Here is a 72089-nt window from a genome sequence, read left to right as displayed (position 1 = left end):
TTTAAGTAGTTCTAAGTTCTAGGGGACTGATGACCACAGCTGTTAAGTCCCATAGTGCTCGGAGTCATTTCAACCATTTGAAAGACATGCCCCAGGCGAGCGGTCTACCTGATGGGAGGCCCTCGTCACATGCCATTATTATTACTGCGAAAATTAATTCTTCAGGTCAACCATTTATCGCTAAAAAAACAAAAAAAACAATGAGTACAGGTTTACACTAAAATTGGATCAGAGAGAGCGACATATTTTAGCCTGTCTTGTACACCCTTTCTCTTTCTCTTGTAGCCATGTTAAAATTAGCTTACACGATTTCACCTCACTAACATGCTAATGCAGCTGCAACTGTGACAGAACCCTAAAACAGTCTACCATTAATCAAAAATTTGAGGATAAGTCAAGATCAGCAACTTACGAAAAACCCATGCTTGATATAAAAATTAAAGTGTCATTCCTTCATTTATGGTGTTCAAAATCCATAGTAATTCCCATTCCACCAGCTATTGATAGCCCTTTCAATAATGACATTCTTTTTATTGAAAAATCTGTAGTCACTCGTATATCGCAGTAGATAAGAAAGTTTTACATGTGGCAACATACTCTCCGCTTTGCAATATCATTTGCCAAAAATGTGTTTCGGTATCTCTAACTGTTTATGAGATCTGAAGGAAGCTATGAATGTTTCATTTCCAAGACAGTTGGCGCAGACGATGTGAAGTGAGTGCACTACATACAATCCATTTTCTCGAGACTGGCGATATGTATAGATCTCGTCTCAAGTTTGAAGAAAAATTCAGTGTGTTAACTCCTTTCGTATGCATCAACATGTGGACTAAAATGCACCAAACGCAAACGCATAGCGACCCCTATTTTTCATTGCAAGTAATCGATTTTAGCACATCACGTTACTGCATTTGGAAATATCATAATAACAATGACGGTTAACAAAATGATAGTCAATTCATCATGAAGCTGACGAGATGTACGAGGATAGCTTCTCTTACCGAATCGTTCGAGAAAGTTTGTTTGCAACCGCTGCACACATGCTTCCTTTCCCCCAGTGTAGCCGAGGCGAGCAGAGAATGTTTCGGTCGTAACAGACCAGGCTCACAGCCGTGTACGCGGTAGGCAAATGAGGTGGCCGCCCCTTCAGAACAGACGGTTGGACTCGCCCGGCGCTGAGAATGAGAATGCGGTTCTGTGTACCAGCTAAATAATCCTGCGTGAGCTCTACCACCATTTCTGTCCGGCCACATCAGCAGTTCAGTCTCAGCGTTGCAAGCTGCCAGTTCCAGTAATTTCGCGTCAGCGCTCCACGCCGACATACCCGGTCCAGTTTCTAGTGGTCTTTACCAGCAACACGTCAGCTGTCACATACCGGCAGTACCGGCCCAATAACGTCCCACGCCTCCGCTTACCACAACTCTGATGTTCGTTGTTTAGGCACATCACAGGAGAGATATTTCTGATGGATGTAATTGTGTGAATATTCATGTAATGACATTGTAATTGAGTTACATTTTGTCAGTAAAATTATTCTTTTAAACGTGTTTTCGATCACTCGTCAGGACGAGGATGGTTTAGTTGACACACACTGAAAGCAACTAAGGAGCTCAGTAATTAAAACTTCCGAGCTAAGAGGCCGGACCACGGCCTCTTAGCCCGGAAGTTTTAATTACTGAAGACGCCGGCCGTGAAAGCCTACACGGAACTAAGGAGCTGTCTGGATTCTAAAATCCACCAATGTGGTGACTGACCATCCGCTCGAAGCTCTTCCCCATGCAGCTAGCGAGGGCAATACAGTGATAGCAGCCAGTGCATGAGGACAGAAATCCTGCTCTCACACGGAAAATGGGCAGCGAAAATTCTTTGCCACTGAGAAGCTAGATCCTGGCTGTGGCGTTTACTCTCGAACAGGGGTTCCCAAACTTTTCCTCTGACGGAACACTTCTGGAATCCTGGTACTTTGGTGGAACACCTTCTTATTTTGAAGATAAATGAAATTAATAAAGTTTTAAAATACACGAAACACTTTTTTTCAGAGATTACTTAAATTTTAAATCATAGCTAATAAAGCAGAAATTATAATACAACTAACTTAGAGCCCACTGCTTCGATTGCGTAGACTATGGTCTGCTCAGATTTTTTTTGTTTTGCCTTTAATCGAATTTTTATGTTGTTCACAAACTAAACTTTTCAGGCCAATTAAGACCATATACGTATGGTCTTTTCCGAATGTACTTCTGACCAAAAAGCGACTCTGGTTGCTGGAGTCCAAGTTTTTTGTTAACCATGCCTTTTGCATTGTTGTGGTCAGATTTCCGTAAAAACTTTCATCCTATAACATGTTTTTTCACATCTAACCGAGTAGTAAAATTCCAAATTTCATAGATTTAGCTTCAAATTTTTTTAATGTAACGAAATATTTACTTAAAAATTTTTATCCCCTACTTCGTCCCCTTGAGGGTTGAATTTCCAAAAACAGTGAAATATGACTTTTTTTGTTTAATTTCTAACAGAGAAGCCAAATATAAATTTTCATCGATTTGACTTTGAAAATGTTTCTCCAGTAAAACAATTTCATAAAACTTTTTATCGCATACTTCAATCTCATAGGGGTTAAATTTCCAAAGTTGATGAAACATGAATTTCTTTCTGACTGAGAAACGAAATGCCACTTTTCATACATCTAGCTTCAAAGTTGCCTTAATAGCGACATATTTTCGAAAAGCCTTTCACTCCTATTTTACCCCCTTAAAAGAGGTAATTCTTAAACGATGTCTGTTGTATAAGGTCGACACCCTCTCCAAATTTCAAGTTTCCGTCCTTAGTGGTTTGGGCTGAGCGATGTTCAGTCAGTGAATCATTCTGGACCTATTTCACCACCTGAGGGGCGAAAAACGTATTTTGTAATTCCTAACGAAGAAGCAAAATTCCAATTTTCATAGATTTTGTTCTAAAAATACTTTCACAATGAGCTCATTCAGGCCACAGGAAATGCAAGTTTATACTGATAAGTGGGCTCATACTGTCTAGTTCTTTGTAAATTTGACTCGATTTTGTAACCACTGATATGACATTACATACCTACTCAATTCTTGAAGTTTCATTTCGTTTTCTCTTTCCATTCTGGGTGCTGCAGCTGTTTTTGTCAGGTAGTGTAGATCCTTTTTACTTCACCATCCAAAAACTACATTCTTGTTCTGAGCTCCTGTATTTTCCTTTCTTTGGGGTATATAGGCAGAGTGGTCACCAGATTGATTAACACGCCTAAGAGGGGATGATCAAGCGACTCCATCGTGGGCAGCGTTGCCATATTTGCCCCAAGTGGCTTCTTCCGTATGCGCTCTGGTGCTGCGGCCAAAATGCTGTCATTTAAAATAGTCTAAGATTATGTAAAACCTCACTGTGAGACGAATATATCCTACCCTCATGTGGTCTGGGAGTATTGTTCAATTAAATGAAAGAACACATCCGGTCATCTTTTCTAGTTCACCACCTACTCTTTTCATTACATTTTGCATGTCAGTGAAGCCTTCATCCGCCCACTTCTTTTTCAATTCTTCTTTTCGTATGTTATATTGCTACACATGAAGGTGTTCTGACTAGCTGCATCTGTTCCATTAATGATAAATCAAATTTTCTTGTCATTGCTTTTTGTGGAGGACAGGTTTCATTTGTCCTCTAGGTGGGTTGGATGTTGATGTCCACCAGCAGTAGAACAGTCTCACTGGAAGTTGGAGGTTCTGCCTCAGCCCCACGAGTAGTGAGGGAACTAAAGGTCCATCTAGACAGAGTCCCACTTCAATAAGCAAGATTAGTTTGAGAAGACAAAGAAATTCGGTTGACTGTGAGCTGAATTCCCATACGGCCTAGGTTATATGCACCTGCAGGAGTCCACAGAGGGCGTTGGTTAATTTGCCAGTCACAGTACATCAGTACCAGCATCTTATAGCCTCAGCTTTATGACAAAATGCCTATCGTGTCGTTAATACTCATAGTTACTGTGGTATGTCAAAGTTAACTTGGTGCAAAAAAATTAGACTATTTTGCAATGAAAAATAGGAGTCACTATGAGTGCACATTTGATGTATTAGGCCATACATTGCTGTTTATGAAATATAGGTAACATATTAAATATTTCTTTAATTTTGAGAGGAAATCCTCGTCTGTCTCCTGCCTCGAGAAAATGGATAGTTTGTAGTTCCCTTGCGTGTGCCCTCATTCACAAATCAGACAGCGAGAGTGGACTACTCATAACAGCCCTCACATATGATAAATGGTTCAAGATATTGAAGCGAGTCATTGGAAAGCGATGGCATGCAAAGAGAAGAGTATTGTACCATACAGTATTTCTAATCTATTGCGTTATACAAGTAATTATCATTTTGTCCTTTGGAATAATGTAATTTTTTAAGAACCATCCATAGCAGGTGAAATGAGAATTGCTGTGGATTTACAACAACACAGTGAAAAACTTACGTGTTTATTTTTATACTGTTGATGATATTTTTCGTAAATTATTGACATGTTTTATCCTCAATTGCCTCTGTAACAACACACTGTTTCATACAACTACACTGGCATGTTAGTATGGCGAATTTTTGTAAACTGTGTTATATTTTGGCAAAAGATGTAAGATTTAACACGACACCAAGAGAAATGTAGGCGTCACGCAAAACTCGCCATTAATGACACTTCTCCGAAAGGAAAAAAGTGGGATAACGACTCAGGCGAAAGTAAAAAGACGAAAAAATTAGATGGTATACTATGTACTATAAATTGTTTTCATATTTCTCAAATCACTGAGACATGGAAATAAAATCCTTTGGCAAAGTATCAATTCCAGTCGTTAATGGTTAAAAATACACTGACTTACAGAATTCGGCTGAAATTACAACGAAAGTGGCAATTTTCTCCAGAATTATTACCCCCCTTTTTTTCCAGAGAAGCCTAACTGGAGACGAGTTTTGACTAACAAATGATTCAAATGGCTCTGAGCACTATGGGACTTAACTTCTGAGGTCATCAGTTCCCGAGAACTTAGAGCTACTTAAACCTAACCAACCTAAGAACATCACACACATCCAGGCCCGAGGCAGGATTCGAACCCGCGACCGTAGCGGTCGCGCGGTTCTTTTTGAGTAACAACTACACTTATTTTATTGTCATGTTGAAACACAGCGGAGTTTACTAAGATTCCCCCCACCTATATGCTAATGAAGTTCCAATTGCAATGTATCTTGAAACTGTGCATTATTAACTGGAAACTTAAGAAAGACATGTCAACAGCTCACAAAAAGCTCATTATTGGTATAAAAACGAAACTCATGCCAGTGCTCTTTCCAGTGATCTTTGAGAAAATTTCTCATGGAGAACAGGGGTTTTGTTACTACTTTAAAATGAACATAAACAGTCTCGACCCCAAGAAACCCCTATTTTTGTGGTGGCCACGAACGTCAACTGCTAATTGTAATGCCTGCTCCATTCATTGCCACCGCCTACAACCATGACATGAGGTCTGAAAATTGTCAAAAACTGACCAAAACAGGTAACCACAAAAATAAAGGTTTCTTGCAGTCGAGACTGTTTAAGTCCATTTTACAGTTCTCATTTCACCAGATACTGATAGCCATTAAAATTACATTATTCCACTGAAAAGACCTGCGTTTACTTTTATGTCACAGCAGATTAGAAAGTTTGGTATACTACACATATGATACAATACCATTCCCTTCATGTGCTATCATTTTGCCAGGAACTCATTTTGGTGTCTTCAGCCATTTATCAGGTACGAATGATGCTGTGATTGTACACATGTGCGGAAGTGAGTGGACTACATACAATCCATTCTCTTGTGGCTGTTGTGGCTGGAGACAGATTTAGATCACCTCCTTAGTTTATAGAAAAACTCAGAACGTTAGCTACATGTTGAATGCAACAATGTATGACCTAACATGCACCAAATGTAAGGTCATCTGCAATTCCTATTTTTCATTGAAAACTATTTGAATTCTTTTGCAGTGGATTACTTAATTTCGGAATATAACAATAACTACGACCCTCTGTGAAAAAGATAGGTATTTCAACATAAAGCCGGCGGACGACGCAATAGGATACGAGAGAATCAATATTTTTTTTCCCGAATCGTTTCCTTAAAAGAGAAAGATTGCAAAACAGCCCGACGAGCGCATGGTTCCAGGCCCACTGTTTAGGTAGATGGCCACTGGCAGGGCGAAAGTGAGCAAAGATTATTTATTTCATTCTGGCTAGCCAGCCATCGCCTGTCAGCTGCTGTCAGTGTTGCCACCTGTCTGCTACTACGTGCTGCCCCAGTAGATAACGTGAGAAAATCCTGCGCCGTGCTCCAAGTCACCTTACGCTGGCCTCTAGTATATGGGTAACCTGCTTTCTTTGTGTTTTTTAACAGAGGTTTGTAGAGTCTTCGCTGTCGTGGCAGTTGCGTCAATAGCTCAGTTAGCTGTGAAACATGACATTGCACTATCGTGGTGCAAGGTGGTCGCTGAAGTAAGGACAGAGCTTTTATGGTTACTGAGGACTAGCAGTGTTCACCCGCCCCAGCTCAGGAAGGCCGGACTCACCAAACCTGCACCTATCAAAGACTGAGCTCAATAAGGTGCTTGCCATTTAGCGCAATAGGTAGCATGTGTGGCTTGTCAAATGCCACGTGCCACAGAGCAGGCGAGCATTCAACCCTATCTCCTCTCCCCAAACTAAATGCTTTATTCAGAGATAACCATAAAGTTTTAATTATCACCATGAAGAAATAAAGTTACGTTATTAATCTTTACTTGTTTGCAGGTCTGCAGTCTTGGTACACATGGATGCGATTGTGGAAAAAACAAAATCAGTCCGTTTTCAATCTCTTGCGTGGAATTCTGAGCGTGCCAATTACCGCTACCCATTGTTTCCGTGACTGTACGGAGCCATTCAGAAAGCGCTCCAAAGCGAGACAGTAGCAGAAATGTTGCAGCTATGTCAAGCCAATGTAGATGGTCTTGTTTGACCACCTAGTCACCATGGACGGGCGCTGGGTGTATCACTATGATACTAAAAAGAGAGGTGCGAAGCAAGCAGTGCAAAACATAAGGAATTGCCACTGTTGAAAAAGGCGAAGACCCAACAGTCATCTGAGAAGACGGTGCTGAGTGTTTTTCGCGACTACCGTGTTGTGGTGCTAACAGTTTATGCTCGAAGAGGAAAACCGTCACAGGAGAATACTGTCGAAATGTTCTGACGAGGTTACAGGAGCCTCTCATGATAAAGGGCCACCAGAAGCTTTCCTAAGAGGTGTGTTTTCTACACTACAACGCCTCAGCTAATTCTGCGCACGACACAGTCACTCATGTTACTTCCTTGGGTTGTCATATTTCTAAAGTAAAACCCGTGTATTGTCGTGCAGTGACTCGTTCTTCCTCTTTGCTTGGATGAATAAATCATAGTGTGGCGGGCATTCCCACAACGTCCACGAGGTGATTTTTGAGGTGGAAACGTTTCCTGTAGAACCAAAACGTAGGTTTCTACAACCAACGTCCACACCAAAACATTCACCAATAGAAAAATGTGTCGCACTGAAGAGTGAATATGTAGAGAAACGCTAACATTGCATGGGGGCTTAATTAAATATCTATGAAAATACTTTTTAAATTTTTTAGTAGCTGTATGTCCGATTACGCTGTGTCTCGTAAACGGTTGGCCCTGACTAGCATTTGTCCGCAATCTGACTGCATACAACAACAACAAAGAATGAAATGAAAATTTTCGTTAACACAATTAATTAATTAAGTCCCCAGCAACTATAAAACCTACGAACCCAAAGCACAAGTGTAATTGCTCTGTGTGTGGGAGTGTGACTCAACGTACACATCTGGCACGGTTCTTCTTCAACAAGACAAGAAATTTTAAATATCATTTATACTGAAGTAATTAAAAAATAGAAATACTATAATTGCGTAAGAAAACCAGAATTACACTCTAATACAAGAACACAAGCCAGATGCTTTGTTGACTGAACCTGTAATGACGCATTATTCAGGACATTGAAATAATGAGAAAAAAAGAAACGGAGTTTGTTACCTCATTTATATTGATGAAAATCACTCTAATCCTTACAATATATCTCCACACCGACTCTCTACTACCACATCTCAACAAGACTCTTCAGTATCACATCTCAGCAAGCACTGCCTACTAGCACATCTCAACAAACACTCTCTGCTACGAGTTCTTAACAAGCACTGACTACTACGAGTCCTCGACAGGCACTGACTGCTACGAGCTCTCTCCAAGCACTGTGTAGGCGGCTTAATAATACTCTTTGGCGCAATCTCTGGCGCAGTGGCTCAGTGTAGCCACCTTTCATATGCCCCTCCTCCACAGGCCAGAATTTGATGGTATTTTTGCCAGCATTGGTGGTGAAAATACCACCAAATTCGTCCACAAAAATACAGACAAAAATAAAAGATAATATTAATACCTAAATATCACATAATTAGTTAAAATTTTGGCTTTGCACTGACCTTTCAATAACCTAATGTATAAAATACCGTAAGCAATACAACTTCTTTTCATACATGTGACTTTACATAAGAGTTCACACAATACACAAAAAATCAGTTTATACAAATGTTCACATAAAATGCTTTCAATGATTAGTTTATACAAAAAAAAAACACCAACAGGTGACATCTTTTCAGTAGAAGCAGTCCATCAGTGGCACCCAGTAAAGTTGAGCAGGTACACATAGCAACAAGTCACATTATTTCAGTAAAAAACAGTCCATCAGTGGCACCCAGCAATGTTGAGCAGGTGCAGACAGCAACAAGTGACATTATTTCAGTAGAAGCAGTCCATCAGTGGCACCCAGCAATGTTGACAGGTGCAGACACCAACAAGTGACTTCATTTCTATAAAAGCAGTCCATCAGTTGCACCTAGCAATGATGAGCAGGTCCAGAGAGCAGTCCATAATATTCACTATCACTGATCACACTGTTCATCAGAGTTTATAAGCAGAAATTAAACATGTCCTAGTGGCACCAATCATGTAGAAAAAGTACAAGTAACAGTCCATAATATTCACTGTCACTGACCACACTGCTCATCAGAGTTTATAAGCAGAAATTAAACATGTCCTAGTGGCACCAATCATGTAGAAAAAGTACAAGTAACAGTCCATAATATTCACTATCACTGATCACACAGTTCATCAGCAGAAATTAATCATTCCTAAGTGGCACCCATTATGTTGAAAAGTGCAGGTAACAGTTCATAATATTCACCATCACTAATCAGACAGTTCAAGCATAAACAATAGTTTGAATACACATACAAATGCTTTTACAATGCTCTTACACTAAACATACAAATTCTAATAAACACACAAATGCTATCAGATAATTGTCATATTAACTATTACAAATACTCAAATATCAGTAAACCTATAATATTTATGGGTGTCAGTGCAAGCCACTACAAACAAATAAAATAATATTTAGGAGATAGGTGGGTAGGATTAGGAAATGAAAACACACAAAACACACTCACTCATCTTTCATCCACATTAAGTACTACTGTGTAATTGAATAGTGTTAACTGTGTAAATGCAATTCTGTCAAAATTTGATGTTCATCATGTGTATCAAGTAGTAGTGGCAGCAATGTATAACAGTCAATAATAGTTAGTCAACATCATAGTCATCATGTCAAGACCAATGTATGCCAAGCCAGATCAAAGTGTACGGTTGCTGAACAACTGTCAGTGAGCCAAGATATGCAATTACTTCCTCTCTCAAAAAAAAAAAAGTTATATACTGCTTAGTGATTTAACAAAGTGTGTGTAGACAATCTTCCTTCCACTTTAGTGTTCTAGTCTGCTATCCTCATCCTCCTTGTTCCATATAGACCAACAAAAAAAAAAAAAAAAAAAAATGCTCCTCACTTACTTTACCTTTTATACACCAAAACTCCAATAATCATCAGCATCACATAATCTCAATACTTCAATAATACCTCTTACGTCGATACATATAAATCTTATCATCAATATCATTTACCTTACCTCTTTGTCCACCAAAACTCCAATAATCATCAACTTCACATAATCTCAATAATACCTCAATAATACCTCTTCAATACGTTGATACATATAAACCTTATCGCCAATATCATTTCACTTCCATAACAACTCTTTCCTCTAGTCAGTCTCCTCGAACAAGTACAGATAAAATCCTAATGCAAACTTCATCATCCCATACAATTCAAAGGCACATTGTCAACACACAACCTCTGTATAATCCATCTGACCCAAATCTTCTACTCATTATGAATTATAAACAAAAGAAATGCATACATGACCTCTAACAGACTTAGTTCGAATAACTCTCAGTAATTAAGTACGATTACAGAGTGTGAATGATCATAATATTTCACAGTGTGTACACCACTTCAAGAATTATGGCAAACAGAAGCAAACATGTGGAGTATTTCTTGTGTCAAGTGTCACTTCCTATTTCAATTGCTCACGAAAAATGCAGTATAATAATTGTTAATGGTCTAAACCTAGTAATGGTATGTCATGTCGTTAGCTTCCTTCCTATTAGCATAAATTTATACAGCTTCCATAAAACCTCAGCTCATGTGACTTCTATGAAGTTTCTTGTACTAATGTCGTTCGTCGAATTATAGCAGTTCATTTTCTTATCTTAAAATATAAGGCACTGAGCGTAAGCAAAACAAGCAATAGCGAGTAAATATACCAGTAGTGAACAGAATGTCAACAAGTGGATGCAGCACAATTCTTACAACAAGGCTCTGCCAAGCGAACAATCTGTAACCTATACCATAGTGTAATCTAAACTCTATGTTCATACACTGTACATCAGCATTGCTATATACCAAATTAAAGAGTAGTTGTGACGACAAACAGAAATGTATAAATATGCAATCCATATGCATAGCAGTAAACATATATCTTACGTAATAAACAGGTCATTAGCATCATATCAGCTTAAGCAAATAAATGTTCATATGTCTTCTTAATAAGTAAACATGAAGGCGCAAACAGATAAATCACAAAGTATAACTTACATACCTAACCACATCAGCACAATTAATCAGGTGACAATTATAATTTAAATAAATAAGCACAGCAGGCACATAATTAAAAAATATGACATCAGTGAAAAAGCAGTGCAATCCAAGCGATGCATAATATACACAAGTTACAACCCAGTTCATTAAAAATCATTGTCAAAATCAGTTAACGTACGCAAGCACGTCGCTTCACAAGTAAATTCATAGAACATGAAATTTAGCACAAAGTATGAATCACGTAATCGCGAGCAGCAAATTACGTCTAAAGTACGTACCTAAGTGGAAATATGTTACCTGAAAAATGAACTCAATTAATAGTTACCTTTTTTTAGTTTATTAGTTTCTTCTTCGAAATTACATTCTTCCTGAAATTTTCTCGATAGCAAGTCGTCTTAACGTCGGACACGCACAGAATTTACCTGAAGTTCTTAAATATTTTATAGAACCGTATCCTGAAAAATACTGAATATTAATAACATAATTTATCAAGTCACTATAGCTTTATCCTGAATTTAATCGGAGAAATTAAATTGTGTATTTGTTTACGGCTGTCAGTGCATTCGCACTGAGCGCTCGATCAGCTGTAGGCGCGTGACGTAGGAAGTAATTGTTTGCGGTCAACGACTGCCTTGTGCGGCGCGCAGACTTGACGATTGCTTTGAGTATGTGCCGCCGCCAAAACACAGCGCGGTACGCTTGTACTCTCTGCGTGTTTACATGTAGCTGTTAGTTTCTCTAAAGTATATCATTTCACAAAAATTTTTCAAAGGTATATCATTCCACAGAAATTTTAACGTTTGATATATGATGTATTCCCTTAGAGCGTCGTGATTTAAGAGTTTCTACTTCAACAGTGTTATCATGAATAATTTTGCGAATTCTATATGGACCGTTATAAAGCAGAAAAAATTTGCGACACAAGCCCTTTCCTTTGTGAGACAAACGGTGTGACTTAATTAACACTTTTTGACCAACTGAGAAAATTTTTAAACGACCAGGACGCTTAGCTGATTTCTCTCTTCTAGCAGCCGCAGATGCAATATTTTGTAGAGCCAGGTTGACAACTTCAGAATGCCGCTGTTTCCGTGAAGGCGGAAAAGGAACGATTTCAGATATGCGATTTGTCGGTGCTTTGTTTTTTAATATCAATATAGGCGGTAAAGAAGTTGAATCATTAGAGAGTTCATTCAGAATGTTTTGAAAAATATGAAGATACTGATCCCACGTTCTGTGATTCTGATGACAATAAAGACGACACAATTTATTGATTTCCTTCATCCATCTCTCTGAAGCGTTAGATTGAGGGTGAAAAAGTGAAATGAAAATTGATTTAATTTTACGACGCCGTAGAGTAGGAAGCCAAATTTTAGAACGAAACTGTGATCCATTATCTGATATAACCTTATCAACATGACCAACTTCTTTAAGAAAATGTTTGATGAAAGCATTAGATACTGAACGAGCTGTTGCTTTGCGTAACGGTGTAAAACACACATATTTTGACGTCAACTCCACTGCTACGAAAATGTACGCAAAACCATTAGTAGAACGAACCACTGGACCGAACAAATCAACTGCAGCCATCTCCTTTAATTCGCTGGAATGATAGGAAACAACGGTGCTCTGTGAGAAATTGTTGGCGGCTTAGCCTTTTGACATAATTTGCATTTGGCCAGAACAGATCGAATACGTTTTTCCATATTACTGAAGTAGCAATTTTCCCGTAATTTATGAAAGCATTTTCTGGGACCAAAGTGTGCATAACTCAAATGCGTATACCAAATCAGCTTATTAACCCACTCATCAGGAATACAAACTAACCAAACAGAGTTGTCGACCGATTTTCGTTTAAAAAGAATGTCGTTGCGAACTAAATAATGCTGTCTAATCGCTACGCTTTCCTTTCTCCTCCACTTCTCCTTAATGTCCTTCCAGATTGGATCCTTATTTTGCTCCTTAGCGATGTCCTGGAGCGAAGACGAAATAAAGTTCTCAAACGCAACACCTTGAATATACATCAAACAATACTTGTTTTCTATGCAGTCCTCTTCAGCACTTTGTTTCAAACCCACAGGTGCACGTGATAAAGCATCAGCAACAATATTTGAAGAACCCTGTATGTAAACAATACTAAAATCAAATTCCTGTAGGTACAACGCCCATCGTGCCAATCTGCCATGAGTTAATTTTGTCGACATAAGAAATTCCAGAGCTCGATAATCGGTGTAAACCTTAGTATGTCTGCCAAACAAAAATGTGCGAAATTTTGTGAAAGCACATACAACAGCTAAAGCTTCAAGTTCCGTAATCGAATAATTCTTTTCTGATTTAGAGAGAACACGACTTCCAAATGCAATAGTTTTCTGGACTACAACGCCGTCTTCTTCTAGCTCTTGAAATAAATGTGCACCTAGGCCTTTGTATGATGAGTCCGTCACCAAACAAAAATCTTTAGATAGATTCGGATGTGAAAGAAGTGGAGCAGCAACTAAAGCATCACGGAGTTGTTCAAATTCTGACTGAGCTTCCTCATCCCAACACCAATTAGATTTCTTTCCAGATAGTTCACATAAACGAGGTGTGGCCAAATCGTCCAATCTAACAAAGCGTCTAAGAATATTACAGACACCAAGGAAACTACGAACATCACGTTTTGTGGTAGGAACAGCATAATTACGAATAGCGTCAAGTTTTTCTGGATCAGGAAGAATACCTTCTGTAGAAATAATGTGACCAAGAAATTTCACCTGTGAACGTCCAAATTCAGATTTTTCCAAGTTCACTGTAATGCCAACTCTTGCAAAGATACGTAATAATGAATCCAAAATTTTGTTGTGCTCACTCCAAGAACGTTTAGCAATAAGAATATCGTCAACATAAGAAGTAATATTGTCACGAAGATAAACAGGTAAAATTTCGTTTAAGCTACGAATGAATGCTGCTGAAGATACAGTAAGTCCAAACGGTAATTTCCGAAACTGGTAACAGTTGCCAAAGGCTAAAAAGGCAGTATATTTTCTACAATCAGGGTGGAGTTTTATTTGCCAAAAACTTGCGCGCATATAAATCGTGGATAAAACTTTAATTCCATGGAAATGTTGAAGAAGTTCATCTAAATTTTGTGGGCGGTCAGTTTCAGGAATGATGATATTATTTATCTGTCTGGAATCCAGAACCAAACGAATTGACCCATCCTTTTTAAGAACAACGTGTAATGGGCTAGTATAAGGACTGACTGCAGGCTCAATAATGCCCTGATCTAACATGTACTGAAGTTCATTCTTAACCTTGTCTCTCTAAGCCTAAGGAATAGCGTACGTTTTCCCGCGAAATGGTGTGTGTTCTTTTACTTTAAATAAATATTGTAAGCCTTGTATAGTTCCTGTGTGATGACTAAACACTGTAGCATGTGAAGTCAAAATGTGGTACAGCTCTTCTCTTGCAACGTCATCTGGCACTTCAGCTTTCTTAACCTTTTCATTAATTAATTCTTCGTTATTAATTATATCATCCATCGCGTCTCTGTATCTATTGTCATTGTAATGAATAAACACACTGTCGTCATAATGCTCAACGAAAACATCAGAAGTAAGAAACCTTAAACATTTTGTATCTGACTCAGATCTTGTTAAACACTCGAAAAATTTCAAACATTTCGGCATTCCGGCAACAGTCAAATTCACACTTCCTTCTTTAAAGTTCAAAATTGCCTTATGTGTGTTAAGAAACTCCATACCTAATATGATTTGGATACTGAGTAATGGAACAATAATAAAATTAGCAGAAAATTCGTATCCTTGACAAATGAAATTTAAGTTGGTCTGTTGTTTAACTTCCACACTTTTTCCAGAAATAGCCCCTCGAATTGTAGTTTTAGAAATAGGGAACACAGGACAGGCAATAGTTCTTTCACATATACGAAAAACTGATTCACTAATGACATTCAGTGGGCTCCCTGAATCTAAAACTGTGGTCAACTTATTCTTACCGACACATACTTCAATAACAGGATGTAAAAACGCGTCTACATTATTTTCCTTTTCGTCTAGCAAAATGTCTCTCATGTCTTCCAGGCGTACGTAGTGTAAAGTCGTAGTGCCATTACTTTCTGAACCGTCTATATTGCTGCCAGAAGCCGAAGCTGCAAGTCATTGTCGATTGTTTGCGTCACGTCTTTGATTATTCGCGTCATTTCGCGGATCAATTTCTACTATTTGCACTTGTCTCTCTGAAGTTCTGTCACGTGGAGGATGCCAATTAGGTCCCTCCTGTCTGTTAGATGCAAATTCTTGGTTGTGTCTGTTATTAAAATTTCTGTTTTCCTGTCTGTCTGCATAACTACTTCTTGTGTTAATTTCGACTGTCACTTCTGAAATTATTGTTGTATCTACTACCCTGGTTATTTCTGTAGTAAGAATTTCTATTACTATATGAATAATTTCTGTCTTGATGATACCGATTACTGTTTCCGTATGATTGATCATTCCGGTAGGAATTACCGTTATTATAATTGTCTGTGTAATTTCTGTTAGAACGTCTATTATTGTCATAAGGCTGGTATCTATTGTCCTGTCTGTTACGTCTGTCATTCTCAAAGTTACCCATATAACGCCCGTTCCGATCACTATCCCTTTTCTCTGAAAATCTATTGTAATTACTGTTACTGAAAAAGTTACAAGAAGTCCCGTCATCGTTGTCATACTCAAGTTCTTGCAACAAAGTCTTAAAAGTCTCAATGTCGTCTTTACATCTTCCGGCTAAAGCAATTTGTCTTACGGATTGTGGCAGCTTAGTTAAACAAATGCGAATTAATTCGGTCGGGCTATAAGGGTTGGACAGGAACTGATTCTTTCGAATCATGTCTTCAAAGTATTCTGCCGGCGTGCGGAACTCAGACTGTTTAAAATTACGCTGCATAATCAGACTATGCTTGACTCTGTCTTGCGTGTTTTCGGACCAATATGCCGATAGAAATGCATGATAAAAATCATTCAGATTATTACAATCTCTAATGAGTGCGCGCATCCGCGTCGCCGGTTCGTTTTCTAGATATCCACACATAAATTCCAGTTTGTGACTTAGTGGCCAATTTGGTGGGAGTGCGTACATAAATTGATCTAACCATGAACATGGATGTATGTCATTCTTAGAATTGCGGAAGATCTTAAATTTCCGAACAGTCAAAAAGTGTTTATAGTCAAAGTTTTCGCCTCGTGGCGACAAAGACCTACCGCGTCTGTCCCAGTCACAATGACGATTATTGTTAAATTCACGCGCCTGGTGCTCTCTTGTTGCATCCCGTACATGAAACAAATTACTTTCTTCAAACCCCTCTGCTATCTGTTATTCTAAATTTCTTCTACTATCTTTTCCTACAATTTCGCCTTCGATTTGTTTGACTTGCTTTCGTAATGCCTCAACTTCCCTTTTAACGCGTTCATTAAATTTTCCCTGATTTTCAACATGCTTATTTATGTTCTGGTACTTTCGGTTTCTGCAAATGGCCATGGTGCTGTATCATCTGAATCTCTGTCCCCATGTAAACTAAGATTTGTCAATTTATCTGAAATCTCCTCAACTCTTTCCGCTAAATCACCTATTTTTTCTTTCTGTTTATTTACGTCTTCCGTAAGTGTCGCGACTCGGGTTTCAGTATTGACACATTTGGTAGTTAACTGTTCATATTGTTGTGTTAGATTATTTATTCTGTCATTTGGTACGGATTCCTCGATTCTCTCAAATATTTCTTTCTTATCGTGTGCACGTTGTAAATTTAACTCTGAAAATTTTTGTACTATCACGCGATCTCTTTCTTCCTGTTCTCTATCCTGTTCCCTTTGTCTAATCTCTACTGCAATTAATCTGTTATTGTGAGAATTCAAGATCGGTTGTACTTCTTCTCTGATTTCTTTCTTTAACTCTTCTTTCATATTTTTGAAACATGTCCCTATTCGTGAGTCTAACCGTGTTTCCATTGTTTCCATCTCTGTTTCTAAACGTGTTGCCACTGTTTTTAATTCAGATCCTAACCGAGTATCCATTGTTCCCATCCGTGTTTCCATTTGTGAGTCTAACCGTGTTGCCAAAGTTCCCATCTCTGTTTTTAATTCAGATCGTAACTGTGATCCCAAATTTAATATTGCACTCATCAACTGCTCCGTATGAACTAGTTCAAAATTCCTTTGGCCCCTAACATTTCCCACAAAACCAGCTTCCTTCGTCATAGCTGTAAGGCCATCTGTGTTCGATACTATTACAGAATCTTCTGTCGTTAATCTCGTATTCTGCGAATTTTCTGATTGAGAAAAATTTTGAAATGGTTCCGGACTATTTTCCCGACTTATTACATTGTTTTCCACTTCATTATCCATCATACTGTTTTCCTCTGTTGGCGAGTTCGCCATGTTAACAATTTCGTTATTCTCACTATTCATCATTTTTGCCTTTTTCATTGATCGCGTAATCATTTACAAAACCTTAAAAAATTCGTCACTGTACGAAAATTACACACAATGACTCCTCATCTCCAACAATACCATTCACACGAGATGTTTCCCTCAAACACGATTAACGAACAATTGAAATAATTGCACTAAATTGTCAAACGCGTATACAAGACAACGAAATTAAATTCTGAAAAAAAAATACCATTAGAAGAATGACAATTACCAAATCTACACATGCAAAATAGACTACAATTACTAAACTACAAATTACTACAACGATACTACTGTCTGCTATTTTTACGATCAGAAGAATTCCAAGGGACGATCCGAAGCAGCGGTCGCCACGTGCATGGGGGCTTAATTAAATATCTATGAAAATACTTTTTAAATTTCTTAGTAGCTGTATGTCCGATTACGCTGTGTCTCGTAAACGGTTGGCCCTGACTAGCATTTGTCCGCAATCTGACTGCATACAACAACAACAAAGAATGAAATGAAAATTTTCGTTAACACAATTAATTAATTAAGTTCCCAGCAACTATAAAACCTACGAACCCAAAGCACAAGTGTTAATTGTTCTGTGTGTGGGAGTGTGACTCAACGTACACATCTGGCACGGTTCTTCTTCAACAAGACAAGAAATTTTAAATATCATTTATACTGAAGTAATTAAAAAATAGAAATACTATAATTGCGTAAGAAAACCAGAATTACACTCTAATACAAGAACACAAGCCAGATGCTTTGTTGACTGAACCTGTAATGACGCATTATTCAGGACATTGAAATAATGAGAAAAAAAGAAACGGAGTTTGTTACCTCATTTATATTGATGAAAATCACTCTAATCCTTACAATATATCTCCACACCGACTCTCTACTACCACATCTCAAAAAGACTCTTCAGTATCACATCTCAGCAAGCACTGCCTACTAGCACATCTCAACAAACACTCTCTGCTACGAGTTCTTAACAAGCACTGACTACTACGAGTCCTCGACAGGCACTGACTACTACGAGCTCTCTCCAAGCACTGTGTAGGCGGCTTAATAATACTCTTTGGCGCAATCTCTGGCGCAGTGGCTCAGTGTAGCCACCTTTCAACACTATCACCAAATTTCACTGATTTTTTAGAGGTGATACTACAAATTGTTGTCTTTAGCGTAACTTAAGTTTGATTAAGTAGTGTGTGTGCTTGCCGGCCGAAGTGGCCGAGCGGTTCTAGGCGCTTCAGTCTGGAACAGCGCGGCCGCTACGGTCGCAGGTTCGAATCCTGATTCGGGCTTGCATGTGTGGGGTGTCCTTAGGTTAGTTAGGTTTAAGTAGTTCTAAGTTCTAGGTGACTGATGACCGCAGCAGTTAAGTCCCATAGTGCTCAGAGCCATTTGAACCATTTTTGAATGTGTAAGCTTAGGGACCGATGACCTCATCAGTTTGGCCCCATAGGACTTACCAAAAATTTCCAAAATTTTTCCATTAGACCCGTAGTATAAATTCAACATACACTGAGGAGACAAACGTCATGGGATGGCGATATGCACAAATACAGATGGCGGTAGTGTCGCCTAAAGAAGATATAAAGGGGCAGTGCATAGGCGGAAATGTCATTTGTACTCAGGTGACTCATATGAAAAGATTACCGACGTGATTGTGGTCGCGCGCCGGGAATTAACACACTTCGAACGCGAGGTGGTAGTTGGAGCTGGACGCCTAGGACATTCTATTTTGGAAATCGTTAGGGAATTCAATATTTCGAGATGCGCAGTGTCAGGAGTGTGCTAAGAATACCAAATTTCAAGCATTACCTCTCACTACGGACAACGCAGTGGCCGACGGCCTTCACTTAACGACCAGGAGTAGCGGCGTTTGCGTAGAGTTGTCAGTGCTAACTGATAAGCAACGCCGCGCAAAACAACTGCAGTAATCAATGTGGGACGTACGACGAATGTATCCTTTAGGATAGTGGGGCGAAATTTGGCGTTAATGGGCTATGTCAGCAGACTACCGACGCGAATGCCTTTGCCAACATCACGACATCGCATGCAGCGCCCTTCATGCGCTCGTGACAATGTAGGTTGGACCCTAGGCGATTGGAAAACATTGGCCTCGTCAGATGAGTTCCGATTGCAGTTTGATGAGAGCTGATGGCAGAGTTCGAGTGTGGCACAGACCTCGCAATGCCACGACCCAATTTGTCAACAAGGCACTGTGCAACCTGGTGGTGGCTACATAATGTGGACTGTTTTTATATGGAGTGGTCCGGTCCTTTGATCCAACTGAGCCGATCATTAACTGGAAATGGTTATGTTCGGATACTTAGAGACCATTTCTCGGCATTAATAACGTTCATGTTCCCAAACAACGGTGGAAATTTTATGGATGCCAAAGCGCCATGTCACTGGGCCACAATTGTTCGAGATTGGGATGAAGAACATTCTGAATAGTTCGAGCAAATGATTTGGCCACCCAGATCGCCCGACATAAATTTTTTCGAACATTTATGGGACATAATTGAGAGGTCAGTTCCTACGCAAAATGCTGCACCGTCAACACTTTCGCAATTATGGACGGCTATAGAGGCAGCATGGCTCAGTATTTCTGCGGGGGACTTCCAACGACTTGTTGCACTACGCCGGGCAAAAGGAGGTCCATCACGATATTAGGAGGTATGCTGTGACATTTGTCAGCTCAGTTCACAACACATATAATGCCCACGATGAAAAAATTAGCAAAATCCAGTTGTGCTAGAATGCCACCAATCAGTCACATCTTTTCCTGCTCGTATTCAGGTAGTTCACGTTCAGTTTGGGTTGTTCATGCACATGGCTTCACTTTCATTGCAGTGCTTGGTGTAATGGGTGATCAAAAATTTTCTGTTTGAGGACGTTGTTACACCTTCAACGTAACGCGACTCCGATGGTGGTATATAAGCACAGACAAGTAGGTAAGGGACTAGTGGGCATTCGTGTCCCTCCGAAACGGTGCAGTAAATGTGGAAACGTGAACTATGGCGACGTTGTTTGCCAAATGCAGGACCAACTTGCTGTTATTCTTTTCTTGGATGCCGAAGGACAACACCGGTAGACATCCATAGAGGAATGAAGAATGTGTAGGGGCAGCATATGTGTCAAAAAAATGTTCAAATGTTTGTGAAATCTTATGGGACTTAACTGCTAAGGTAATCAGTCCCTAAGCTTACACACTACTTAACCTAAATTATCCTAAGGACAAACACACACACCCAAGCCCGAGGGAGGACTCGAACCTCCGCCAGGACCAGGCGCACAGTCCATGAGCATATGTGTCGAAAACTACCGTTGGGTAATGGTGCTGCAAGGGTTGGTGTTTCTTCATGATGTTGCACGTCCTCATATGGCAAATGTCGTAATGTATATGTTATGTCAACTCAAGTGGGAGACACTCGAGCACTGCCATATAGGTCTAATGTCTCCCCATGCGATTATCACGCCTTAGGTCTCTCAAAAGGGGCCGTGAAGGGTCGGTGATTCTGTCGGACAAGGATATGCATCAAGCAGTTACGGAGTTCTTCACGCAGAAGGACCCAGTGTTGTACCGAACAGATATCTTCAAGCTAGTGCGTCTGTGGGATGATTGCTTCAATAATCATGGTGGTTTTGCCTGATTGACATATTGATTCTGGACTGCATGGACTTTGAACGAAAACTTTTTGAACGCCCCTTGTAGATCTAGCCCACCTATTAACACGGCTATTTGAGGTACATTGAAAAGACTGCTTGGGCGCCCTAGGAAGAGATGGGCAGACAAGGTTAATGAAGATATCAAGAGGAGAGGAGTAACATGGGATGCAGTGGAGAGAGAAAAGCTATACCGGAACAGATGTCAATGGAGGCGCCCCATTCACAAAATTCCTACCAAGTTCACTGGTAGACAATCCTGATGATGATGATGTCGAACAGTTTTTATCTGAGTTATTAACAGTAAGGTTGCTGTTATTGTTACAGATATTATATCCATTCACCTGCCATTATCAGCATTTCACCAAAGAACGCCATCTACGAGGGGCATTTGAAAAGTCCGTACAAAAATAAAAACTACTTACGTGTTTGCGGTAAACCTTTTATATTTTTCCACATAGTCTCCTTTTAGACTTATACACTTCGTCCAAAGCTGTTCTAATTTGTTGATCCCTTCCGAATAAGAGGAATTGTCCAGGTCTGCAAAATAGCTATTAGTTGCTGTAATCACCTCGTCATTTGAATAAAATCTTTGTCTCACCAGCCATTTCTTCAAACTGGGGAACAAATAGTAGTCTGAGGGAGCCAAGTCTGGAGAACAGGGGGGATGTGAAACGAGTTGGAATCCTATTTCCATTAATTTTGCGACCACAACTGCTGAGGTGTGTGTTGGTGCATTGTCGTGATGGAAAAGGACGTTTTGCGGTCCAATCGTCGGCGTTCTTCTTGCAGCTCGGTTTTGAAACGGTCCAATAAAAAATGGTTCAAATGGCTCTGAGCACTATAGGACTTAACCTCTGAGGTCATCAGTCCGCTAGAACCTAGAGCTACTTAAACCTAACTAACCTAAGGACATCACACACATCCATGCCCAAGGCAGGATTCGAACCTGCGACCATAGTGGTCGCGCGGTTCTAGATTGTAGCGCCTACTGCCCAGTCTGGCAAACGGTCCAATAACGATGAATAATATGCACCTGTAATAGTTTTACCCTTTTCCTGATAGTCGATGGGGATTATCCCTTGCGAATCCCTAAAGACATTCACCCTAACCTTTCTGGCCGAAGGAAGGTTCAAATGGTTCTGAGCACTATGGGACTCAACTGCTGAGGTCATTAGTCCCCTAGAACTTAGAACTACTTAAACCTAACTAACCTAAGGACATCACAAACATCCATGCCCGAGGCAGGATTCGAACCTGCGACCGTAGCGGTCTCGCGGTTCCAGACTGCAGCGCCCTTAACCGCACGGCCACTTAGGCCGGCGCCGAAGGAAGGGTCTTCGCCTTCTTTGGTGCAGATTCTCCCTTGGTAACCCATTGTTTAGATTGTCCTTTGGTCTCAGGAGTATAGTAATGTATCCATGTTTCATCCACAGTGACGAAACGACGCTTAAATTCTTGCGGATTCTTCCTGAACAGCTGCAAACCATGTTTTCAACACTTCAAACAATTTCGTTTTTGGTCAATTGTGAGCAATCGTGGAACCCGTCTTGCCGATAGCTTTCAGATGTCCAAATGTTTAAGCAAAATAATATGTATCCGTTCATTCGAGATTCCCACAGCACTAGCAATCTCACGCACCTTAACTCTTCGTCTTCCATCACCACATCATGGATTTTATCAATAATTTCTGGAGTCGTAACCTCCACAGGGCGTCCAGAATGTTTAGCATCACTTGTGCCCAAATGGCCAATCCGAAAATTTTGAAACCACTTATAAATTGTTCTAATCGAAGGTGCAGAGTCACCGTCATGTTTATCAAGCTTCTCTTTAGTCTCCTGAGGCGTTTTGCCTTTCATAAAGTAATGTTTAATCACCACACGAAATTCTTTTTCGTCCATTTTTGACAATCATTCGACTTCCTTGATTCACACGAATGTCAAACACAAAGAAATAGACCAATATGGCTGAAACTTGGTGTGCGTTCTTTCCTAAGATGCTACTAACTAAACATGACCTCGATACGCGCCGGTGGTGCCATCTCTCGGACTTTTCAAAAGCCCCTCGTATTTTGTAACGAATGACCTTCAGAGCACCTCCGCACTTTGTACACAGTCAACAAATTTTTAAAGCGCAAGTTAAAGTTTAGAAAAAACCAGAAACTTTCGATCGTCAGCTAGAGGAGGAGATGACATCCATCTGCAAGTGACAACTGTTGTGGACTGACAAGACAGCCAGTCCACAGTGACGGGTAACCGAAAGGCACGCGTTTAAACTCACGCAGGCTGGCGTGAGGTCTGAAACAGGATACGTAATGAATGCTATAAAGAAAAGTACGTAGCTGCTGGAATACTTAACTTTAATCCACAATTGGTGAACATTGGTCTTGTTACCGTACATGCTTCATTAGATACATAGCAAAGGATTAATGGCGCCTTGCTAGGTCGTAGCAATTGACTTATCTGAAGGCTATGCTAACTATCGTCTCGGCAAATGAGAGCGCAATTCTCAGTGAACCTTTCCTAGCAACGTCGGCTGTACAACTGGGGCGAGTGCTAGTAAGTCTCTCTAGACCTGCCGTGTGGCGGCGCTCGGTCTGCAATCACTGAGAGTGGCGACACGCGGGTCCGTCGTATACTAGCGGACCGCGGCCGATTTAAAGGCTACCACCTAGCAAGTGTGGTGTCTGGCGGTGACACCACAACAACCATGTAAATTACTTTTTGTTTCTAAGCTTTCACTGTGGTTTTCAAAATTTGTTGGCTGAATGCAATATGTGAAAGCGCTCTTCAATATTTCCTGCTGCAAAACTTCCTGCCCGTAATGACAGGAAAATGTGAAGGAAGGAAAATAATGGCTTACTGTCCGATCGTCAGAAACGGAGCACAAACGCTGAATGGAGGAGGGACGGACAGAAAATCGGCCGTGGCCTTTTGCTTGATTCACTTTTTAGTCATTTTGGGATCAACCGTTACGTCTGTAACTAGCATTGCGGAACCTTCTGATTGTGAGTCAAATCTATATTACTAAGCGACTACCCGGAAACGAACACAATATCTGTTGCAGGTTGCCTCTCTAAGGGCTTGCAGGGACAAAAAAATTGCTTTTCAATATTTCGAGTAATTATTGATCGAATTTAAAAATTTCAGATGTTATCTCGATTTACTCATAAACAGGTATGATCTCATGTAGGAAGTCTAACACAATAAGCAAGTATTACAATTAGGAACTGTGTGTTTATCTTGTGGCAGTATAACTGATGGGGTCCGCCGCTCGTGGTCTTGCAGTTGCGTTCTCGCTTCCCGAGCATATGGGGTTCCGGGTTCGATTCCGGATGGGGTCAGGGATTTTCACCTGCTTTAATATGACTGGGTGTTTGTGTAGTCATCCTCATTCATGAAAGTGGCGAGTTTGGACTGAGCAGATGTTGGGAATTTGTACGGCGATGATAACCGCGCACTTGAGCGCCCTGTAAAGCAAACATCATCATAATCATCGTCATATAACTGATGGTGATCGAATACCTGTACTTTGTCCATCTAGTATTTGAGAACTTAGCGAGTTATAACAAAGTTTACGTGTGATTTCATACTTTTATGATGTTTCCTGAAAAAAGAAAAGTTTATCGGTCTAACATTTTTGCTGTTCCTGCAGTAAAACTTTAGCGTGAGACACGATGCCTTAATTTATTACTTCTTCACTACCAACTCCATTCGCAACACACTTTGCGAACAGTAAACAAATGTACCACTAAATATGCCCACAGAATTACATCACTGTCCAGTGTGTCACATAGGTAAGGAGAAATGACGTCATAAATATTGAGATATGTGAAAAATTAGCTTTTGCTTAAATGAAGAACAAATTACCTACACTATATTCACACAGTGTTTCATAATGAGAGCACTTAACGATTTACATCAAACTTCAAGCTTCATTTCAAACCTGTTTTAAACTATTTCTCGCTTAGGTGATTAACGTTACACATTTGTTCATTTGTAAAGTAATCAGACATATGAAACTGTTTTATACATGAGAGTTCGATTTTTTAAAGAATCGGTGGTTTACTGGTAGGATAGAAAACAGTAACGGAACAAGAGACAAGGAACATACGAAGCGCCTGTGTGCGGTTTTCTTTCCCTTCCCTCTGCTTTGAAGTAAAAGTCCTGAATATTCAATATCAAGTAGATAAGTAACTCTAAATTCATGAGTTTTTAAAGAATCGAACTTCTACGTATAAAATAGCTTCAAACTTTACAAATGAGTTAATGTGTTAAATTTTTAACGTTACGCATGTAAACGAGAGAAAGTTTAGAAAAGGATTGAAATTATGTTTAAAGTTTGTTAGAAGTTGCTAAGTGCTCTCATTAGCAAACACTGGCTGGATATAGACTGCTTAATTTGCACTCTGTTTTAAGAAAACATAGTTTTTTACGCATCTCAATGTTCATGAAGTCACATCTCCTGAAATATGTGCAATACAATGACGTAAATTTCTAGCATAAATGAAATGAATTTTAACTCAATCTTATTTTTGAAACCATCAACCAATGAATCTGCAAATTCTAAAAATGCAGTTTTGTTTAATTCACTGTCTTCGTGTTGTTTCTTATTCTGTGCAATGATTTTTTAAACTCCGAATGGTGCATCAGTTCCTGCTTTATTCTTGACTGATGGTTTTAAAAAAGTTGATTGTCGAGCATTAAATTCATTTTAGCTCCTTTATCCCTTCTTTCAATGGAACAGAATCCATTGGGGAAATCTTTTAAACCCCTGAGTGAACGGTTTTGAAGTCGCGTTCGACATTCCCTTTCTTCCCTACCGACACACTTGCATAGGACTGTGAACACAAACACTTGTCCTTTACTTTGGTAGAGAAGTAATCGGTTTTCATTCCGAATGCAAGTAATATGTTTTTCGTTTCCTGTTTGAATAGGTCATTGTTAGAACAAACCTAGCTGAGTGTCAATGCGTAAATAAAAGTGTCCACATTAGTAGATGTCTGATACACATGAAAATATGACGCGCACTATCTTCCGCGTTTACAATCGACTATGAGGCTGACAATACAGTACCGTTGACGGACTGTGGCAATTACGCGGTACAAACAAGCAGTTCTTCCTGTGAACGTGATCTGAGATCAACAGAGAAATTCAGGCTAGTCAGCCTGAAACGCCACCGTGAACTACCGAAAATGTTGTTCAAATGTTATTGCACTGAGTCAAGTCGCCTTCAGCACAAGCAAGCGAGTCATTTAATAGTCACGCACAAGACGAACTACTGATGTCAGTATGATGGTAGGCAGCAGTGGTTAGCATAACAGATGGCACGCATAGGAATGTAAGTTTTGAGAAGCAAATGCTGACAGTAATGTGCGCAGTAGTCTTAACCTCCGGAGGGCTAACGATGTGAATAGAATAACATTTAAAAACATTAACAATTTAGAGACCCAAAAATCATGGAAAGTCTCGGTAATTATAAAAAGATTTCACATTGTCATATGAATCCATAACAAACACAATCCATACGTACTCTAGGTGATCAGAAGTGTCCCGACACCTGACTAAAAATAACTTACAAGTTCGTGGCGCCCTCCAGCGGTAATGCTGGAATTCAGTATGGTGTGCCCACCCTTAGCCTTGACGACAGCTTCCACTCTCGCAGGCATACGTTCAATCAGGTTCTGGAAGGTTTCTTGGGGAATGGCAGCCCATCCTTCACGGACTGCTGCACTGAGGAGAGGTATCGATATCGGTCGGCGAGGCCTGACACGAAGTCGGCGTTCCAAAACATCCCAAAGGTGTTCTATAGGATTCAGGTCAGGACTCTGTGCTGGCCAGTCCACTACAGGGATGTTATTGTCGTGTAACCAGTCCGCCACAGGCCGTGCATAATGGACAGTTTGCTCGGTCGTGTTGAAAGAGGCAATCGCCATCCCCGAATTGCTCTTCAACAGTGGGAAGCAAGAAGGTGCTTAAAACATCAATGTAGGCCTGTGCTGTGATAGTGTCACGCAAAACAAGGGGTGCAAGCCCCCTCCATGAAAAACAAGACCACACCATTACACCACCACCTCCGAATTTTACTGCTGTCACTACACACGCTGGCAGATGACGTTCACCGGGCATTCACCATACCCACACCCTACCATCGGATCGCCACGTTGTGCACAGTGATTCGACACTCCACACAACGTTTTTCCAATGTTCTATCGTCCAATGTTTACGCTACTTACAGCAAGCGAGGCGTCGTTTGGCATCTACCGGCGTGATGTGTGCCTTATGAGCAGCGCCCGATCATGAAATCCAAGTTTTCTCACCTCTCGCCTAATTGTCACAGTACTTGCAGTGGATCCTGATGTAGTTTGGAATTCCTGTGTGATGATCTGGATAAATGTCTGCCTATTACACACTGCGACCGTCTTCAACTGTCGGCGGTCTCTGTCAGTCAACAGACGATGTCGGCCTGTACGCTTTTGTGCTGTACGTGTGCCTTCACGTTTCCGCTTCACTATCACATCGGAAACAGTGAACCTAGGGATATTTAGGAGTGTGGAAATCTCTTGTACAGACGTATGACACAAGTGACACTAAGTCACCTGACCACGTTCGAAGTCCGTGAGTTCCGCAGAGCGCCCCATTCTGCTCTCTCGCGATGACTACTGAGGTCGCTGATATGGAGTACCTGGCAGTAGGTGTCACGGCATTGCACCTAATATGAAAAACGTATGCTTTTGGGGGTGTCCGGATACTTTTGATCACATAGTGTATTATATAAGTGGATGTATATAAGCAGGTTGGTCCGAAACATAATAAAAAGCTTGTAAGAGTGTTGCAGGGTAGGCTGCACTGCGAAATGAATGTTAAGAAAAAGATTGGATACGTTGCGCCGTTTCCGTTTTAATTAGCACTGAAGTCAGCCAATCAGGCCGTTGTGCACGCAGGTTCAGGCTCCCACCAGAAACAGTGTCGCCAAACTTGTTTGCTTCGTTTTGTTTCGTAAAACTGAACAACAGAGAGATACCAAAATTAGATATGGCGTGGTAGTAAGGGTCGAAAACCAGCGAAAAGCTGAACAATCTCGTGCGCTATTTTCCACGCTATGAGGACAGCTGACACAATTGTATCTGGCGGGCCACTTGAATTTGCGCCTGCAACGGCCTGATTGGCTAATTTCAATGCTAATTAACTCGGAAAAGAAGCAACGTATCGAATTTTCTTTTAAACAACTATTTCTCAGTACTGTCCACCCTGTAACACCCCTACAGCTTTTCAGACTATTTCCGACCACGATGTAAATGCATGTATGTATGTTCAACATCTCCTCCTAAACCACTGGACCGATGTCAACCAAACTTGATACACATATCAGTTACTGTCTGGAAATTATCGCTGTAGAGATAAAAACCAGGGTGGCGGTGAAAAAGTAGTGTACCCCACTACGCACGAATAGCCATATTTTTGTCGTCCATTACTTCGGAATAAGAGCACTTAAAGACTTGCAATAAATTTTACACATAATTTCCAACATATACGAAACTTTTTATCGCTGACCACCCTCGCAAAATGATGAAAGGAAAAAAGTTTATCACTGATCACATTTTCGCGTTTCATCCAGCAAAACTACTACATGAAGAATGATGTTTCAGCTTATTACTTCTTTACTACTAATATTCGCGAGACATTTTGCAGACAGCATTCGCATCTACCACTGAATATGCTAAGAAAAATTATATCATTGTACGACACATAGAGTAGTTCAGGAGATATGACGTCATAAAAACTGAGATGCACGAAAAACTGCCCCATCTTGCCTCACGTTTTAACTTATAACTTCTTTTCTCCTAACTCCACTCACAACATATTTCGCAGACTGTAGACACATATATCACTGGATGTACGTGCAAGGTTATTCTATTGTACAGCATACAATTCAGGAGAAACAACGTCATAAACATTGAACTGCCTGTAAATGCAACTGTGTGGTCAAATTTGCTAGAGATACAGGTGAAGTATGTGTACAAATTCGCGTAAAATATGTTAAACCCGAGGGGTAACACTTATTTTTCCTGAAAGCTGGTTGGCTTTATTCAGGATTTCAACACGCCATATTATTCCCAACTATTTTGGCTACAAACCCTATTTTCAACAGGTTGTTGTTGTGGTCTTCAGTCCAGAGACTGGTTTGATGCAGCTCTCCATGCTACTCTATGCTGTGCAAGCTTCTTCATCTCCCAGTTCTTACTGCAACCTACATCCTTCTGAATCTGATAAGTGTATTCATCTCTTGGTCTCACTCTACGATTTTTACCCTCTACGCTGCCCTCCAATACTAAATCGGTGATCCCTTGATGCCTCAGAATATGCCCTACCAACAGATCCCTTCGTCTAGTCAAGTTGCGCCACAAATTTCTCTTCTCTCCAATTCTATTCAATACCTCCTCATTAGTTATGTGATCTACCCATCTAATCTTCAGCATTCTTCTGTAGCACCACATTTCCAAAGCTTCTATTCTCTTCTTCTCTAAACTATTTATCGTCCACATTTCACTTCCATACATGGCTACACTCCATACAAATACTTTCAGGAACGACTTCCTGACACTTAAATCTATACTCGATGTTAACAAATTTCTCTTCTTCTGAAACGCTTTCCTTGCCACTGCCAATCTACATTTTATATCCTCTCTACTTCAGCCATCATCAGTTATTTTGCTCCCCAAATAGCAAAACTCATTTACTACTTTAAGCGTCTCATTTCCTAATCTAATTCCCTCAGCATCGCCCGATTTAATTCGACTACAGTCCATTATCCTCGTTTTGCTTTTGTTGATGTTCTTCTTATATCCCCCTTTCAAGAAAATGTCGATTCCGTTCAGCCGCTCTTCCAGGTCCTTTGCTGTCTCTGACAGACTTACAATGTCATCGGCGAACCTCAAAATTTTTATTTCTTCTCCATGGATTTTAATTCCTACTCCGAATTTTTCTTTTGTTTCATTTCCTGCTTGCTCAATATACAGTTTGAATAACATCGAGGATAGGCTACAACCCTGTCTCACTCCGTTCCTAACCACTGCTTCCCTTTCATGCCCCTCGACTCTTATAACCGCCATCTGGTTTCTGTACAAATTGTAAGTAGCCTTTCGCTCCCACTATTTTACACCTGCCACCTTCAGAATTTGAAAGAAAGTATTCCGGTCAACATTGTCAAAAGCTTTCTCCAAGTCTACAAATGCTAGATACCTAGGTTTGCCTTTCCTTAATTTATTTTCTAAGATAAGTCGTAAGGTCAGTACTGCCTCGCGTGTTCCAACATTTCTACGGAATCCAGACTAATCATCCCCGAGGTCAACTTCTACCAGTTTTTCCATTCGTCTGTAAAGAATTCGTTTCTTAGGGGTTGGGGTTATTATATTCTTCTTGAAGTCTGAGGGTATTTCGCCTGTCTCATATATCTTGCTCACTAGATGGTAGAGTTTTGTTAGGCCTGGCTCTCCCAAGGCTGTCAGTAGTTCTAATGGAATGTTGTCTATTCTCGGGGCCTTGTTTCGAGTTAGGTCTTTCAGTGCTCTGTCAAACTCTTCACGCTGTATCATATCTCCTATTTCATCTTCGTCTACATTCTCTTCCATTTCTATAATATTGTCCTCAAGAACATCGCCCTTGTATAGACCCTCTATACACTCCTTCCACCTTTCTGCTTTCCCTTCTTTGCTTAGAACTGAGCTTCCATTTGAGCTCTTGATATTCATGCAAGTGGTTCTCTTTTCACCAAAGGTCTCTTTAATTTTCCTGTAGGCAGTATCTATCTTACCCCTAGTGATATGCGCCTCTACATCCTTACATTTGTCCTCTAGCCATCCCTGCTTAGCCATTTTGCACTTCCTGTCGATCTCATTTTTGAGACATTTGTATTCCTTTTTGCCTGCTTCATTTACTGCATTTTTGTATTTTTTTTCATCATTTAAATTCAATATCTCTTCTGTTACCCAAAAATTTCTACTAGGCCTCGTCTTTTTACCTACTTGATCCTCTGCTATTTTCACGATTTCATCTCTCAAAGCTACCCATTCTTCTTCTACTGTATTTCTTTCCACCATTCTTGTCAATCGTTCCCTAATGCTCTCCCTGAAGCTCTCTACAACCTCTGGTTCTTTCAGTTTATCCAGTTCCCATCTCCTCAAATTCCCACCTTTTTGCAGTTTCTTCAGTTTTAATCTACAGTTCATAACCAACAGATTGTGATCAGAGTCCACATCTGTCCCTGGAAATGTCTTACAATTTAAAACCTGGTTCCTGAATCTCTGTCTTACCATTATATAATCTATCTGAGACCTTCCAGTATCTCCAGGCTTCTTCCATGTATACATCCTCCTTTTATGATTCTTGGACGAAGTGTTAACTATGATTAAGTTATGCTCTGTGCAAAATTCTACCAGGGGGCTTCCTCTTTCACTCCTTCCTCTCATTCCATATTCACCTACTGTGTTTCCTTCTCTTCCTTTTCCTACTGTCGAGTTCCAGTCACCCGTGACTATTAAATTTTCGTCTCCCTTCTCTATCTGAATAATTTCTTTTATCTCATAGTACCTTTCAGCAATCTTTTCGTCATCTGCGGAGCTAGTGGGCAAATAAACTTGTACTACTGTGGTAGGCGTGGATTTCGTATCTATGTTGACCACAATAATGCGTTCACTATGCTGTTTGTAGTAGCTTACCCGCATTCCTATTTTCCTATTCATTATTAAACCTACTCGTGCATTACCCCTATTTGATTTTGTATTTATAACCCTGTATTCACCTGACCAGAAGTCTTGTTCCTCCTGCCACCGAACTTCACTAATTCTCACTATATCTGACTTTAACCTATCCATTTCCCATATTCAACATAATCTCCATTTAATGTGACGGCCTTATGCCACTTTATTGGGAGAGCCTGTATGCCCGCATGGAACCACTCTACTGGTCGATGTCGGAGCCAACGTCTCGCTGCATCAATAACCTCTCCAACATACACGTACTGCTTCCCATGAAGTGCATCCTTAATTGGGCTCAACAGATCTAATTCCCAAGGTATGAGATCCGGGCTGTAGGGTGGATGAGGAAGATCAGTCCAATGAAGTTTTATGAGCTCCTGTCGGTTCCGCAGACGTGTGTGAGGCAGTCCAGTCCATTTGCGCAGCGCTGTGTATGGCTATGATCTGTCGATCACCTCGAATGAGACTGTCCACACATTCCAACATTGCAGGAATCACATCTGTGTGCACCCGGCTGGTACGTGGGAGATCATACAGGTTTGTGCAGTGTTGCTGCGATGGTGGCAGACACCTCGCCCTGCTTCAACACAATACCACAGTTTATCAAGAGTAGTGACTGGAGTATTGTGACGAGCCAGTTGCTCGACCACCATTGACCAGACGTTTTCGATCGGTGAGAGATCTGGAGAATGTGCTGGGCCATTGCAGCAGTCGAACATTTTCTGTATCCAGAAAGGCCCGTACAGGACCTGCAACATGCGGTCGTGCATTATTCTGCTGAAATGTAGGGTTTCGAGGGGTCGAATGAAGGGTCGTAACACATCTGAAATGTAACGTCCGCTGTTCAAAGTGCCGTCAATGCGAACAAGAGGTGACCGAGACGTGTAACCAATGGCACCCCATACCATCACGCCGGATGATAGGCCAGTATGGCGATGACGAATACACGCTTCCAATGTGCGTTCACCGCGATGTCACAAAACACGGATGCGACCATCATGATGCTGTAAACAGAACCTTGATTTATCCGAAAAAATGACGTTTTGCCATTCGTGCACCCAGGTTCGTCGTCGAGTACATCATTGCAGGCGCTCCTGTCTGTGATGCAGCGCCAAGGGTAACCGCAGCCACAGTCTCCGAGCTGATAGTCCATGCTGCTGCAAACTTCGTCGAACTGTTGGTACAGATGATGGTTGTCTTGCAAACGTCCCCATCTGTTAACTCAGGGATCAAGACGTGGCTGCACGATCCGTTACAGCCATGCGGATAAGATGCCTGTCATCTCCAGTGCTAGTGGTACGAGGCCGTTGGGATCCAGCACGGCATTCCGTATTAAGCTTCTGAACCCACTAATTCCATATTATGCTAACAGTCATTGGATCTCGACCAATGCGAGCAGCAATGTCGCGATACGATAAACCGCAATCGCGATAGGCTACAATCCGACCTTTATCAAAGTCGGAAACGTTATGGTACACATTTCTCCTCCTTACACGAGGTATCACAACAATGTTTCACCAGGCAACGCCGGTCAACTGCTGCTTGTGTATGAGAAATCGGTTGGAAACTTTCATCATGTCAGCACGTTGTAGGTGTCTCCACCGGCGCCAACCTTGTGTGAATGCTCTGAAAAGCTGATCATTTGCATATCACAGCATCTTCTTCCTGTCGGTTAAATTTCGCGTCTGTAGCACGTCGTCTTCGTGGTGTAGCAATTTTAATGGCCAGTAGTGTACTTGTCACGGAAAAACACCTGTCCCCTCCAGGTGCCGGATGGAGGAGGGGTCGGTGACGTGGCGCTCGGCGGCCGGCTCGCTGCTGCGCCACAACGTGCGCTTCCTGTGCGCGCTGGGGGTGTGGCCGCCCGCCGCCCCCGCGCCTCTCGCCTTCCGCGCGCTCACCGCCGCTCTCATGGCGCTCGGCGCCGGCCACCTGATGGGAGCCGCCTGCTCCGTCTACGCCTGCTCCGGCGACCTGCAGCTGCTGACGCTGGCGCTCTCCAACGCCTTCCCCGTGTCCTCGGGCTTCGCCAAGGCCGCGCTGCTGCTGGCGCGCCACCGCCGCTACTCGGCCCTCGTCGGCGGCGTCGACGCGCTGCGGGCGCGCCAGCGGGACTTCTGCGACGCCGACCCGCAGCTGGCGGCCGCCCTCCGCGAGACCCGACGCTGGTCCGTCAAACTCACTTTCCTCTTCTTCTCGTCCGTCCTGTCGGCCATGGTCGTGTGGTCGCTGCTGCCACTTTCCGTGTATCCCCAGGTGCGCTTATTCCCCTTTCAGCAGCTCCCGTGGCCGAACCTTACCCGGGCACCCACCTACTGGTTCCTGTACGTCCACCAGTGTGTGGCCACCTTCTTTTTCTGCTCCATCGACATGAACACAGACTGCTTTTTCGCGACTATTATGGCACACATCTCGATGCAGTTCAGGGTCCTGGCTTCCAGAATAGCGGGACTGCGCCTCCGGGAAAGAACACAGAAGATAAAACTGTGCGCTGAACCAGAGGATGTGTCCACACCTCACGGCGACATGTATAATGAGCTGTGCTTATGTGTCGATACCCACAAAGAGCTCATCAGGTAGGTGATCCTAAAGTAATATTTGTAACTGGTCAATATCTCGAAACTTTTGCAGATCTTGGTAACAATTCGAACAGGTGATAGTAGGATAGAAGCTGAAGTGATAAATTAAAATTTGTGGCAAGGCCAGGACTCGAACCCAGGTCTCCTGCTTACTAGAAAAATGTGCTATCCACTACAACAACGAGGCACTGTGGCTGAGGTGACTACACAAACTACTCAAGTCAATGCTTTCCCACTGTGCAGCGGTGTCAGTGAGAGTGCCAGGATGGTGTAGTGCACTGGTTCCCAACAGGTGGTCCGCGGACCCCCAGGGGTCCGCGAGCTATGCCAGAGGGGGTCCGCAAGACATGCGGTAGGATTTCAGAGTGAAAGTTTCAAGTTTGTAACCTAATATTACAGAAGTAATGGACTCAAAGGTCAGATTGAACTCATCTCATTAAGAACAGAAAATTAAAACTAACTGTTTACTGATGGCGTACTCTGTTGTAACTGCATTTTTTCAAGTAAATAATATCTTGTATGAAATTAGTGTTTTCTTATTACTCACTCATGTTCACTCAATGCAATCTCAAGTGTAGTATACTGGAAAGACCAATACACTCACTCTTAATTTTTTCGTGTCATTTTCAGTTCATACACAATTTTTTTAAAGAGTTTGTTATTCTAAACACCCAGATTTGAAGACGAATATTTTGACCAATAATAAAAAATTTAACAATAACAATGATGGCTAAATTAAAAAAGTTTTAAGCTCAATATTTTTTCAGTAATGAATATGTCAATGTTTTTTCTAAGTACCAAAAATAGAAAATGTATAAAAAGATTATTAATTTGGATTTTTTAGGTACTTGATACTGTGATATGACAAGGTACCCATCATGTTCGATGAGGGGGGGTCCTCGAGAAAATTTTGTTGGGAACCCTTGGTGTAGTGGATAGCACATTTGCCTTAGCAAGTGGGAGACTTGGGTTAAATCCTGGCTTTGGCATAAATTTTAATCCATTACTTCAGCTTCTGTCCTTATCAAAGGCAAAGTTAAGACCCAGTATGTCTCCAGGAACATGTCATTCGATTAGATGAAAGTAGATTCGAAGACAACATCAAACTAACAAGGGAATGGAATGACCCAATCCGCCATGTCGAGACATGCCTTAAACTTTTTCAGTAGGAGGAATGCACCAAAATAAATTCGCTGTCAAAATTTTAGCTGCTAAGGCGCACTGCAAGTATTTTTTAAAAATATTAAAGTTACTCATTTCTGCTGCACGAAGAAATTTTTACGAGGTGTGCCTATAGAACAATGGGAGTGATCCTATCATAGAGTAAGTATGAAGGGCGTTCAGTAAGTAATGTAACACATTCTCTTTCTCGTCTGATTCTGGTTGAAAAACATTCAGAATTTGTTGTGGGACATCCTGGAATATTCCCACTTCAGCCTTTGTAACTTCGTGAAGTTCCGACAGATGTCGGCGCTATACGTATCTTTGAAAATGCCTTCTGTAACTGAGGTGCGCTACAAGCAGACAGCTGTCATTGAATTTCTTTTGGCGGAAAGCCAGAGCCTCGCAGATATTCGTAGACGCTTGCGCAATGTCTACGGAGACCTGGAAGTGAACAAAAGCACGGCAAGTCGTTGGGCGAGCGTCTGTCACCAATGCAACAAGACTGAGCAAACCCGTCTGATCTCCCAAGTGCCAGTCGACCTCCACAGCTGTGACTTGTGCAGTGTTGGAACGCGCGGATCAACTGATCACGAACACCTCGCTACTCAGCTGGACATCGGAGAAGTCTGCGCACCCGTGAGCACACAAAACTTGTTTCGACTGTTCTTCCTCATGAGCCACTCAGCCTGGTTCTGGCACCTTCCGACTACCATGTCTGTGGCCCAGTGAAGAACGGACTCCATGAGAAGCAGTACGCAGATGATGGGCTGGTTATTGATGCAGCAACAAGTTTGCTCACATTAAACGATGATTATGTTGAAAAATAGGGCTTCGTCACTAAAATATGCTGTATTGGAAACCTGAATAAAACACCTACTTTCGGGAAAAAATGTGTTGCATTACTCATTGAACGCCCCTCGTGCGCATGCCCTGAAGATGAACCATCGATAGCTGTGAAACATGAAGCCATCTCACTTGAATGCGCCATCTCTGGGGTCTGTAGACAAATCAGTGTCCCCATGCCCTTCGTTTGTACAGGGTGGAGCACAGGAAACGCATGTTTTTCACTATTGAATGACTGGGACACGGTTTGATAAAAATAATAAAAACAAGCATTAGGTGATAGAGTTTTTAATGCAGTTTTGAAATATACATACTTTTTTAGGTTCGAAAAATAATGTCTTGGAGATGACGTCCTTCTTGCTGGATACAAATCTGGATCCTCTCCCTAAAGTTATGCATGGCTCCCTCCAACATTTCATTCCGCACGGCTTTAATTTCCTGACGAATGGAATTCTTCAGGTCATCGATTGTCCGAGGCTTGTTCATGCAGACTTTTAATTTTAAATATCCCCACAAAAAGAAGTCACATATCGACAAACCGGGTGAGCGAGTGAGCCTGTAAACATCACCATATCTCGAAATAACATGTCCTGGGAATATTTGTCGAATCACTTCCATGGGTGCTCTCGCCGTGTGAGCTGTGGTACCATCCTGCTGAAATCATATTTCTCTCATGTTCACTTGGCGCCTTTCAAGTTCTGGACAAAGAAAGTTATTTAACATTTTTTTGTTTTATTTCTCGCAGTCACTTTTAACTACGATAGCAGAGCACTTAAACCATTACACAATTTGTTCTCCGATATACACTCCTGGAAATTGAAATAAGAACACCGTGAATTCATTGTCCCAGGAAGGGGAAACTTTATTGACACATTCCTGGGGTCAGATACATCACATGATCACACTGACAGAACCACAGGCACATAGACACAGGCAACAGAGCATGCACAATGTCGGCACTAGTACAGTGTATATCCACCTTTCGCAGCAATGCAGGCTGCTATTCTCCCATGGAGACGATCGTAGAGATGCTGGATGTAGTCCTGTGGAACGGCTTGCCATGCCATTTCCACCTGGCGCCTCAGTTGGACCAGCGTTCGTGCTGGACGTGCAGACCGCGTGAGACGACGCTTCATCCAGTCCCAAACATGCTCAATGGGGGACAGATCCGGAGATCTTGCTGGCCAGGGTAGTTGATTTACACCTTCTAGAGCACGTTGGGTGGCACGGGATACATGCGGACGTGCATTGTCCTGTTGGAACAGCAAGTTCCCTTGCCGGTCTAGGAATGGTAGAACGATGGGTTCGATGACGGTTTGGAAGAACCGTGCACTATTCAGTGTCCCCTCGACGATCACCAGTGGTGTACGGCCAGTGTAGGAGATCGCTCCCCACACCATGATGCCGGGTGTTGGCCTTGTGTGCCTCGGTCGTATGCAGTCCTGGTTGTGGCGCTCACCTGCACGGCGCCAAACACGCATACGACCATCATTGGCACCAAGGCAGAAGCGACTCTCATCGCTGAAGACGACACGTCTCCATTCGTCCCTCCATTCACGCCTGTCGCGACACCACTGGAGGCGGGCTGCACGATGTTGGGGCGTGAGCGGAAGACGGCCTAACGGTGTGCGGGACCGTAGCCCAGCTTCATGGAGACGGTTGCGAATGGTCCTCGCCGATACCCCAGGAGCAACAGCGTCCCTAATTTGCTGGGAAGTGGCGATGCGGTCCCCTACGGCACTGCGTAGGATCCTACGGTCTTGGCGTGCATCCGTGCGTCGCTGCGGTCCGGTCCCAGGTCGACGGGCACGTGCAGCTTCCGCCGACCAGTGGCGACAACATCGATGTACTGTGGAGACCTCACGCCCCACGTGTTGAGCAATTCGGCGGTACGTCCACCCGGCCTCCCGCATGCCCACTATACGCCCTCGCTCAAAGTCCGTCAACTGCACATACGGTTCACGTCCACGCTGTCGCGGCATGCTACCAGTGTTAAAGACTGCGATGGAGCTCCGTATGCCACGGCAAACTGGCTGACACTGACGGTGGCGGTGCACAAATGCTGCGCAGCTAGCGCCATTCGACGGCCAACACCGCGGTTCCTGGTGTGTCCGCTGTGCCGTGCGTGTGATCATTGCTTGTACAGCCCTCTCGCAGTGTCCGGAGCAAGTATGGTGGGTCTGACACACCGGTGTCAATGTGTTCTTTTTTCCATTTCCAGGAGTGTATATTCATTTTAATTATATATAATTTTAAACAAAAATTGCATACACTGCTCTGTGTTGTTTTGTTTTCTTCTTCGCAGTGGATTTCAACAGAAAACAAGAAAGTTGTGATTGTGGCTTATCGGCTTGTGATAAATACTACCACGGAAACTAAATCGTCCGAAAGTTTGTAATCACACCTGTTTCAGATTAAAACTATGCGAAATACTATCATAGAAGCGCTTGTTCTCAATCATCCAGCAGCAGGAGAAGTCTCTCATATCCCGTATGCTAATGATTGCAAACGATTTACGCATTGATTTTAAAAACCTTCAATTCCCAATCAAGGTTTCGTTGGCAACATCATTAAACAAGGCTCAAGGACAGATAGACGGGACAGAGTAGATGGACAGATATGGGAGGGTGGGAGGCAATAAACATAGAGATGGGGAGGGAGGATGTGGACAGAGAGAGGGAGATGGATGAGGAGGAGAAGAAGGAGGAGGAGAAGGTGAGTTAGATTGGAGAAGGAAATGGACATAATGAGGATGAAGGAGGTGATGGACGGAGAGAGGGAGAGGAGAAGATGGACAGAGAGAGGGGGAAGAAGGAGATTAGGATGTATATCAAACTCGCGTACATATTTAGCAATTGGAAAGCATTGCCGGGTTCGGTAGTATAGTATATAATGTGCAGTTATGTAGAATGGCTGACCAGACTTGGCGGAGGGTGTGATGGCGCTAATCTTCCTAGTTTAATTATAAATAAATAAAAAGATAAAATTTTCGTCTCATTTACGTACCGACTTCTCCAGTGCTGCTTATTTAAAAACAGTAAAAACTTAAGTTTTTATGCTTTGTGTTTTGTCCAATAGAAGCCAAAGGTGCTTTGTCCGGTGGGACCCAAATGTACCGCTGTAGTAGTTTAATATTCCGACTGTTATTGCTCGAGCTAGAGATAGTCATAGCCTACAGTATACAGAATAAAATCAATTGTATCTAAGTATACAATAAAAATGTGTACTGCAAAGAAAACACAACACTACAGAAATTGTTCTTGCACCGATAAAATCATTAGGAGCAGATAACTTGTCGCCGTTCGGAAATGTACAGTCGTTTTGATTCAAAATCGTGTCTTTACTCTTGTTCCTGCGTAGCAGCAGTGGAGCGACATCTGCTGTCACAGCTATCACAGCTTTTGTCCAGTAGAATCCGATGTGCGATACTACCCGACCTCAAAATGGTCCAAATGGCTCTGAGCAATATGGGACTTAACATCTGAGGTCATCAGTCCCCTAGAACTTAGAACTACTTAAACCTAACTAACCTAAGGACATCACACACATCCACTCCCGAGGCAGGGGTCGAACCTGCGACCGTAGCGGTCGCGCGGTTCCGGACTGAAGCGCCGAGAACCGCTCGGCCACAGGGGCCGGCACCCGACCTCCCCCTGCAACGTCCCAGTTTACTGATGCGTGTGGGATTAGGCATTTTATGACACACTGGTAAGTACGGCTTCACCAGTTCAAGGGAAAATTTTGTTTCCTCTATGTCGTTAATGGACACTGTCACCTCTCGCCGCACGTTTTCAGATTGGTTGGTCTGCTGGAGTCGCTGATGAACCCGGTGGCTATGCTGCAGTTCCTGGTGGGAGCCGTCTCCTCCTGCGTGGTGCTCTTCTCAGCCACCTACGTACGTAACACTTCACACTGCACGAATGCAGAAACTTTCCTAGCTACATACTAGTGAGTAATGCGTCACTTTTTTTCTGAGAGCAGATTTGTTTTATTCAGGATCCGAATACACCGTACTATTTCCCACTCTTTCGGCTACAAAACTGTTTTTCAACGTAATCTCCTTTCAGTGTGGCGGCCGTACCACCTTACTGGGAGGGCCTGTATTCCCGCATGGTACGACTCTATTGGTCGAAGTCGGAGCCAACGTCCTGCTGCATTATCCATGACTGCTTCCTGTGGAGTGCATCCACCATTGGGCCAAACAGATGGAAGTCGGAAGGTGCGAGACCCCGGCTGAAGTGTGGATGAGGAGAAACAGTCCAATGAAGTGTGCAAGGGCTTGCGTTGTTGTGAAAAAGGAGACGTTCCTTTACATTTTTATGGCGACGAAAAAGGCTGAAGTGGTTTCTTCAGTTTGTCGAGGTTTGCACAGTGCACTTCAGGGTTGGTCGTTGCAGTATGAGGAAGGGCATCAAACATTAAGAGCCCCTTCAAGGTCCCAGAAGACGGTTGCCATGGCACTACCGAGTGAGAGTGCGGCTTTGAACTGTGATGTGGTGTGTCGCCACTCCATGGATTGCCGTTTTGTTTCCTGCTGGAACTGAATACCCCATGTTTCATCGCCTGTGACGACATTCGACAAGAAATTGTCACGAGCAGCCTTGTAACTCGCAAGCAATTCCACACAGATGTTCTTTATCGTGTAAGGTGTTCATTACTACTCGCTAGCGCAGTTGAGCAGATGTAATTTCGATGGACTGCTCATGCGCTGCCTGTGATACGAATATCTATGCTACAATAGTATCACAGGTCAGAGCAGTGTTGTCGAGTTTAGTAGCTTGCAGAGAGCAGTCGTGTTTAGTAACCATTTGGTCATTGTCTGATTCACGAAAAAGTTTGCTGATTGGTTGTGCACTGTTGGTCACTAGATCAGAATTTAAAAAAATCTGACATATTTTGAGTAAATTATTCATCTTCATTGATAACATTTATCTTCTCACTGTGTAAATTTTGCACATCTGATGTGTCAAACTGGGCAGCGTTCGTTCTGGTGGAACGCGCCGCGTCATCAATTGTTGTTAAATTTACAGTGGCCATAATTAAATTTGTATGCTCATCATTTAAGTTTGAATTGTTACTGGTGGTTGGCGCTCAGTGATTATCTAAAGTTGCGAGATTATAATTATGTCACTGAGTATCTCCTACATTGCCAAACTGTTCACGTCGGTGTTTTCATTCATTACACTTCGCGGTGTACTGTTTGCACTTTTTCGCGGCATTTTTCATAAATTAAAGGTGGACACAAAATCAAACCAAGACAAAGCGGATACAAAGTGGAATAAATGCAATGACAACAAAGAGCAATGATCTATGAAAAGTGAGTGACAAATTAGTAAATGTGTTGCGCCAAATGCAAACTACATTTAACACTAGATAAATAAGAGCGGATATGTAACTGACTACTTCTCAGAAAATTCTCAAAATACATTCCTGGCCGGATGTCGACAAGTGTAACCTCGCAACAGAAAAAATAATTATAATATTCACATTTAGTATAACCTTCGAACAGAAAAATCTCGTTTAAGTATCCGATAGAAAAATTTCTTTCCAATAATAAAATTTCAAGTTTTTATGTGACCTTCCATTAAAGACTCACTGCATATCGAGATTAATAAGTTTTGACGTCAGCAGCGCTGCGTCATGGTCCTGTGAAATCATCCTGAATAAACTGAAAAATTCTTACCTCACAATGATGTCGCCGAATAACGCTATCTATATATCTACTTCTATAAGAAAATTTGTTTTGGCACAGCCCAGTGCAATGCTGGACACTAGATTTTCATTTGTAGGAAAACAACTGATTTTCTTTTGCTTAATGAACATGAGTGCGCACAGGAAAAATTCGTAAAATCTTTAAACTCAGATAAATGACTGGCAAAAGTTATTATTGAAACATTTTTGCAAGGAATTGCATGGGACTTTCACATTACATTTGTGGTTAAATCAGTTGTGGCAATTAACATATGCGCACGGCAACAAAGAACAATAATATTTTTTTTTTTACTTTGTACCACATCGCTCAGGTCAACCGCTGCACCGCCGTGTCCGAACTCCATAATTCAAGTGCTCCGTGCGAGCTACAATACACGACTGCTCTCTGCGAGCTACTAAACTCTACTTACTGCCAACACTGCTCTGACCTGCGATTCTATTGTAGTATAGATATTCCATATCGCAGGCAGCGCGTGAGCAATTCATCGAAATTACATCTCCTCAAGTGAGCTAGCGAATGGTAATGAACCCCTAATGAACCCCTTACAATGGTCTTCTGTTACGTGGTGAGAAACCCGGCGGGCACACAACTTTGAGTACCCCAACTGGCGGACTAGTGTGTCAGCTCTACCAAAAGAGACGTCCAGTTGAGCAGCGAGGTGTCTGTGATCCGTCGATCACCTCGAATGAGAGTGTCCGCACGTTCCAACTTTGCAGGAATCACATCTGTGTGCGGCCGGCCGGCACGAGGATGATCGGTCAAATACACGCGACCTTGTTTCGATGATGACCGAGACCTCTCCCAACGACTCACCGTGCTTTTTTTCACTACCAGGTCTCCGTAGATACTCTGCAAGCGCCTAAGAGTGTGTTCGATGTTCTGGTTTGCCGCCAAAAGAGACTCAATGAGAGTTCTCTGCTTGGAACGCACTTCCATTACAGCCGCCATTCTGGAGGCTATACATAGCACCGCCACCTATTGGAACTTACGGAAAGTGCAGGGGCAGAAGTGAAAATATTTCACGATTTCCCGTAAGGAACGCCGCATTTTTTCAACCAAAATTGGCCGAGGAAGAGAAGTGTTGCATTATTTACTGAACATCCCACGTATATCAACTGTTGACGCCTCCAGGCTTTTTTGGGGAACAAATGCACAAAATATGAACACAATTTTCAACTCCAGAAAAGAGCCATAAGAATAATAACCAAAATACTAGTCGAGCTGATTGTAAAGAACTGTTCAGAACACTGGGGATTTTAACTGCTCCATGTGAATGCGTTTACCAGGCAGTTGTACATATCAAAAATGACATTGGTAATTACTGTACAAACAGCTCTGTCCATTACCATGCAATAAGAGATAGACTCAACTTATATTTACCAAGAAAAAATAAACATAAAACTCAAAACAGCATTTTCTACCAAGGAATAAAACTGATCAATATAATTGACAAAAGAGATTAAAGAAATTGCAAAAATACACTAATTTAAAATGGCAGCTAAGAAGTACCTGTTATGCAATACATTTTATACATTGTACTTAGCTAAAACAGGGGTATGATAAAAATATTATACAAATAAATAATAATAATAATGATTATAAAATATCCAACATTCCACATAACGCTTTCACTTTATGGTTTTTCCTTCTTTTTTTTTCCTTTCTAGAAATACTTACCCCCAAGCTATGCACGGCACAATACTAACACCTCTTCCTCTTTCTGAGCTCAACATCTCACTCATTATGGAGGGATGCTGACTCAGTTTTTCAGGATAGCACATGGGAAGCACCAGTGTGTGTATGTGTGTGTGTGTGTGTGTGTGTGTGTGTGTATGTGTGTGTGTATGTAGTGAGTGAAGTGTTATGAAACACTGTGTGTATAGTGTGTGCAGTGACTGATAATGAGATACAGGGTGTTTCAAAAATGACCGGTATATTTGAAACGGCAATAAAAACTAAACGAGCAGCGATAGAAATACACCGTTTGTTGCAATATGCTTGGGACAACAGTACATTTTCAGGCGGACAAACTTTCGAAATTACAGTAGTTACAATTTTCAACAACAGATGGCGCTGCGGTCTGGGAAACTCTATAGTACGATATTTTCCACATATCCACCATGCGTAGCAATAATATGGCGTAGTCTCTGAATGAAATTACCCGAAACCTTTGACAACGTGTCTGGCGGAATGGCTTCACATGCAGATGAGATGTACTGCTTCAGCTGTTCAATTGTTTCTGGATTCTGGCGGTACACCTGGTCTTTCAAGTGTCTCCACAGAAAGAAGTCACAGGGGTTCATGTCTGGCGAATAGGGAGGCCAAGCCACGCCGCCTCCTGTATGTTTCGGATAGCCCAAAGCAATCACACGATTATCGAAATATTCATTCAGGAAATTAAAGACGTCGGCCGTGCGATGTGGCCGGGCACCATCTTGCATAAACCACGAGGTGTTCGCAGTGTAGTCTAAGGCAGTTTGTACCGCCACAAATTCACGAAGAATGTCCAGATAGCGTGATGCAGTAATCGTTTCGGATCTGAAAAATGGGCCAATGATTCCTTTGGAAGAAATGGCGGCCCAGACCAGTACTTTTTGAGGATGCAGGGACGATGGGACTGCAACATGGGGCTTTTCGGTTCCCCATATGCGCCAGTTCTGTTTATTGACGAAGCCGCCCAGGTAAAAATAAGCTTCGTCAGTAAACCAAATGCTGCCCACATGCATGTCGCCGTCATCAATCCTGTGCACTATATCGTTAGCGAATGTCTCTTGTGCAGCAATGGTAGCGGCGCTGAGGGGTTGCCGCGTTTGAATTTTGTATGGATAGAGGTGTAAACTCTGGTGCATGAGACGATACATGGACGTTGGCGTCATTTGGACCGCAGCTGCAACACAGCGAACGGAAACCCGAGGCCGCTGTTGGATCACCTGCTGCACTAGCTGCGCGTTGCCCTCTGTGGTTGCCGTACGCGGTTGCCCTACCTTTCCAACACGTTCATCCGTCACGTTCCCAATCCGTTGAAATTTTTCAAACAGATCCTTTATTGTATCGCTTTTCGGTCCTTTGGTTACATTAAACCTCCGTTGAAAACTTCGTCTTGTTGTAACAACACTGTGTTCTAGGGGGTGGAATTCCAACACCAGAAAAGTCCTCTGTTCTAAGGAATAAACCATGTTGTCTACAGCACACTTGCACATTGTGAACAGCACACGCTTACAGCAGAAAGACGACGTACAGAATGGCGCACCCACAGACTGCGTTGTCTTCTATATCTTTCACATCACATACAACGCCATCTGTTGTTGAAAATTGTAACTACTGTAACTTCGAAAGTTTTTCCGCCTGAAAATGTACTGTTGTCCCAAGCATATTGCAACAAACGGTGTATTTCTATCGCTGCTCGTTTAGTTTTTATTGCCGTTTCAAATATACCGGTCATTTTTGAAACACCCTGTGTGAGTGAACAATGTGGCATTACATTATTTAATAAGTTATTTGTAAAAAAAGTATTGTATACCAGGAGTAAATTTAATGATTGTCTCTACCTAGAAGTCTGTAAATATATGTGTATACGAGTTAGCTTATTTTAAATTGATCTAAATTTGTAAGTACTTTGACATGTCCTACATCCTTGTAAAAAGAGATCTACGGATGAATAAAGCTACTACTACCACTACTACTTCACGAAACTTAAAACTATGTGCATATGGCAGGGGAGTGGAGCAAGTACGAAGGGCTAGGACTACAAGTACAACTCTTGGATATCATATGCGATGCAAGATTAACTTGGGTATCACATTTTGTGAACGTCAAAAAGAACTGCAATAAATTCTTCAACCTATTTCGATTTATTTCTTGAGTTTTGGTTGGCTAAGCATCCCCAATGTTATAAATAATACACCGCTTACTAATAAGGTTTGTGGATGTAACCTACTTTATACCATAATGCAAACCAAAATATTTTGTAAATATTGGATAGATTACAACTCATTTGTGTTCATACTCGTTTCGTAACTATGCCAACTACCCCAACAAATGATCTACTAGGGCAGACCAGAGAGATGTAAATAAGGGGACAGATGCTAGTACACAGATGTTAACTTAAACAAGTTTCCTTCTAGGACAGTTTAGTTATTACAAGCTGCAGTAAGCTCTATGATGTTTAAAGCAGAGTTCGTCGCAGACAAATACACTGCCATCTGCGGCAGTTACATTGCACTAAAATATTTATCTGAAAAATTTATTCCTCGAGTGAACTACCGTTCTTTAACTTTTAACAGAACCTGTCTCTTAAACTACTGACAGTTTAGTGTGTGAATGAACACCATATCCAGTAGCCTAATATCAGTTTCATTTCCCCATTTTTAAATTTTAAGGAAGGAAATTGGGTACCTACATCGACGTATCTAAAGTCATAGGAGAAAACTTAGGTGTTTCATATTGTATCCTAAAACACATCACAATATTGCAAACTTGTACACTACATGCAGTGTTGAAGCTGTAGCCACAGAAGAAACAATGCGGAAGGCAAAAAGTAGGCATGAGAGGTAAGAATCACAGCCGACTCAGCGTACTTAAGACAACGCTAAAAACCGATACACAATAAATATTGCTCCAGAGGTGGAAAAATATTGTATCAGAAGTAAAAGAGTGTAAAACCTCACTTTAATACAAAATTCAATGAGAAAATTGGTAACCTTATCAAACTAGTTGCGATCATTGGTAGTATTATTCAGATTCCAAACCCATGCATCCTCTCCATGACAATAATAAAGAGGAACCCTACACAAAATATTTCAGTTGTTTCTTGGTAGCAATAGATATTTTCATTTAAAAATTACACTGCTACCTAGATATGCAATAATTTGATATTGAGAGAAAATATACTTAAAGAGAAAAGAGGTCTAACGGGGGGGAAACTCATTTATTGACATTACAGAAAAAATATTTATGAGTTGTGATGAAGTTCCTTCGGAGAGCTTATCCTGTGGATACGCCACAAAACACGTCGCCTGCCACAGAATTATCTGAATTCATTTTCGTCATGGATGGTAGATCAGAGTCAAGGGCAAGCGCTATTAGGATCCTGTGAACATTGCTACACGCACAAACACACACATACACGCATTACAAAGTCCCCTGCGTTAATGAGAATCAACAAGCCGCTATCTAATCAAACTATTTCAACGAAATTCGCTGTGTGCTGACAAATATATTCGTTTTCAGTTCAGATAAAGCTGTCCTTACAAGAGCCCGAGGGCACAGCAGCGTGAAAATCAAGTGTTCTGACACTACGTCGTACAGATCTGACTTTAAAACTGGCATAAAAAGAGAAAAAGAATAGATACACAAAGAATGATTGCCTAAAACAACTTGTCATTTACTTTATACGCTTCAAAGCATTTAAGTTAAAAAAATTCATCTTTAAAGAATATTCCGTTAACTGCAAAACTCATTACGAACTGCAAAACTCGTTACGAAACATGAAACAGAGAGAAAGAAACTGTTTGACTGCATCATCGCCTACATTACTGCAAGCAGTGTTTGATTTCGATGTTATGTGGAATCATCGCCTTAGATATACGATTTTGAAACTGTGGTAACAGGTATAAGACCGCCAGAGTGTTAGACCCACTAATCCCAAAGTAAAAACCTGAATGAATAGTTTGTTTGAAGATAGTTGTATGGGACGAAGATGAAGTTACTCAGATCATGTTCACGGTTAAAGAAAGCCAAACCGCACCCGGATATATGGTGTACAATCTCTGCAACTAATCACATGACTGCGTAGCCAAGGTTGCTAAAGCAGGCCTCTGCTGGCGCTCGATTCGATACGTTGCAGTGGGAGAAACTTTCAGAACTAGTATTTCGCCGGCAAGGGGAGGGAAGTGGTGGTGTTAAGTTCTCATTACGAAACCTTGCATCAATATCTTGGATGAAATTATTTCAAACTCTCCGTAGTGTCTTATGAAGAACAGGAATCTGACACGTCAGCCTAGGATGAAACTATTAAGCGAGTAATGTGACGTACGATGTAATTTTGCGGCATGGTCTTTGAAACGTTGGTGCATTTGTATTTCCCCTGCAGTTTCGTGGGGATAGCAATTAGCAAATTTCTTGGACGTGGTGGATGCGCTGGAGAGCTTTGTTCTTGATCTGTTCTTTTTATATACACTATGTGATCAAAAGTATCCGGACACCTGGCTGTAAATCACTGCCCTCCATCGGTAATGCTGGAATTAAATATGGAGTGGGCCCACCCTTAGCCTTGATAACACCTCCCACTCTCGCAGGCATACGTTCAATCAGGTTCTGGAAAGTTTCTTGGGGAATAGCAGCCCGTCCTTCACGGAGTGCTGCACTGAGGAGAGGGATCGATATCGGTCGGTGAGGCCTGCCACAAAGTCGGCGTTCCAAAACATCCCAAAGGTGTTCTATAGGACTCAGATCAGGGCTCTGTGCAGGCAGGTCCATTACAGGGATGTTACTATCGTTTAACGACTCCGCCACAGGCCGTACATTATGGACAGCTGCTCGGTCGTGTTGAAAGATGCAATCGCCATCCCCGGATTGCTCTTCAACAGTGGGAAGCAAGAAGGTGCTTAAAACATCAATGTAGGCCAGTGCTGCGATAGTGCCACGCAAAACAACAAGCCCCCTCCATGAAAAATACGACCACACCATAACACCACCGCCTCCGAATTTTACTGTCGGCACTACACACGCTGGCAGATGACGTTCGCCAGGCATTCGCCATACCAATGCCATCGGATCGCCACACTGTGTACCGTTATTCGTCACTCCACACAAAGTTTCTCACTGTTCAATCGTCCAATGTTTTTCGCTCCTTACACCAAGCGAGGCGTTGTTTGGCATTTACCGGGGTGATGTGTGGCGTGTGGCTTATGAGCAGCCGCTCGACCATGAAATCCAAGTTTTCTCACCTCCCACCTAACTGTCATAGTACTTGTAGTGGATCCTGATGCTGTTTGGAATTCCTGTGGGATGGTCTGTATAGATGTCTGCCTATTGCACTCTACGGCCGTCTTCAACTGTCGGCGGTCTCTGTCAGTCAACAGACGAGGTCAGCCTGTACGTTTTTGTGCTGTAGGTGGCCCTTCACGTTTCCACTTCACTATCACATATGAAACAGTGGACCTACTGATGTTTAGGAGTGTGGAAATCTCTTGTACAGACGTATGACACAAGAGATACCCAGTCACCTGATCTCTTTCGAAGTCCGTGAGTTCCGCGGAGCGCCCCATTCTGCTCTCTCACGATGTCTAATGACTACTGACGTCGCTGATATGGAGTACCCGGCAGTAGGTGGCAGCAAAATGCACCGAATATGAAAAACGTATATTTTTGGAGGTGTCCGGATACTTTTGATCATATAGTGTATGTGTCTTGATTGCGGGTTCCCACGAGGGACAAGTGTAGTTCATAACTGATCTTACAGACGCTGAGGATTAGGAGCCCACATTATTCAAAGAGTGTAGATGTTTCGTTAACGATTGGATATAGGGAAGCCAAGATGGCAGATGATTGCTTCCAGTCTGCTTCTAGTCTGCATGGTCTTTCCACGGCAATTGGTGATCAAGCGCAACAAAAAGATATTTTGCAGTCGGAATCCATTGTCCTGGTGCACCGAATAGAATTATGTCACCTGTTGCTCGTGGTCATCGTTTCGTTAGGACAGTCGCTTGACTTATGGCGGCATTGAGCTTAATGCCCGAATCTGTTTCCCATGTTTCGAAATCTCTGCAGTCATCCTAGTCTTCTTATCACATCTGTCGTCTGTGCCTGCAGATGAGAGCGTTGTCTTTAGGTTATTTGTATTTGCTGACACGAGATGACAACGGACGATCTGCCATGTAAGCTCTATTCAAGTAAGGGCCTAGTGTCGAGTCTTGAAGTACTACTGCAAGTACTTGTTACTAGTTGAAATATAGCCTTAATAATCCAGAAGCATTGACCACTTGTAATGTCAGAAAAGCAGCCACTGCGACGAAAGTGTTACGTCTTCTTGAATGAAGGTGGTGGTGGTAAATCCCTATGCGACCAAACTTCTGAGGTCATCGAGCCCTAGGCTTACATACTACTTAATCTAACTTATACTAATTTACGCTAAGGATGGCACACACACGCCAATGGCCGAGGGAGGACTCGAACCTCCGACGGGGCGAACTGTGCCAAGGCTCCTCAAACCGCCCGGCCACCACGTTACCTGGTAAAACAGGATAATTTTTTTTTTATGGAACTGAGCGGATAGTGCTATTCTAAATTATCTTCTGCTTGATTTGATGTACACAACTCAATGAAAACTAATTACTTGTGGATAACTTTAAAGTTGAAAGATAAGAGGGAAAGAAATTAAATACAGACTCAAATTACGACGTACGCAACCAACTTTAGACTAAAACAGCCAAGTTCCAAAAAATTTCGGGCAACTGGCGGATGTCTGTAACTTGCTACCTCCAAAACGTCGGCGCAGAGTTTTCTGGCCATCTTCGGGTGTGTACTGGCGACACACACTAGCCTCCCCTGTTTAATACCCCGACGGCTGATGTGATGGGCATGTAGATAAAATAATACTTCTTCGATTGCCACCACTTTCGCCAACATTGAATGTTATTAATCTAAATGTTATAGTCTGGACTGGTAAAATACGATGGCGTGCTGAAAACTAATGCCTTAAAATTTTTTATGTGAAAACTTTTAATGGTTTATAAATAAAACAAACGTTATTAACATTACATAGCACGCCCGGTTAGCCGAGCGGTCTCACGCACGGCTTTCCGGAGCGGGAAGGAGCGCCTGGTCCCCGGCACGAATCCGCCCGGCGGACTTGTGTCGAGGTCCGGCCAGTCTGTGGATGGTTTTTAGGCGGTTTTCCATCTGCCTCGGCCAATGCGGACTGGTTCCCCTTATTGCGCCTCCGCTACACTATGTCGACGATTGCTCGCAAGCAAACACGTTCTCCACGTACGCGTACACCACCATTACACTACCACGCAAACATAGGGGTTACACTCGTCTAGTGTGAGACGTTCCCTGGGGGGGGGGGGGGGGGGGGGTTCGACCGTGGGCCGAACCGCGCAATAACCCTGGGTTCGGTGTGGGGCGGCGGAGGGGTGAAGTGGACTGCGGTAGTCGTCGTGGGGTTGTGGACCACTGCGGCTGCGGCGGGGACGGAGCCTTCCCGTCGTTTCTAGGTCCCTTGTTAGCATACAACATACAATATTACATATCTTTATTCTTCATTTCTACATATCTAAACACACCGAAAAAAGTTTTGCATCATCTCGGTCCCGAGAGTTCCGGAACGTGTACAGAAAATTGGAATAGAGATCAACATGAACATTATTTCTGCCCTTTCTGTTGCTCATGAAAATCACACATTGCATGTTGCACCACCATACAGCGAGACCTTCAGAGGTGGTGGTCCAGATTGCCGTACACACCGGTACTTCTGATACCCAGTAACACATCCTCTTACATTGATGCATGACTGTATTCGTCGTGGCAACTATCCACAAGTTCATTAAGGCACTGTTGGTCCAGATTGTCGGCGGAGACCCCTCAGAGTGGTTGGTGGGTCACGTCGTCCATAATAAATAAATGTCGTGTGACTGGGGCCTCCCGTCGGGTAGATCGTTCGCCGGGTGTAAGTCTTTCGATTTGACGCCACTTCGGCGACTTGCGCGTCGATGGGGATGAAATGATGATGATTAGGGCAACACGACACCCAGTCCCTGAGCGGAGAAAACCTCCAACCCAGCCGGGAATCGAACCCGGGCCCTTAGGGTTGACATTCTGTCGCGCTGACCACTCAGCTACCGGGGGCGGACACGTCGTCCATAAACAGCCCTTTTCAATCAATCCCAAGCATGTTCGATAGGGTTCATGTCTGGAGAACATGCTGGCCGCTCTACTAGAGCGATGTCGTTATCCTGAAGGAAGTCGTTCACAAGATGTGCACGATGGGAATTGTCGTCCATGAAGACGAATACCTCACCAATATGCTGCCGATGTGGTTGCAGTATCTGTCGGAGGACGACATTCACGTATCGTACAGCCGTTACCGCACCTTCCATGACCACCAGCGGCGTACGTCGCTCCCACATAATGCCACCCCAAAACAGCAGGGAACCTCCACCTTGCTGCGCTCGCTGGACAGTGTGTCTAAGTCGATCAGCCTGACCGGGTTGCTTCCAATCACGGCTCTGACGATTGTCCTGTTGAAGGCATATGCGACACTCATAGGTAAAGAGAATGTGATGCCAATCCAGAGCCGTCCATCCGGCATGTTGTTGGCCCATCTGTGCCACGCCGCATGGTGTCGTGGTTGCAAAGATGGACCTCGCCATGGACGTCGGGAGTGAAGTTGTGCATCACGCAGACTATTGCGCAAAGTTTGAGTCGTTAACATGACGTCCTGAGGCTGCACGTAAACATGGTGGCGTTACTGTCAGGGTTCCTCCGAGCCGTAATCCGTAGGTAGCGGTCATCCACTACAGTATTAACCCTTGGGCGGCCTGAGCGAGGCATGTCATCAACAGTTCCTGTCTGTCCGTATCTCCTCCATGTCCAAACAACATCGCTTTGGTCCACTCCGAGACGCCTGGACACATCCCTTCCTACGGTGTTGACCGTCTAGGCATGGCTCACCTACAGACAACACGAGCTGTGTACCTCCTTCCTGGTGGAATGAGTCAAACTGATCGGACTCCCTCCGCCTAACAGGCGCTGCTCATGCATAGTTGTTTACATCTTCAGGAAGGTTTAGTGACATCTGTGAACAGTCCAAGGGACTGTGTCTGTGATACAATATCCACAGTTAACGTCTATCTTCAGGAGTTCAGGGACCGGGGTGATGAAAAACTTCTTTTGATGTGTGTATTTCTCGACATAGTCACCACAGGGACGAACCAGTTTGTTGATACTATAGAATTGACTTTGTTAACGGAGCCACAACCTTACTGCTGCTTGCAAAACTTCATCACTATCAAAAGTAAGTCCTTGAAGGCGTTCTTTAAGTTTTGGAAACAGTTGAAAATCGGGTGGGACCAAGTCGGGACTGTACGGAGGATGATCAATGACAGTGAACCGAAGGCTTCGGATTGTTGCAGCCGGCCGCTGTGGCCGTGCGTTTGTAGGCGCTTCAGTCCGGAACCGCGCTGCTGCTACGCTCGCAGGTACGAATCCTGCCTCGGGCATGGATGAGTGTGATGTCCTTAGGTTAGTTAGGTTTAGGTAGTTCTAAGTTCTAGGGGACTGATCACCTCAGATGTTAAGTCCCATAATGGTTTGAGGCATTTGAACCATTTTTGATTGTTGCAGGCGCCGCAGCACTCATGTGTAGTCTGGCATTGTCAAACTGAAGGAAAAGAACTTTTATGTGTAGATGTACTCTTCGATTTCGAAACTATCACAATACGCTGTTTCTCATTCACCGAAGTAGTTACGTTACACACCACCATGTTTCACGCAAGAATTGGGAGCCCTGTAGCAGCAAAGGGCTGTAATTATGTAGACAGGAAGACATCTGTTTTGTTTCAAAAGCTTTAAGAGTTTTCACGTACAAAATTCGGAGGCATTAGTTTTCAGCAAGCGCTCGTAATTGAGACCGCCACAGCCCTTTCAGAATCTCTGAAGAAACTGAAAGGTTCTTTGGGAGGTCCTCGTATCAAATAGAATGCTATCAACTTCTATTCAAGGTTTGTATGCATAGAACCTCAGAGAAAACGCAGGCTGTATAGAATTCCACAGGTGGCTATACACCATGTTAGTCTATTTTTATGGTTATTTTGTACATGCTCTGTATCCCCGTCCATTGGTTTTCTTTAGCGCTGTTGGCCTCTTGTATTACTAACACCATTTTATTTCCCTGCAGAGCCCAGACAGCAATTCCGCGCTGAAGTGTTGGGGCTCGCTTCCCCTACTGCTGACGCAGCTGTTCCTGTATTGCTCAGGAGCTCAGCACATTCTGGACCAGGTGAGCGCTGCTGGCGCCTGTGTGTGCGTATTCATTAATTGACACGATTCTTGAAAACTGTAGTTCATGCACCGATCAGATTTTTTACAAAACTGTTATTTTACCGTTTCCGTATCTCAATCGGTAAAAACGGAACTCTTATAGGATCACATATTAAGATCTCCGCTCCCTTGCCTCTGTAAAAAAGTGACGTTTCTTTATTGTGAGATCTGCAGCACATGTTATGTTTCAGTAGGACATTGTGCTGGTAATTGGAAAACAGTATGCTGCGTTGCTGCAAATAATATTACAACCAGCAACTACAGACAGCAATAATGGCTTACTCAAAGTTGACATACGCCTATCTAAGACTTCAGGACATGTACCGACGAAGGCAATAAACCCGAAATAAGTTTATACATTAAAATAAAATATCAAGCAACGTACTGTTTTCCAATTCTCAAGATTAAAAAGAGAAGCTTTTGAGTCAGTGCAGTCAAAAGATACGGCAATCTACTTACAAATTCACTCATTAAAACCTATAGGGTACGTTTCCTTGACGTAGTATCGTGAAATTTGAAAAGAAGTGAAGGTCTCACAATTGAAGTAAAGGAAAAAATCATAAAATTTCGTTAAAATAAATACTGGTGTGTGACGAGGACCTAGCGTCGGGTAGACTGCCTGCCTGGTACAAGTCTTTCGATTTGACGCCACTTCGTCGACTTGCGCGTCGATGGGGATCAAATGATGATGATGATTAGGACAACACCCAGTCCCTGAGAGGAGAAAATCTCCGACCCAGCCGGGAATCGAACCCGGGCCCTTAGGATTGACATTCTGTCGCGCTGACCACGCAGCTACCGGGTGCGGACATAATTTGTAATGATATCACACGGAAAACATTATTTTGTCATTTGTTATCCGATTGTAGACTTAGAATTAAAACATTCTCTAAAGTCTTGGAATCCTTGGGATCTTGCCAGTATTAATGTCGATAACAGGCAAAAATTGTCGAGAATTTCGATTCCTGGAAGTAATACGTAATTAAGTTTGTACGGAAACGTCAGTGTGCGAGTACTATTCGCACCGGGCCAATTTTTTGATTTGTATTTACGGTTTTATTTACGTTGGGGCTGCCTTCTAGACGACAAAAATGTTTCGTAATTATGACGGATTAACCAAGTCTGGCGTGCTGATTATATTTACTGTTAAAACGTTATTTCGTTACATAGGCTCAAAAACAAAACCTTAAGAAGAAATAAAGGAAAAAATAAGTACGTTATACTCATATACGGGATCTCTAATACCAAAATTACTGTTGTGTGGCACTTTGTGGCCTCGGAAAGTCCATCAAAACCTGACAGCTTCCTTCATCTGTCTAAACAATTATAACATCGGCCTATTGCTAACCATTGACATAAAGAAGCATGCCACATTCAATGAACATGATAAAGACAGTTTACGTTTTACAGATTTGTCAGTTACGCGTAGTGTGTAGGTATTCCTCTGGCAGTGTTCATTTCTGGATTCAGATACTCATAATTCTTGGTATACCCCACTAAATGGATTGTGGATGTTCTCAGTTTCCATAACCTTTGCGGTCCGCGTTCCGTCGTTGATGTGCTCCCACGTAAGTCGTCTTTGTTCTCCTTTTCTCGTAACAGTCGACTCTGAGGAGATGTGTTGGCCTGCCGGTATAGCCGCTCATATTCCTGTCACTCGTCATCGACTATGTCACTGGAGCTGTTTTACCTGCACTCGTTCCGGTCCACTCAAAGTGATTGTATTCTTCAGTTTCTCCACTTTCCCTTGGTACTTCTTCGCCTCCCACATCGTGGATTGGAGCAGTAAACTGTGCACGTTTTCATAGCAAGTACTGCGGCTTCTCGTAGGATACAACATCCTCTGTTTGACCAGGTGTGACCCATTTCTCGGTAATCGTCGTTTATTGTCCAAGATCATCATTATAAGGGACGTTGTCCTCCATATGAACAAGTTTGTTCTTGCACTGAATGTCCCGGATATACTAGTGCACCACAGTCATACGTGGCTGGCGCTTCCCGATTGGTATCCAGCGACTGGAATTTGTAAGACGCAAATGAATTCTTCCGCTCACACTTGTCAGCAGCTCTAGTGCCTCCCTGCAATCCCAGTCTTTCTTGTATGCCCTCTAGGTGCCACTGTTGTAATTTAGCTGAATCTCACCAGATCTCTCTTCCACCCCCCACCCCCCACCCCCCCACCCCCCTATTGAACCAGTATGAAGCATCCTCTCGGAAAAATGGGTAAAACTTTATTAGAAGCCATCCACTCTATTAGCGTGGAGGGTATATAGGTAACATCGGTCACGAGTGATCATGGAAAGTTAAGACGAAAGACCATTCATGGGAGACATATAAACCTGGGCACGATTTTGTGACAGTTGATGCTGTAAGTTGATAAGAATTCCTCACTGTGTACGATTCATAATTAAATGTTTCGAAGCGGTAGTGTACAAGAGGAACCTTACCTTCTTGTGCAGCGTATCGCTGTGACCGCCGAATCCTTCGAGGAAATGAAGAAGATACATAACTCTCGTTACGGCAATGACGATAGAATTATACATGCACGCTTGAAATATCTCGATGGTACTAGGAATATATAGACTTTGCTGAAATTCGCAGACACGCGTTTCTGGCGTGCTGACATCACAATGGAGTGCATTTGATAACCAGCTGAAGCGTTGATGAAGCTGTGCTTCGAAGTGTGTATTGGATAATTAAATGTACTATTGAAAATACATTAGACATACCTTATTGTTAAGTTTTCTAGCAAATGGATAGTTCTAATGCACAAATGAATTTAACTCAGGGCCGGCGAAACGCTGCACAGTGTGCAGACGTGCGGAAGTGCTGCACACGTGCGCACGTGTGCGACAGCGACATCTGTTATTAGACATGTGTCCTAAATGAACGGTGGCGGCTCCTCTTCCCTGTTTATGTGGTACAATCAGGAGCGCAACATATCCCTCGGCAGGTCCCGCCTGGTGGTTTTATTCTTCGTCGTGTGTGCTCCAAGTAGGTTTTAAGTGTGTTGTTTCGGAGTGTTTTTAATACTGTGGCCAACTTTTAACCTGTGCATGCGCATCCAGTGTCTTCTCTGTGTTTTACGAATCGCCAACTGTGTTTTTTAACTTTCTGGTGACTTTTTTAACTGTCCCCAATGAATGTCTACATGTCAGTGTATTTTTACCTCCATTTTCTCCCCTTACTCTGTTTTATGTTCCCCTTTTTTTCCTCCTTATGTATGTATTATTTTATTCTTGTTTTAGTTGTCATGTCACTCGGCTGAAGAGCGGCGGATTGTGCTGCTGACAGCCCTCCCCTGCCCATATGGGGCAGGGGCATGAAATCACAATAAAGAAAAAAAAAAAGAGCGCAACATACCCAGTCTCGTTTACCCCTGGTGACCGTAACCTCAACAGAGAAGTACTGAGAAATGGCAGGTACTGTGAAAAAGCAAAGGACTGGAGGTCTATGTTCTCATTCGTTTAAAAATGACTGGGAACTGCAATTCTTTTTTGTAGCCGTTGGCGAAAACTCACAGTGTTTGCTGTGCCGCCGAATAATAGGCGGCCAGCGTAAGTTTTCAATTAAAAGACACTACAATACATATCACTAAGACGAGTGTAGTGTACTCAACAGTGAAGAACGGCAAGCAAAATTAAATGTCCTTAAGAAAATGGATGAGACACATCAACTCGATTTTACTGTACGTCAAAGTAACTGATGCTTCTTGAACTCTTAGTTTCTTGTGTTACATTTATGTCTATTTCACTGTACGCTGTACAATGTACTGTTTTTAATTTTACAGGATGACACCCACACTAAATCTTCACTGCGAGCAAGTTTTAAAATCGCATTAAGAATTGCACAATCTGGGAAACCCTTTTCCGTAGGTGAATTTGGGAAAGGGTGTCTGACTGATGCTGCTGAACTTGTGTGTCCGACGAACGTTAGCAGATATCAAGAAATCAGTCTATCCAACAAACAGTGACAAGACGTATCAGTGCCATGGCCGGCGATGTGCACAGGCAGCTAATAAATAAGGATAAAGACTTTGCTGCTTTCTCTGTTGCGCTCGATGAAGCAACAGATCTTACAGATACAGCCCAGGTTGTGATATACATACGAGGTGTCGACAACGCACTTTGTGTAATAGAAGACGTTTTGGACTTAGTACCTTTGAAAGGGACTACTACAGGTGCGGACTTACTCCTAGCTGTCGAGCAAGCGATTGATGGTGTCGGTATGGACTGGAATCGGTTAGTCTCAGTAACCACAGATGGAGCACCATCAATACAAGGCCATCAGAGAGGACTCGCAGCACGGATGCGCAAAAAGCTAGGGCGCACAGACGAGACGTTGCGTGGAATTCACTGAATTCTGCATCGAGAGGCGCTTTGTGCAAAATCAGTAACTTTAGCAAACGTCATGTAAATTGTTGTGCGTACTGTAAACTATCTGAAGACACATGGGCTTACGCATCGCCAGTTTCGGCGGGTCTTTGAGGAATTAGGAGCGGAGTACAGCGACATACCTTACTATACTGAAGTACGCTAGCTCAGTCGAGGTAAAATGCTGAAAATATTTTTTGGTTTACGTTTGGTCATAGTAACATTCTTACGTGAGAAGGGAAAAAGTGTTGGAACACCCTTGTTGGGTATCAGACCTTGCATTTCTCGTGGACATTACGTCTCACATGAACAGCCTGAACGTCCGTTTGCAAGGTGAAAATAATTTAATTTCTGATATGGTGGAAAAAGTAAATGCCTTTGAAAGGAAGCTTGCGCTTTGGGAGAGCCAGCTATTGACAGAAAACACTGCACATTTCCCGACTCTTGGACTGGTGCATGAAAGTTCTAGATTTCAAGAATACGTATCAATACTTGTAAAAATTAAGAAACAATTTCGAGCAAAATTTGCAGATGTTACGAGTTGGTCTCCTGTCATTCGCCTCTTTGCTCGACCGTTCTCGTCGTCAGTTGAAGGTGCTCCGAATGATTTACAGATGGAACTGATGACCTACAGTGAAATACAAGACTGAAGGAGAAGTTCTTTGCAGTGCGAAGTACAAAAGAATTCTGCGAAAATTTTTCACAACAAGAATTTCCACACCTGCACCGAGAAGCCGCGAGAGTTATGTCCATGTTCGGGTCGACATATGTTCGTGAAAGATTCTTCTCGGTGATGAAAATGAATAAATCAAGGTTTCGATCAAGCATAAGTGATGAAAATGTTCGCAACTGCTTGCGTTTGTCAATGAGCCTTGCTTTTGTGCCCGATATTAGCTATATCATTTCTCATGACCAGTGATAAATGTGTTTGGGTTTATTCCTTTCATAATTAAAATTTATTGTTTACTAACTGTGCATTATTGCCTCATTCTGCGCCATGTTACATTATTATCAGGAAAATTGGTCATTAAACCGATTGTTCCAATGTATACTTACATTTAGGGTTTTTTTTTTTTAATGTGTGAAGGGCTATGCTCAGCTGAAGATAAAACATAACATTCATCTAATTGTCGGTTATTATGCAGATTTCAGACGGAACTGATGAAAGATATAGCAATAATGGTATTGAAATAACAGGCTATCATCGAGAGGTCTGCGGTTATCATTTTGTTCAGAGGTCTGTGAGACAGAAATTATGTGTGTGTAACTGAGGGCACCGAGAATTAGTTACAGGAAAGTGCTCTCTTTCTTAAATACTAGAACAAAAACATTACGCGTATTTATGTGCCGTCAGTCAAGCTGCCTTAATAAAAACCCACGGTTGTTAACTGTATCACTTGTCTTACTGGGTTAAACTGTTAACATAAAAGTAGATGTCTCAATAAGTAGATTGTGACAGTGTTTTAAATGTTTAATACGCGAAATACCTTCCCATGGTTGGCTTGTAAGCTGTGGAAAGAGCACTACAATGCGCCGGTACAGAGTATCCAAGCAAGTGGATAAAGCGACATCTTTTCGTAGAAACACGCACTACATGAACGCTGACGGCTGCGGCGTGCACGCTGTGACCCGGAAGTTGAACATGTGCAGGAGCACCGCACGCGTGCAGAATTTCTGGCCGGCCCTGAGTTTAACTACTCGTTTTTGTGAAAAGATCTCTGGTCATGTTAGTTATGATTCTTCTCATACAGGGACCTACTGTTGAGCATTATAGCAGACTAGTGCAAAAATGTTCTTACTGGAGCACAAAAAATGCGAATATGTTCCTTTTCGCTTAAAAGACTCAGAGTGAAAAGTGTGGTACTAGCTGCCTCATTCTACCTTCCTCAGCATCTATAAAAAATTATCCAAAAATTTTGGCTCCCGAACACATTCTTGCTTTTTTAACATGAAGTGCACCTCAAATTCTCTTAGATTCCCCTAACCGTAACTCACTCACACCTACTAGTCCACCGCTGTAAGTTGCCCATACCCATTCACACCCGCTTGCTCAATCGCTCATTCAACACAAGTGAATATTATTGTCTTTATGTCTCTCTACCGTTGCCTCCTGTGTCACACCCACAGTCCTCTTCGTTCTGTCCTACTACTACAGTCTTCTCTCACTGACACGGTCTCCCTCTTGCCCTCTCTTCATGTTAATATCTCATTCCTTCCTTCCCACTGCTGCTGCCCTTCTCACAGTCACTATCTCTCACCCTCGTTGTCATTGTCGGACACTCTGTCTCTCATTATCACTAGCTCTCAGCCATTTCCACCTTTTTTTCACCTTATTGGCCGGCCGTTGTGGCCGAGCGGTTCTAGGCGCTTCAGTCCGGAACCCCGCTGCTGCTACGGCCGCAGGTTCGAATCCTGCCTCGGGCATGGATCTGTGTGATGTGCTTAGGTTAGTTAGGTTTAAGTAGTTCCAAATCTACGGGACTGTTGACCTCAGATGTCAAGTCCCACAGTGCTTAGAGCCATTTGAACCATTTTTTTTTTCTTCTCTTTATTCCTCTCCCTCTGGCGCTGTCTCTTCCACTCTTTTCCTAGCACTGTTCCGTCGCTGTCAACTATGTTCCACTGCCTTTATCCCTGTCTTTCTCTCACGAGGCCATTGTCTCCTATGCTCTTTTTATAACACAGCCACTGTCTACTATGTTCCAGTACTTACTACTGTCCGTCTCTGTGCCACTGCCGCTCTGGTCTTCTCCGTCAGTATAAAAAAGCGCTAATATGTTTGGATGAAAATTGAAACAACACAAAACTAATGTTCAAATGTGTGTAAAATATTATGGGACTCAACTGCTAAGGTCATCAGTCCCTAAGCGTACACACTACTTACCCTAAATTATCCTAAGGACAAACACACACGCCCAATCCCGAGGGAGGACTCGAACCTCCGCCGGGGCCACTAATTTTACATATCACACAGGATTTTAGGTGAAAAAAAAACTACATGTAGCCCAGTACCACGATATGGGGTTCCCAGATGGAAAGGTGTTTCATTTGACATCCCCTATCGTCAAGGATGTTCTAGATGTTAGGAATATATTATAAAAATGTCAGCCATTTGCTGTGCATAGCTGTCTTGGAATCCTTGCCTGTGTTTTGGTCCGTTGGTGACGGCGAAAATATACTAAAAACCGTTTTGTTGGAGTTTTCCGAACCGCTTGACAACATATTTCTCCGTGCTACGTCACTTAATAAACTACATTTCCGACTCACACCGGATTTTACGTGCGTATTTTACGTGTACAATTAGGGTACCATTGAACCTCTATACCTCGGAAACGGATAAAGATAAGAACATTGTTAGAGATCTGCATGTCCATCTTTTTAGAGATGGTTGCGGTATTCGCTGTTCGATAAAGGATGTCAAATTAAATACCTTTCAGCCGTCTTGTTTCCAAACTTATTTTATTTGGCTAGCCATTTTGAGGCCCCTGACCGACGAGTGGGATCATTCTACCTCGGTTCTGATCAAACCATGAGCCAGCAACGCTGGTATCAGTAGATTTTTGCTGTAGCGATCACTTCAACCATCATCTGCCGGCTCAGATGATGACAGATGATGGTTGAAGATATCGCAATAGCAAAAATCTACCGATACCAGCGTTGCTGGCCCCGGTTTTGATCAGAACCGAGGCAGAATCTTCCTGCATGTCGGTCAGGGGCCTGAAGAAGGCGTTGTAAAACGCTGAAACTAGTAGCCAAATAAAATAAGTTTGGAAACTAAACAGCTGAAAGGTGTTTCATTTGTAAAGGACGAGCCAGACAGTAGGAGCTTTTACTTTATTATATGAGCTTTCAAACGGTAACTTCATTTTCCCATTGCGGCCAAGCCACAGCCGGCAATGTTAGCTGCCTGTAAATTCTTTTGTCTCACGGTTTAGCAACAGGAAGTCTGCACCGATGAAGGGCACCTTGATTACGCGCCTCTCTCATGTGCTTACGAGGAAACGCCGCCACAGGCGTCGCTTAGCAGGCAACGCTCTGGAATGTTCCATGCCGCCCGCACGGTTTGCTCAGTCCTGACCAATCAGGGCGGGGGAAGCCGCGTGGTGCGTCGGATATACCCAGCCGCCCGTCGCCGGGCCCGCTCTCTTGTATTCTTGCTCACCCGCGAATCGGATGCGGGTCCTGTAGCATTGAACATCTCCCGCTTCTCCCTGTGCTGCGGCACTGTGGACTTAGTTTCGGCAGACAACCACTTTCGGTAGCTTCGCGAACGTTTCGCCAAACTCCAAGCTCTGGCTCACCCTCACCTCCCTAGGCCTATGTAGCCCCTTTCAACATGCTTTCGCCAATAAATGGCCTTTGTCTAAAAATAATCCTAATCATTCCATAACGCCCACCGCCTGCCCATACGCCCATCCTGTACACATTTGACATCCCCTATTGTCAAGGATGTTCGAGATCTTAGGAATGTATCATAAAAATTTCAGCCACGCATCGCGGACCTTCACCGGGAATACCGACTTGAGACTCTCAAGGAGGTAATCCACAAACTCACCTCAAGACTGTACAGAAACTCCAGACATTCACAGAACCCATTTATTCTGAATCTGGGGAACTACGACCACAACCATAGATGGAAACATACACTCCTGGAAATTGAAATAAGAACACCGTGAATTCATTGTCCCAGGAAGGGGAAACTTTATTGACACATTCCTAGGGTCAGATACATCACATGATCACACTGACAGAACCACAGGCACATAGACACAGGCAACAGAGCATGCACAATGTCGGCACTAGTACAGTGTATATCCACCTTTCGCAGCAATGCAGGCTGCTATTCTCCCATGGAGACGATCGTAGAGATGCTGGATGTAGTCCTGTGGAACGACTTGCCATGCCATTTCCACCTGGCGCCGCAGTTTTACCAGCGTTCGTGCTGGACGTGCAGACCGCGTGAGACGACGCTTCATCCAGTCCCAAACACGCTCAATGGGCGACAGTTCCGGAGATCTTGCTGGCCAGGGTAGTTGACTTACACCTTCTAGAGCACGTTGGGTGGCACGGGATACATGCGGACGTGCATTGTCCTGTTGGAACAGCAAGTTCCCTTGCCGGTCTAGGAATGGTAGAACGATGGGTTCGATGACGGTTTGGATGTACCGTGCACTATTCAGTGTCCCCTCGACGATCACCAGTGGTGTACGGCCAGTGTAGGAGATCGCTCCCCACACCATGATGCCGGGTGTTGGCCCTGTGTGCCTCGGTCGTATGCAGTCCTGATTGTGGCGCTCACCTGCACGGCGCCAAACACGCATACGACCATCATTGGCACCAAGGCAGAAGCGACTCTCATCGCTGAAGACGACACGTCTCCATTCGTCCCTCCATTCACGCCTGTCGCGACACCACTGGAGGCGGGCTGCACGATGTTGGGGCGTGAGCGGAAGACGGCCTAACGGTGTGCGGGACCGTAGCCCAGCTTCATGGAGACGGTTGCGAATGGTCCTCGCCGATACCCCAGGAGCAACAGTGTCCCTAATTTGCTGGGAAGTGGCGGTGCGGTCCCCTACGGCACTGCGTAGGATCCTACGGTCTTGGCGTGCATCCAAGCGTCGCTGCGGTCCGGTCCCAGGTCGACGGGCACGTGCACCTTCCGCCGACCACTGGCGACAACATCGATGTACTGTGGAGACCTCACGCCCCACGTGTTGAGCAATTCGGCGGTACGTCCACCCGGCCTCCCGCATGCCCACTATACGCCCTCGCTCAAAGTCCGTCAACTGCACATACGGTTCACGTCCACGCTGTCGCGGCATGCTACCAGTGTTAAAGACTGCGATGGAGCTCCGTATTCCACGGCAAACTGGCTGACACTGACGGCGGCGGTGCACAAATGCTGCGCAGCTAGCGCCATTCGACGGCCAACACCGCGGTTCCTGGTGTGTCCGCTGTGCCGTGCGTGTGATCATTGCTTGTACAGCCCTCTCGCAGTGTCCGGAGCAAGTATGGTGGGTCTGACACACCGGTGTCAATGTGTTCTTTTTTCCGTTTCCAGGAGTGTAAAAGACCAAAAGACATACTTGTAAGGACCTAACATCTATGGCCTAGCACACGCAAACACAACGGTACAGGTGAGCCCCTGTTAATCAGACACCATTACTGGATATCCAGCTGGAATACACTGCCGAAAAAGTGGCACCACGCAGGGAAGCCGTACCGTACACTGCATGCAAACAAGTTCCACACATCCCCCACACAGTGAGATGATCTATGGTCGATCTCCCACTACTGTATAACGATCTTGATTGTTCCAGGAATGTAGCGGCTGCAGCAACTGGGATACATCGCCATCGCTTCCCACGGTAATGATGCATGATACCCATACTAACGAATCCAACCTTGCATGAACTATCGCAGCTAGTAAGCCACTACTGCTCTTACTACCCATCCCACTGTCGCAGAGGTTTTTTCCCACGGCACGAGCCTTGGCACTTTTTTCCCTCTGCTCTTCAAATCGCTACCCTCACTCGCGTTTCGTCCACTATCTATCACCTGATGGACCGTGTTAATGCGTAGTCTTACCCAGACGCACGGATAACATCACAGCCCAGCATCCTGTGATCCATGTACTAGATAACTAACATTTTCACGGAGGTGACAGTAGAACTTTTGGTTTGGTCACCATGTTGGTGCGAGCGTGGATGGGCCCCATCTCTTTAGCCATTTGCTGTGCATAGCTGTCTTGGACTCCTTGCCTGTGTTTTGGTCCGTTGGTGACGGCGAAAATACACTAAAAAACCGTTTTGTTGGAGTTTTCCGAAGAACCGCACATGAATTAATGGTGCCTCCATAAGTCCCATCAAACGCAACGTAGGCCACATCAAATGCAAAAAGCACCAACCGCTTTCCTCCATTTGCCTAAGAAGGAGGAAGTGTGTAATATTCATATCTTGCCTCTATGCTGTAGGATATTGACACAAGACGATCTTTCTGTTGGTTATACAAATGGTCCCTAGCTCAGGAGCTATCCAAAATACATGTCCAATCTTTTCTTCAGGAGTAGAACCCGAGGTATGAACTCCGGAAAATCCCGTTTCCACGCGCGGCGTTTTGGAAAATAGGTACTGATAATACAGCTCCAGCGTGTGGCGTGCTGGGACCATGTTGTGCTGTACTGTTGTGTTGACAGAGTGAGGCGGTAGCGATGGCAGCATACGACTGTGCCTGGTGCGACAGCAGCAGCAAGCTGAAGCGCGCGCTGCAGCTGGTGATCAGCCGCGCCCAGAAGCCTCTGGCTCTGACGGCTGGCAAGCTCTACGCCGTCAAGAGGGCCGCCTTTCTCTCGGTAAGTCTCTGACAGCAGTCAAGCACGGAGGGGTATATGATTTCCGACAACGTGGTTTCAGGAAAGCGGTTTTACAATACAGTTTAATAGAGTAGTCGGCCTTAATTGCTAAATATTTATTCATGGGAACCTGTTTCAGTCTTTGCAGACCATCATCAGACCATGAAGTGTCTCTCTATTTTATGTTTCTTTACTTTCATCGCTTCTTTTTTCGTTTACAGACATCAGAAAACGTACACTACTGGCCATTAAGATTGCTACACCAAGAAGAAATGCAGATGATAAACGGGTATTCATTGGACAAATATATCATACTAGAACTGACATGTGATTACATTTTCACGCAATTTGGGTCCATAGATCCTGAGAAATCAGTACCCAGAACAACCACCTCCGGCCGTAATAACGGCCTTGATACGGCTGAGCATTGAGTCAAACAGAACTTGGATGGTGTGTACAGGTACAGCTACCCATACAGTTTCAACACGGTACCACAGTTCATCAAGAGTAGTGGCTGGCGTATTGTGACGAGCCAGTTGCTCGGCCACCATTGACCAGACATTTTCAGTTGGCGAGAGATCTGGAGAATGTGCTGGCCAGGGCAGCACTCGAACATTTTCTGTATCCAGAAAGGCCCTACAGGACCTGCAACATGCGGTCGTGCATTATCTTGCTGAAATGTAGGGTTTCGCAGGGATCGCATGAAGGGTAGAGCCACGGGTCGTAACATATCTGAAATGTAACGTCCACTGTTCAAAGTGCCGTCAATGCGAGCGAACAAGAAGTGACCGAGACGTGTAACCAATGGCAACCCATACCATCACGCTGTGTGATACGCCAGTATGGCGATGACGAATACACGCTTCCAACGTGCGTTCACCGCGATGTCGCCAAACACGGATGCGACCATCATGATGCTGTAACAGAACCTAGATTCATCCGGAAAAATGACGTTCTGCCATTCGTGCACCCAGGTTCGTCGTTGAGTACACCATCGCAGGCGCTCCTGTCTGTGGTGCAGCGTGATGGGTAACCGCAGCCACGGTCTCCGAGCTGATAGTCCATGTTGCTGCAAACGTCTTTGAACTGTTCGTGCAGATGGTTGTTGTCTTGCAAACGCCCCCATCTGTTGACTCAGCGATCGAGACGTGGCTGCACCATCCGATACAACCATGCGGATGAGATGCCTGTCATCTCGACTGCTAGTGATAACGAGAACGTTGGTATCCAGCACGGCGTTCCGTATTACCCTCCTGAACCCACCAATTCCATATTCTGCTCACAGTCATTGGATCTCGACCATCGCGAGCAGCAATGTCGCGATACGATAAACCGCAATCGCGACAGTCTACAATCCGACCTTTATCAAAGTCGTAAACGTGATGGTACGCATTTCTCCTCCTTACATGAGGCATCACAACAACGTTTCACCATGCAACGCCGGTCAACTGCTGTTTGTGTTATGAGAAATCGGTTGGAAACTTTCCTCATGTCAGCACGTTCTACGTGTCGCCACCGGCGCCAAACTTGTATGAATGCTCTGAAAAGCTAATCATTTGTATATCACAGCATCTTCTTCCCGTCTGTTAAATTTCGCGTCTGTAGCACGTCATCTTCGTTGTGTAGCAATTTTAATGGCCAGTAGTGTAGGTAATTTATCGGTAACGACGCAATCCAGAAGCTTATACTCACTCACTTGCGACGCAGTACGGTAGGTTTTTGTAGTATTGTACTGTACTTTACAATAAACCAACAATAAATAATACAGTAAATTTTACCTCTATGTAAACACATAAGTGTTTAACACAGTGAAGAAAATACTGCAAGCTTGACGCTGTACTCTACCATGTGTTCCATGCGCTAAGTCGACCAAGTGGACTCATAGCTACATCGACCTGAACAGTTGAACTGGCTTACGAAGCTCAGGTGCGACATACCAACGGACTCAACCGACGCATCTGTGGCGAGGCAATTATGTCATGATTTCACATGCCCAAAATTTCTCATCCACTTTTGGGATATTTCCCGACATTTGCGACTCCATGCGTCTTATACACTACTGACCATTAAAACTGCTACACCACGAAGATGACTTGCTACAGACACGAAATTTAACCGACAGGAAGAAGATGCTGTGATATGCAAATGATAAGCTCTTCAGAGCATTCACACAAGGTTGGCGCCGGAGGCGACACCTACAACGTGCTGACATGAGGAAAGTTTCCAACCGAACTCTCACACACGAACAGCAGTTGACCGGCGTTGCCTGGTGAAACGTTGTTGTGATGCGTCGTGTGAGGAGGGGAAATACGTACCAACAAGTTTCCGACTTCGATAAAGGTCGGATTGTAGCCTATCGCAGTTCCGGTTTATAGTATCGCGACATTGCTGCTCGTGTTGGTCGAGATCCAACGACTTTTAGCAGAATATGGAATCAGTGAATTCAGGAGGGTAATACGGAACGCCGTGCTGGATCCCAACGGCCTCGTATCACTAGCAGTCGAGATGACAGGCATCTCATCCGCATGGCTGTATCGGATCGTGCAGCCACGTCTCGATCCCTAAGTCAACAGATGGGGACATTTGCAAGACAACAACCATCTGCACGAACAGTTCGACGACGTTTGCAATAGCGTGTACTATCAGCTCGGAGACCATGGCTGCGGTTACTCTTGACGTTGCACCACAGACAGGAGCACCTGCGATGGTGTACGAATGGGTGGACGAATGACGAAACGCCATTTTTTCAGATGAATCCAGGTTTTGTTTACAGCATCATGATGGTCGCATCCGAGTCTGGCGACATCGCGGTGAACGCACGTTGGAAGCGTGTATTCGTCATCGCCATACTGGCGTATCACCCAGCGTGATGGTATGGGGTGCCATTGGTTACACGTCTCGGTCACTTCTTGTTCGTATTGACAGCACTTTGAACGGTGGACGTTACATTTCAAATGTGTCACGACCCGTGGCTCTACCCTTCATTCGATTCCTGCGAAACCCTACATTTCAGCAGGATAATGCACGACCGTATGTTGCAGGTTCTGCACGGGCCTTTCTGGATACAGAAAATGTTCGACTGCTACCCTGGCCAGCACATTCTCCAGATCTCTCACCAACTGAAAATGTCTGGTCAATGGTGGCCGAGCAACTGGCTCGTCACAATACGCCAGTCACTACTCTTGATGAACTGTGGTATCGTGTTGAAGCTGCATGGGCAACTGTACCTGTACACGCCATCCAAGCTCTGTTTGACTCAATGCCGAGTCGTATCAAGGCCGTTATTACGGGCAAAGGTGGTTGTTCTGGGTACTGGTTTCTCAAGATCTATGCACCCAAATTGCGTGAAAATGTAATCACATGTCAGTTCTAGTATGATATACACTCCTGGAAATGGAAAAAAGAACACATTGACACCGGTGTGTCAGACCCACCATACTTGCTCGGGACACTGCGAGAGGGCTGTACAAGCAATGATCACACGCACGGCACAGCGGACACACCAGGAACCGCGGTGTTGGCCGTCGAATGGCGCTAGCTGCGCAGCATTTGTGCACCGCCGCCGTCAGTGTCAGCCAGTTTGCCGTGGCATACGGAGCTCCATCGCAGTCTTTAACACTGGTAGCATGCCGCGACAGCGTGGACGTGAACCGTATGTGCAGTTGACGGACTTTGAGCGAGGGCGTATAGTGGGCATGCGGGAGGCCGGGTGGACGTACCGCCGAATTGCTCAACACGTGGGGCGTGAGGTCTCCACAGTACATCGATGTTGTCGCCAGTGGTCGGCGGAAGGTGCACGTGCCCGTCGACCTGGGACCGGACCGCAGCGACGCTTGGATGCACGCCAAGACCGTAGGATCCTACGCAGTGCCGTAGGGGGCCGCACCGCCACTTCCCAGCAAATTAGGGACACTGTCGCTCCTGGGGTATCGGCGAGGACCATTCGCAACCGTCTCCATGAAGCTGGGCTACGGTCCCGCACACCGTTAGGCCGTCTTCCGCTCACGCCCCAACAACGTGCAGCCCGCCTCCAGTGGTGTCGCGACAGGCGTGAATGGAGGGACGAATGGAGACGTGTCGTCTTCAGCGATGAGAGTCGCTTCTGCCTTGGTGCCAATGATGGTCGTATGCGTGTTTGGCGCCGTGCAGGTGAGCGCCACAATCAGGACTGCATACGACCGAGGCACACAGGGCCAACACCCGGCATCATGGTGTGGGGAGCGATCTCCTACACTGGCCGTACACCACTGGTGATCGTCGAGGGGACACTGAATAGTGCACGGTACATCCTAACCGTCATCGAACCCATCGTTCTACCATTCCTAGACCGGCAAGGGAACTTGCTGTTCCAACAGGACAATGCACGTCCGCATGTATCCCGTGCCACCCAACGTGCTCTAGAAGGTGTAAGTCAATTACCCTGGCCAGCAAGATCTCCGGATCTGTCCCCCATTGAGCATGTTTGGGACTGGATGAAGCGTCGTCTCACGCGGTCTGCACGTCCAGCACGAACGCTGGTCCAACTGAGGCGCCAGGTGGAAATGGCATGGCAAGCCGTTCCACAGGACTACATCCAGCATCTCTACGATCGTCTCCATGGGAGAATAGCAGCCTGCATTGCTGCGAAAGGTGGATATACACTGTACTAGTGCCGACATTGTGCGTGCTCTGTTGCCTGTGTCTATGTGCCTGTGGTTCTGTCAGTGTGATCATGTGATGTATCTGACCCCAGGAATGTGTCAATAAAGTTTCCCCTTCCTGGGACAATGAATTCACGGTGTTCTTATTTCAATTTCCAGGAGTGTATTTGTCCAATGAATACCCGTTTATCATCTGCATTTCTTCTTGGTGTAGCAATTTTAATGGCCATCAGTGTATTAAATTAATTATCTCAGCTTCATCTGCGTCTCTTCAGAGTTTTTAAACGTTAATAAGGATCATCGAGTGTAGGTACAATGTTCTCTATATCTTCCGTTTTCTTTGTTTTATGGTATTCCGTACGGTTAGCCGAAATTATTATATCGATCGAGGGTCTGGTCTCATGCTGTATCACGGGCGCAGCAAGTCTGCACTATATGTAAGTAACATCAGATTCGGCCACTCTGTACATGAGACTATGGTAATGCCTAAGCATAATAAAGATTGCTTATGCTAATGACAAACCTTACGAGCAACTAATGTTTGAATCTCATATCACGTTACTGTTTTCAGTTGATTCAGGCGACGTACTCTTACTACACACTTCTTCAAAATTTGGACAACTGATCGGAAAGAAGGAATACGGCGCTCCTGCACAGGACAGTGGAGAACGTCTTAAAGGTTTTGGGAAGTACGACATAGCCAGTTGGGGTCGTTACATTCTTCGGCCGAGCTTAGAAAAGACTCGGGAACTCATGCATGGCTGCCAACACCTGCAATCATCACAACTGTGTCACAGCCTTATACAAAATCATGAAACATTTTTGTTTTGTCCTACCTTCACTTTTTAACGTACTTGTAATTATTCGAGATCCATGCACCAAAGTGTCCTTTCACGCTGTAAACAACACTGTCGCATAAATCAACATTGTAACATCAGTTGTACTATTCTAAAAATCAAGTTTCCTTCGGGCTAGTGTTAATTTGTTTATGAGGCTTGTAATGCAGTCGTGTTACGTACATTAGTATTAATTGCTACGATAAGAGTAAATCTATAACTATCCAGTGTCTTTGTTAACACATTATATTCTACCGCAAATAAATAATACTAAAAATCAAAAATATGTTTTTCGAACTGAGACTTTTCCTTATTACTACATAATTTCTATACTAAGCAAGAGTACCAAGAGTTGTCAGTAAGTAAAATTCAGCCAAGTTTCAGGTAAGTAAAAATATACCACGACATTACATTTTATAGTGCACTAAAATGTTTTTACAGTCGACAACAGAACAGTTTTAGAATTTCCAGATTCAGTTACACAGTCATTAAGCGGAAGAAGTGCAATACTTGGAAAGTCATCTCGTTCTTCAAGATTTATCCTGTGGAGGCATTGCGTGTCATATGTTGTTGTTGTTG

The 72089-nt window shown here is 43.4% G+C and overlaps 1 protein-coding gene across 1 annotated transcript; it reads left to right on the top strand.

Annotated features, from left to right (window-relative positions):
• Nucleotides 1-33880: 33880 nt before the first annotated feature.
• On the top strand, nt 33881-71299 carry LOC126482187 (odorant receptor Or2-like). Its single transcript, XM_050106166.1, has 4 exons — nt 33881-34545; nt 40351-40450; nt 54168-54269; nt 71246-71299. The coding sequence occupies exons 1-4, from the start codon at nt 33881-33883 to the stop codon at nt 71297-71299; spliced, it is 921 nt and encodes a 306-aa protein (XP_049962123.1).
• Nucleotides 71300-72089: the final 790 nt, after the last annotated feature.

The sequence above is a fragment of the Schistocerca serialis genome, chromosome 5 (genome assembly GCF_023864345.2).
Source record: "Schistocerca serialis cubense isolate TAMUIC-IGC-003099 chromosome 5, iqSchSeri2.2, whole genome shotgun sequence".
Taxonomy (NCBI): Eukaryota; Metazoa; Arthropoda; class Insecta; order Orthoptera; family Acrididae; genus Schistocerca; species Schistocerca serialis.
The sequence above is the reverse complement of the archived record's forward strand: the minus strand, read 5'-3'. Positions and strand labels throughout refer to the sequence as shown.

Excerpts from the sequence above, each read along its gene's own strand:
- LOC126482187 (XM_050106166.1), top strand. The coding sequence starts at position 33,881 with ATGGCGCTCGGCGCCGGCCACCTGATGGGAGCCGCCTGCTCCGTCTAC. Across the intron at positions 40,451-54,167 it reads TGCTCTTCTCAGCCACCTAC|AGCCCAGACAGCAATTCCGC; the intron begins GTACGTAACACT and ends ATTTCCCTGCAG. Across the intron at positions 54,270-71,245 it reads CTCAGCACATTCTGGACCAG|TTGATTCAGGCGACGTACTC; the intron begins GTGAGCGCTGCT and ends TACTGTTTTCAG.